Source organism: Oncorhynchus tshawytscha, linkage group LG04, assembly GCF_018296145.1.
Source record: "Oncorhynchus tshawytscha isolate Ot180627B linkage group LG04, Otsh_v2.0, whole genome shotgun sequence".
NCBI classification, from domain to species: Eukaryota; Metazoa; Chordata; class Actinopteri; order Salmoniformes; family Salmonidae; genus Oncorhynchus; species Oncorhynchus tshawytscha.
The window spans coordinates 62392105-62464193 of NC_056432.1; the positions used below are offsets into that span (position 1 = coordinate 62392105).

Below are 72089 nucleotides of genomic sequence, written 5' to 3' on the forward strand. Positions count from 1 at the left end.
ATAAAATCCTTGTCATACTGGTTTACAAATTAGTCTGAAAAAGTTTGAAGAAATTGTTAGAATCGTAGTGTTGTTTTTGTAAGTAAAATATCAAATATGTCTATTTGATTGTGGGGGGAAAGTCTGAGTTAGAATAGTCCTTAACAAGCCATCGCTGTAGAAGTGCATTATCTGCATATAATACCATACTTACATGCACGGTAATGTATTAAGATCCAGTTAGAATAGGAATGTTCTTTTGTTAACTTATGTTTCCTGAACTCAGGTGTTTTTTCCTTTTGGGTCCCTGGGCAAGAGAAAGGAATGACCCCTCAGAACTTTAACCTAACCAGGGACTAGATTTGTGACAGTCATGTAACTGAAACTGCAGGTCAGTCAACAGCACATGAAGCAAAGAAAGACTGTGGAAACATTACAGAATAAAACAGAGAGAGGTTGTCTAAGCTTACTAGATGTCAGGTAGTCTACATTAGATGTTTACAGTTATTAATTAATCAAGATTGCATTATGAAGTTATACAAGACATATATACTTACCCTAACCATGTTAGATATATTAAAAAAGGGTGAGAATACATACAAATAAAGCTTTACCTCCCAGTTGAGGAATATTCCTTTGAAAGCTGCAGAAAATGTTCATTCAAAAACATATAATAACCAGCTACATCTCATCACATAAGCTGGTAAAAAATGCACCCTAATTTTAGACAGCTCTATTGCTGCCGGTTTGCAGTGGGAAACCCACAAGATGCTGTTCAGTGAGTGTAGCCTTTGCCTGTTTTGATCATTCACTGCCACACATCAAAACCAGCTGACACCTCCACCCCCTCCCCTCAGCTCCACCGATTGCTGGCTCAAGCCAGCAAACAATAACACAGTTAATGGACTTTTTGAATTAACATTAGTCCGTTTAACATATCAAATTATTATAGATCATCTGCATAACATCTCCCGCATAAACCAATAGGAAATCACCAGTTTGTTTGTTCATACAGTAGCGATCAGAATCTTTTGGAGAGGGCAGGGTCAATGAAGACCTGAACTGGGCACAGGTCACAGAAACACATCACAGAGGATTATCACAATTATAACAGCTTTTATTATTGTCTTATTTTTCCCTCCCTTAAGCAATCATCAATCAAATATTTCTTTCCCTTTCTTGTCTTTTATTATTTGTAGATCAGTCAGTCATAATGTACCCATGATACATCACGGTTTTGATGCTCTCGAACACGACCACTATGGAGCTTGAATGGAAAGGCATACTGGCGCACTGCATAATGAACAAATTCAATTTCCCTACTTTGCGCTTGGTAAAATAGTGAACATAACACCATTTATTATTAACAAACATTTACAGATTTCTAAACAACTAGTATACCTACTACTTTTGAAAATACAACAAATACTACTGTGAAAATACAGAATGTTTCTCTTTCAGTCGAAAGAAGTTTAGGCTGCCAAGAAGATAGATAAAACATTTTCTACCGGTATTACACCAGTGGGTCATATTATTTCACCAGTCGCTCGCTGTACTACCCGAACATTGTTTTGTGAACACCTATGTATTTGTTCTAGAGCGGAAGTGGAGCCAGATCTTTGAGACCACGGGGACAGCTGAACACATTTTGGGAATATATTGGAGTAGGGACGTGGATTTCCATCAGCCAATATGTCTCGGGGTTCAATTGAAATCCCCTTACGGGACACCGACGAGGTAAGGACTAGCTACGCTGCTTTGTTTGACCGTGGATTGCCACAGCTAGCCTACAAATGTTAGCTATTAACGTAGTATTGCCCTGTGTTTGTTGACTAACGTCAGCCAGATCGCTAACAACTTCTGAGATTTTGTAAAAAAAAAAACGTTTTTTACTATCAGTCATGAAAATGATGGGTCATAACCCAGGTTAGACTTGTAAGTTGTCTATTGCTACAGTTGATATTGTCGTTCAGATCATTCAGTAAGCGAACTAGTTAGCTAGTTAATTAGCGTGAGATACAAGTCTCAGGAACCAATCAAATGCAGCCACTTCTTGTCCCCAGTCAAAACATTTAATAAAATAACTTGGCCTCTGATCAAGCTTTTTAGCCATAGGTAAAAGGTCATGTTGTATGTGTACAAACTGGTGTTCACGTAGACCTGTGTCTTGTTAGTGAATCAATGATTTGTCATGCAGGTTATTGAGCTTGATTTCGACCAGTTGCCAGAAGGAGATGAGGTCATCAGTATCCTGAAACAGGAGCATACACAGTTGCACATATGGATTGCTCTTGCTGTAAGTATGAATACACAGACTGGTATGAGAATTCATTTAAGCCTTAAAAAATGTAATGGTTGAATTGATATTTCAACCAGTACATTTTACTCTGTGTGAGTGTTGCATCAAATACAGTTAGATTGTAATTTGTACGGTTACCTGTAACTCCTCCCTGTAGCCCTACAGGCTTGCCGCCATTTACAGTTATTTTAACAGTAACATTCCATCTTATGGCATACCATTGGAGAGACGTGTGAGATATTTGCTGACCTTTGCCTGTTTGGAGACACTTTTCCCATGTTGGAGAGTATATCCGTGGACAGTTCTGTTAAGGAAATTGTCGTCTGCATCGCTGAAGGAAATAATTTAATCCATTTGTTAGAGGATACCATCCCCAAGTCAAAACCAAACATGGATGTCAATGTTTGCGCGAACACGCTCTGTTCTATTACCTGTCTGCAGCAGCATGCTGCCCAATTGTGAGGTTGATTAGCTAGACAAACAAGTGTGAAACACACAAGCGAGACACAACATGGAATGTTTTGATTTTGGGGGTAGCATCTAACAATTTAATAAAATCATTTCCTGGGCACAGTCCGGTGACGTAAACAACAATTTCCTTATCAGAACTGTCCACCAACCGCTGATATATTCTCAGACGTGGGAAAAGCGTTACCAAACAGGCACAGGTACGGGTCGGCAAATATCTCCCAAGGTGTCACACAGAACTCTGGTCCGGGAAATGGTGAGTTGTGTAGTTGCATTGCCACTGACTGAGGGTTTGTTCAGGGATTGTTTGTCACCAAAATAAACAAAAACATATTTTTCTTTTAGCTGGAGTATTACAAACAGACGAAGACGGAGGACTTTGTCAAGCTGCTGGAGGCGGCCCGTATCGATGGGAACCTGGACTACAGAGACCATGAGAAGGACCAGATGACCTGTCTGGACACCTTGGCAGCCTACTATGTTCAGCAGGCACGTAAAGAGAAGAACAAAGATGCCAAGAAGGAGCTCATCACTCAGGCCACCCTGCTCTACACTATGGCAGACAAGATCATCATGTACGACCAGGTAAGAAGATCTGCTTAACAATTATTGGATAATGTGAAAGTTAATTTCCCCATCATAAAAAATCATAAATGTAATCTATTTGTTTGTAACAGAACCACTTGTTGGGAAGAGCCTGTTTCTGTCTGCTGGAGGGAGACAAAATGGACCAGGCTGACGCTCAGTTCCACTTTGTCTTGAATCAGTCCACCAATAACATCCCTGCTCTACTTGGTAAGTAAATCACAAAGGGAAAGATATACCATTACAACCACAAAGGTTCACTTTGAAATAGGGCCTAACCATTATACATTTCTTTTCAACAGGTAAAGCTTGCATCTCCTTCAATAAGAAGGATTACAGGGGAGCACTGGCCTACTACAAGAAGGCTCTACGCACAAACCCTGGATGTCCTGGTAAGCATTTCACTTGCACCTGTCATATTATAAATAATATCCCTGGTGTCTCCTAATATACTGTCACTATTTATCTTTCCAGCCGAAGTGAGGCTGGGGATGGGCCACTGCTTTGTCAAGCTCAGTAAGCTGGAGAAGGCCCGTCTGGCCTTTGGCCGGGCCCTGGAGCTCAACTCCAAGTGTGTGGGAGCCCTTGTGGGCTTGGCTGTGCTGGAGCTCAACAGCAAGGAGCCCGACTCCATCAAGAATGGAGTGCAGCTCTTATCCAGAGCATACACCATCGACCCCAGCAACCCCATGGTGCTCAACCACCTGGCTAACCACTTCTTCTTCAAAAAGGTGAGAGGGTTGTCATCTTATTCCTGGTATATAGTAGCATGTCTTGACCTGAGCATCGTTTATCATTCACATTGATGTACTTATTTTCAGGACTACAGTAAAGTGCAGCACCTGGCTCTCCATGCCTTTCACAACACAGAGGTGGAAGCTATGCAGGCTGAGAGCTGCTACCAGTTGGCCCGCTCCTTTCATGTACAAGTAAGCGCTAAGGCCTCAGTTTATTTTTCTGGAAGACTTTTTCTTTTCTAATTGAATTGGCATTACATCTCTCCTTGCTTGTGTGTTTCAGGAGGACTATGACCAGGCCTTCCAGTACTATTACCAGGCCACCCAGTTTGCCTCGTCTACCTTTGTGCTGCCTTTCTTTGGCCTGGGGCAGATGTACGTGTACCGTAGAGACAAGGAGAATGCAGCCCAGTGCTTTGAGAAGGTCCTAAAGGCCTACCCCAACAACTATGAAACCATGAAGATCCTGGGCTCTCTTTATGCTACTTCAGATGATCAGGAAAAGAGAGACATTGCCAAAGTAAGTAAAACCGCTATGTGAAGGTGAACCTCACATGAAGTATGTGTTTGTCTGATCTTTGTGGCATTATCTCTTAACTTGTAACTCTGTAGATGTCAATCAGCACTATTGCAAAAATCAATAACATGTAATGTCTTTGTGTTCTGCAGGGTCATTTGAAGAAGGTGACCGAGCAGTACCCTGATGACGTGGAGGCTTGGATCGAGCTGGCCCAGATCCTGGAGCAGACCGACATCCAGGGCGCCCTCTCTGCCTACGGCACGGCCACCCGCATTCTGCAGGAGAAGGTCCAGGCTGACGTCCCCCCTGAGATCCTCAACAACCTGGGGGCTCTCCACTTCAGACTGGGGAACCTGGGAGAGGCCAAGGTACAGTTTAGGAGGATGGCAGAGATGCCTGACTAGAATTAGTCATTACATATTGTAGCAATGAGTTAATTAACTACTTGAATGGTTATTTGTAGTTTCGTAACTTGCCTTTGTGGTGATGGTAGGTAGACACTAGGGTTGGGTGATTTTCGATTGTGTCGTCTATCGACGATGTTTGACAGCCATTGTTGATAGTGACGACATCGTAATGTCACACGATAGTTTAGCGTATTTGAATTTGACTGCATCTCTGGAGTCTGGCAGCGAACAACAGTGCTGCACAGAGCACACAGCAGGGTAACATGCCAAATGGCCTATTCCCTATTTGCCATAGCCTAAATGTTCAATACATATGAGGTTGTTAGACTGTTAACATAATGCAAGAGAACAATGTAAACTCAGCAAAAAAAGAAACGTTCTCTCACTGTCAACTGTTTATTTTCAGCAAACTTAACATACAAATATTTGTATGAACATAACAAGATTCAACAACTGAAACATAAACTGAACAAGTTCCACAGACATGTGACTAACAGAAATTGAATGATGTGTCCCTGAACAAAGGGGGGGTCAAAAGTAACAGCCAGTATCTGGTGTGGCCACCAACTGCGTTAAGTACTGCAGTGCATCTCCTCCTCATGGACTGCACCAGATTTGCCAGATCTTGCTGTGAGATGTTACCACACTCTTCCACCAAGGCACCTGCAAGTTCCCGGACATTTCTGAGGGGAATGGCCCTGAACCTTTTAGGTCTATTTTTTAAATGTTTTATTTAAACCATGTCTTAGGCCTACCTAATGGTTTCTGGCAAGGAACAACAGCATGTTCAACTTTTCTGCCCCAGAGTAGCAAACTCAGCAGGATGATGGACTTGTAAATGTTGACGGAGGTTTGTAGTCTGTCGATCCTTTGCCCTGATTGTCTTTTTACACGTTCTGAAAGTGACTTAGGTCAGGTCTGCTGGCTCACCTTTATTCAGGTCTGCTGGCTCACCTTTATTCAGGTCTGCTGGCTCACCTTTATTCAGGTCTGCTGGCTCACCTTTATTCAGGTCTGCTGGCTCACCTTTATCATTCAGCCTGAAACCAAAGAGCCGCAAAACAGGCAAAGAAAAGCTTTTTTGTTTTTCTCTCCAAGGAGCCATAGTTTTTTTTCTGTTATGGCATAAGGCAGACAGTACTATAGTGAAATCCCATCACGCCTTTTTTACATTTTTGTCTGAAACTGTTGGAATGTAGCCTAATGAAATGACAGTAGACTACACTTGATACGTTTATAATATTAGTTTTTAACTGATATCGGAGCATTTTTTATAAACAAGAGAAACCGCTCTACCAATTTTGTATATCATTTTACAGCCTCAACTAGATAAATAACTAGGCTTTACACTGTTCAGGCCTAGAAATGTGTCCTTTATAGTGTGTTCTTCCCGCCAATCGACTGAGCAACGCGTACCCCCCCCCACAGATTTTTTTAAAAGATTTTTTTGTTTTACTATACAACCGCATATTAATGATGTTTGGACAGGATGATGTGTCATTCCAAGCATCGCCCGACCCTAGTAGACACAACAGAGCTATAAATAGTTTTCAGGGGTTTGTTCTGTCTGTCCATGTTTAGAAATACTTCCTGGCCTCTTTGGAGCGGGCCAAAGCTGAGGGAGAGCATGACGAGCATTACTACAACGCCATCTCTGTCACCACCTCTTACAACCTAGCCAGGCTCTACGAGGCCATGTGCGAATTCCACGAGGCGGAGAAACTCTACAAGAACATCCTGAGGGAACATCCCAACTACGTTGACTGTAAGCACTGAAGACACGCTGTATGTTTTGGTTAATGGCTGTCTCCTTAGGTTGTGTGCGTATCAATTGGTCCTTTGTTGTTGCTTGCAGGTTACCTGCGTCTTGGTGCAATGGCTCGTGACAAAGGAAACTTCTATGAAGCTTCCGACTGGTTCAAAGAGGCTCTGCAGATTAATCAGGATCACCCAGACGCCTGGTCCCTGATCGGGAATCTCCACTTGGCCAAGCAGGAGTGGGGTCCGGGTCAGAAGAAGTTTGAGCGTATCCTCAAGCAGCCGTCCACTCAGAACGACACCTACTCCATGCTGGCCCTGGGCAACGTGTGGCTCCAGACCCTGCACCAGCCCACTAGGGACCGGGAGAAGGTACGGCAGAATATCATTTGTTTTGATGTGGAGCCATAAATCATCACTGTCAGAAACATTGCCTTCATCATTTGTCTGTGTCTGTGGTTGTGTCCCTCCAGGAAAAGAGACATCAGGATCGAGCCCTGGCCATTTACAAACAGGTCCTACGAAACGACTCCAAGAATCTTTACGCTGCCAACGGCATAGGTTTGTTGGCCTTCACTCACTCATTGTATTAACATAAATGCTTAAGCACAGTCAAGTCTGAGTATTAACTATTAGCATGTAAATACCTCAGAGTTTGCCGTCTTTTCTGTCCAGGTGCCGTCCTGGCCCATAAGGGCTACTACCGAGAGGCCCGTGACGTGTTTGCCCAGGTGAGAGAAGCCACAGCTGATATCAGCGACGTCTGGCTCAACCTGGCCCACATCTACGTGGAGCAGAAACAGTACATCAGCGCTGTGCAGATGGTAAGGCTCTGTACTGGCTCATAGTACACACTGCAGGGTTTTTTATATTCCTTTTTACATTTTTAAAAAAACTTGAGTTCTATTAAAATATCTTATCCACTCATTGTGCCGTTTAGTACGAGAACTGTCTGAAGAAATTCTACAAGCATCAGAACACTGAGGTGCTGCTGTACCTGGCTCGGGCACTCTTCAAATGCGGGAAACTCCAGGAGTGCAAACAGACTCTGCTGAAGGTGAGATTTGTGTGAAACGAAGCGTCTCTCATTCCTTTTAGTAACCCTATGGCTGGGCTTCATTTGCCTGAGCTTGTTTATGTGAGAGCAGGGTGACCCTTGTGTGAGTGTTCTGTTACTAGGGTTGCAAAATTCTGAGAACTTTCTATAAATTCCAGGGTTTTCCTGAAATCCCGGTTGGAGGATTCCTCGGAATCAGATGGGAATAAACAGGAAATTCAATATCCTCCAACCAGGATTTCTGGGAAACCAGGATTTCTGGGAAACCAGGGAATTTATTGAAAGTTAATGGAATATTGCAACCCTGCCTGTTACTCACTGATGGCTCCCGAGTTGCGCAGCGGTCTAACGCACTGCATCTCAGTGCTAGAGGCATCACTACAGACCCTGGTTCGATTCCAAGCTGTATCACAACCGGCTGTGACTAGGAGTCTCATATGGCAGCGCACAATTGGCCCAGCATCGTTAGGGTTTGACCGGGGTAGGCCGTCATTGTAAATAAGAATTTCTTCTAAACTGACTTGCCTAGTTAAATAAAGGTTAAATGGAAGAAAACAAAAGTGGCTGGCTGTGTCCCCAGGCGCGTCACGTGGCCCCCAGTGACACGGTGCTGATGTTCAACGTGGCCCTGGTGCTGCAGAGGCTGGCCACTCTGGTGCTGAAGGACGAGAAGAGTAACCTAAAGGCTGTACTCAGTGCTGTCAAAGAGCTGGAGCTGGCCCACCGGTACACCCTAAACTCACTTTAACACCTCTCCTAAAATGATCCTTCACTTTTCTCAGCCTAATTCTGTCTTCTCTTTTTGTTTCAGGTATTTCAGCTACCTTGCCAAGGCTGGTGACAAGATGAGGTTTGACCTAGTGCTTGCTTCCACTGAGGCCAGGTCAGTTTGAACAAATATCTCCCCTCTCAAATCCAAATTCAGGCCAGTACTTACTTCATAGCCTTCAGTAAATCAATAAACCACTCTTAGCCAAAATTCAGATCATATCTCAGAGGAAATTAGAGGAATGACAGCTGAACCCAGCCATCAGATGTCGGGCTAAGCCTGGAATGTGAGCTGTGTTTGTGTGGGGGCCGTTGCAGGCAATGCTCTGACCTGCTGAGTCAGGCCCAGTACCACGTGGCTCGGGCCAGGAAGCAGGACGAGGAGGAGAAGGAGATCCGGGCCAAACAGGATCAGGAGAGGGACTTCCTGCGCCAACAGATGCATAAAGAACAGGTCTGTCTATGGAATGTCACATCTCCACAAGTCCCTCATCCCTTCTATGTTGTACTTGTAAACCATAATGGATAAGACATTTAAGTAAACAGACCTTACTTGAGCCTGTGATGTCTTGAGTAACACATTTCTTTGGTCCACTGTAAATGTATTCCTTCATAACAGTTTGACTAACCCACTGACCTTGTCTTCCTCCTGCCCCACCAGGAGGAGAAGAGAACCAAGCAGGAAGAGGATCAGAAGAAGCTGCTGGAGCAGAGAGCCATGTATGTGGAGAAGACCAAGGGTCTGCTCTCCTTCGCTGATGGAATGAAGGAGGAAAGGAAAGAGAAGAAGAAAGGTGGTGGCCGAGTGAGTGTAAATGTGTCGAACAGCTAGTGCAACGCAGAGGTTTGGGTTGATCAATGATTAGCTCATGGCACATCAGATTGATAGGAATCTCAAACAAAGGCTCTAGGGTGCAGTGTGACCATATTGTTGTTTGTTTTGTTCTCCCCAGCGCAAGAAAGGGGGTGACTTTGATGAGTTTGTCAACGATGGCTCTGATGAGGACCTGCCAGTGAGAAGGAGGAAGAAGAGGAAGGGTGGCAGCGGAAGTGAGGAGGAGGGCCGCAAGAAGAGGAGGAGGTGAGACTGCTGTGGAAAGTGTTTTATTTGTAGTGACCGGTAGGAAAATGGCCTGGTGTGAGTGGCACTGTGACTGTGTATTTCAGACCCAACAAAGGGGGTGACGATGGCAGCGATGACGAGGAAGGAGGCTCACGGCCCAAAAAGCAACGCAAACCCAGAGCGGGCGGCAAGAAGTTCCAAAGGGTCAGTTAAATCTAGTTTGTTACTGTCTTTATGTCTTTCTAATGGTATTTTTTTTCCCAAATGCCCGGCCTTAGGCCCAGAGTTGTAACAGTTCTGTTTTTGTCTAGGCCGAGCCTGTGCCACCGTCTCTCAAAGGCAAGATCAAGTCGAAAGCCATCATCTCATCCTCTGACTCTTCATCAGACGAGGATGGACTGAAAATTGCTGAAGACCGGTAAGGGCATAAACTCATTCGTACATAAAATGCCACATGAAAATACAACTCCGAAGAGTTTTGTGCCACTAATATGTCATATATCTTTTGACCACCTAGAAACCCCAGGGACAGTGGTTCAGGCTCTGATAATGAGGGCAGCCACAAGAAGCGCATCGCCTCCGACAGTGAGTCCGACGGGGGCCGGAACCGCTCTGGCAGTGACGCTGGAAGCCCCCAACGCTCCGAAAACTCTGGTAGCGACTCAGGCAGTGACCGTCCAGTGAAGAGGAAGAGTGTGCAGCAGTCTGACTCAGAGCAGTCTGATAACGAGAGCAAGAGGAGCCGCTCTGGGTCGGAGAACGAGTCCCGGCCAGGCTCACCGGCCGCAGCCTCTGGCTCTGAAGCGGGCTCTCCGGCGGGCTCCCCACGCCGCTCCGACAATGGATCAGAACCAGGGGGCTCTGCCAACGAGGCCTCCAACCACGGCTCTGGCTCTGACAGCGACTGAGGCTTCAAACTCAGAACTGACTTTTTTCCCCCAAAAAAAAGAAGTTATTTTGACATTGATTTTTGTAGAGGCTTTTTTGTTCCGTCTTGGTTTGTACCATGAAATTGAAATGAGCACATGCAGTGTAGCTTTGTGGCCCATAATGTGGGTTGTCATTAATCGTTTTTGTCACCAGACTGTTAAGACTTCTGCATTGATGCTGTACCTCGTGTCCTTTTGTTTTGTTGATGATTGATGGGAAATGTGACTTGTAAGTATTCTGACAGCTGTAACCCATATATTTTATATCTTAAAATGATTGGAAGAGGTGATGTCATGGAAAATTAGTAAATTGGCCCAGATTTGGGACAAATTCTATGTAGATAATAAACAAACACAAAATAAATAGTTTTTTTTCTATTTCTGATGATGAAGCTGCTTGTATGACATTGGAAAACAACTTGACACTTATCTTCTGATTATGGGGTAATGTGTCGTAATTGTTTTGGCTGCATTTGCCTTGTTTGTCTATCAACATGCCCTCTGCCATTCAGAAAAATATTGTTAGTCATGTTGAGGTGAATAAAATGCCAGATTACAAGTTCAGAATATATGTGCCATTTAAAAAAAAATAATTACGTCCTCTATATGGAGACAAAAAGTGCTAAGTAATCTGGCAGCAGACCTAGGTGATGCAGTTGTAAATGTAATTATAGAGTTGACACATCGAGACTCTGAATACATGGCCCCATTCCTGTCTGTGGCCAGCCTCTGTAACTGACAACACCAGATCAGGGTATGTCTGACGGGGCTGTCTGAAGAACATATGTTGTAGAGCATGTGTCATACTCGTTCCACGGAGGGCAGAGTATTTGCAGGTTTTCACTCTCTTGTACTTGATTAATAAGGAACTCCCCTCACCTGGTTGTCTAGGTCTTAATTGAAAGGAAAAAACATAAACTAGGCCATCCATGGAATGAGTTTGATGCCTATTTGTAGAAGTTTTCTCAGAGTTGTCACTGTGTTGGTAGCCTAAACATGGTTCTAAATATGGGTACCGGTGTAGTTCTGTTCGAAGTGCAGATGGGATGCTTAATCTAAGAATAAAGGCTCATAAGGAAATGGGACTATAGAAGTAAAGTGAACAACTAGGCCATGGCAATAGCCTAAAGTGCATTGCAAATGCTCAACACAATTCTGGTGAATACTCCCACCCCACTAAGTACACTGATCCATTGCCTTATTTAGCTGTGGACATGCTGTACAACTGCTACTAATGGGCCTCATCTTCCCCTTGCAACCGCTTACTGACGTGCAAAATTGCTACAGTACTATATTTAAGCAATAAGGGCCGAGTGGGTGTGGTATATAGCCAGTATACCACGGCTAAGCACTGATGCAACGCGGAGTGCCTGGATACAGCCCTTAGCTGTGGTATATTGACCATATACCATAAACTGGTTACCAATGTAATTAGAGCAGTAAAAATACATGTTTTGTCATACCCGTGGTATACGATCTGATAATCTGTCGGCCAATCAGCATTCAGGGCTCGAACCACCCACTTTATGCCGAGTCACATCTGACCTTTGCAACCTACTTCAATAAGAAAGTACGTTTCTAACCATAATTTCTTACAAAATGTATACCACGTGTGGGCACTGATGATCTTTGACATGTTCTCCAAAAGGATCAGTCCATTGCAATAAAACCTTTCATTATGTGAATGGACAAATAATGGTGTGACAATGTGCTATATTAAGGCAAGAATTCCTTAAAAATCTAAACAAAGTTAACTTCCATGGTAACAGGAATTTCTGTAATTGTTGGGCATTCCTCAGAGGCCTACTAAGAAACACAGGAAGTGTTTGAGAGCTTGCCTTGGTCACTGGGGAGTTATACATAGCAACCATGCACTAATACAGTAGTTGAAGGATGTTATAAACCATATTAAGTGGCCATGTTGCTGCTCTTGGGCTCACATTTACATGCCTGAAACTCAATAAATATTACCCAGGACAAGTCCAAGTGAACACAGTGTTTAACTTTATTTGAAAGTTAAGCAATAGTGGTACACAAGAACATTCTTAGCACTTACATAACATTACAGTAACACTTTTATAGAAAGTTGTACAGTACAGATGTATACCGCATAATTTCATCAGATCATAAGTTGAGATGATTATTTTTTTAATCATGATAAAAACGATCAATAAATATCTGGATCAGACATTATGGCAAACAGGCTTCAAATTTTCACACGGGGGGGGGGGCAGAAAGTGTAACAAAATCTAAATAATTTCTCATGTTAACATTATTCACCAATAAAACATGTTGCACTTCTGTGTAGTTTGAAAATTGTTGCATGAGAACAGACCGAGTTGGTTTTGCATGGCCAAATGCCCCGGATGGGTAACTTGCACATTTTAAGACCATTCCAGTGGGCACCGAGCCATGCAAAACCAACTCACCCATTGTTTGGTTGTTCCCTGAAAAGAAAATCAGAATTCAAGTATCACAATGTTTGACAGATACCGAAGGGGGGGGGGGACACACAGCAACGAGGGTTGATAAATTAACAAGGCCGCATAATTTCATCTCTCCCAGGTGATGTGCCATACATCCACAAAACCACTTTAAAAAAGGTCTGAATTTGAATTCTTACAATCAGGATATTATCGTGCAAGTAAAACCTTTTTTTATTACAGACTTGTGCATTAGTCCAGAAGTGTTTACATTTGAAATGGAGACATTATGTAATTCAAACCCAGCACATGAAGCCCATAAGGAGGAGGTAGAAACACAAGCAAATAAAACCATTAAATGGTATGATAACCAATGATTACAGTTGAGGATTCTTTGTAACAATCAACGGATGAGTGAATATTGCAACGACTCATGTATGACGTTGAGCAAAGTGCATCTCTACAGTGTTGTTAATTGGTTAACAAAAAAAAAAGCATAGAATTCAGCAGCAGGAACAAGGCCCTTGCAATTTTCTTGAAGAATAACAAAGGTCTATTCAAAGCAGCTAATACCACTGATCTTAAAAAGGGGCTCTTAAAAACAGATGGCAAAACATTACGCTTAAGCGCTAGAAAAGAGCCCCAAAAAAATAATTGCATTGGCTTAACACGGCCAAAAACTTGATAGCGGAATGAAGTGTTGCAGTGGTTAGGTATGCATATCATATTGGGACAGGGGAACAACAAAAAAAAAAACAGTATCAATAGCATTTTTTGCACCATAAGACTTTTGGCTGGATCTTCAGTCAGCTTCCTCCTCAGACTCCTCTTCCTCAGCAGTCTCCAGCCAGGTCAGCCACTGGTTCACCTTCACAGGAAACATACCATGAGCCCAAAACAGAGATACACCACAGACATGGGTAATACATTTCTGGTCTAAAAAAAAAAGCCAGTTTAGTATGCACCTGCAATGGTGTGAGTTGCAATACAAATTGTCTGGGAGTACAAATCTAATTACCTGGAATAATGCTTTTCCCTTTCCAGGAAACTCTTGAGTTATGTCTTCTTTCCATGCAAGGAAGGCTTCTTCTTCAATGATTTCCATATCGTAGAAGTGGACAAAATAGCGCAGTAACATGCCTAGAGAAGAAAAATCTGTATTTAAAAAAAACTTTAAACAAAAACCATGAGGCAAATGTGTTTGCATAGTAATATTTTGACCCCGTGACCTGTACGTACCTTTAGGGAAAGCTTTAGCGTTGCAGTGGACCTGCAGTGCGTAGAGGGCACTGACTTGCAGGTCCTGGTGATCATGCAGGAACTTCTGCATCACTGGCTTGAAGGCCAGCAGCAGCTGCTTCTCCTGGTCCAGCTGTTCTTTAGTGGGGGCTGATAACTGGTCTTCTTCTTCATTGGCATTTATCTCTTGGGCAATGTACTGCAAGAAACTGGGGTGGGGGAGAGCAGAATTCAGACAGTCTTTAACATAAGTAATTTCAAGATGCATAACCACAGAACTCTGCTATGTGGGCATTAGCCCTTTTCCCATACCTGGTCATGAGGATGTTAACGAAGCCCTTGTCAGTGTGGAGCTTAGGGGAGATGTTGTCCTTGATCCACTTGTAGATGGACTGGGGAGAGGGGTCTGTTTTGATCTGCATCAGCAGTTCCTTTTCCAGCTTCATGAGCGGGAATAAGAAGCTCAGGCCTTTGCCCTCCAAGATCTCTAGCATGCGATCTTTGTTTTGGTCGATTTCTGCAGATGTAAGTTTTGGCAAATGTCAAAATCACAACAATCATGTTCAAATGTGAAAACTTGAGAACTTTCTAGGATAAGGGTTTATGAGATGTTAACATACCAGGCAGCATCTTCTGCATGTTGACCTTGCTTTGCTGGAATAGATCAGTGAGCCACTCTCGATCCTTCAGCTTGGCAGTCTGTTGCAGACAAAGCAGGAAGAGGGGAAAGTGGGTGCCATTCTCCAGAGGGTGGGCCAGCTCATCCATGCTCACCAGGTCTGCGATGATGGCTCGAGCCGCAAACTGGGCCAGGTAGGACTTCACTAGAGGAACGTCCACTTCGATCTTGGGACACTGGTCCAGAACACTGAGGAAAGCCTGTAAAAAAAAAAAGTGCAGTCATGTGGTGAGTAAATTCACTGAACAGTAGAACCTTTGATATCTTACAACAAAAGCTCTTTGCCATGACTGGAAGACTGACCCGCATGAAGCTCTCCCCAGTAACAAGGCCCTCTGTGCGGAGTGTGTGGATCAAGGTGCTGGCATGCTCCTTGTCTTCATCTGGGCAGTCAAGAGAACAGATCACGATCTTGCTCAACATCTCAGGCAGGAAGTGTTTGGGAGCCTTCATCTCTCTTACACAGTTCACAGCTTCATCAATGTTTTTGCTGTTCAGGTAATTGGTCACTATGGTCTCCTGATAAGATATATGGAAGAATACTGTTAGCTTTCACTATTTTTTCTATGGGGCAAAAAGTACAACTTGAGCGAGTGCCTGAGATTGTTCCACTTTACTTACGGTCATCTTAAGCAACTCTTCCTTTGCAGGAGGCGGTTTCTTGGTGGTCTTTGGAGGTTTTTCCTGAATTGGAGGAGGGTTGGTTTTCAGACCAAGCAGAGGAGGCTGAGAAATGATAAGACCGTTTAGAGTGGGCACAGACTTTAGATAAGCATCATCTCCAGCTTAATGCTATAAAAAAAGCAGTATGCGTGTTTGTCTTTACCTGTCCCAGTGGTGGTGTTTGAGTGCGTGGAGGTTGAGCACTTGGCGAAATCATTGTTGGTATCTGTGGCTGCAACTTTGGGACTTGGTTTGTGTTGAGAAGGAATGACTGTGCCGGCCTTAGACTGATCTAAGAAGGGGAATATAGGGTATTATGCATTGTTCTCATCTCTTACACTAAAGTGTTTTCGCTTATTGCCTGTGCAAATGGTGGTTTAAAAGAGTGGGTATCTACCAGGTGTTGTACCTCATCAGCGTTGAGCGATCCTTTCTTGATGAAACGCGGTGCCATGTCCTTAGACTGAGCCTGCTGTTGCTGCGAGTGATTCTGGTTCTGGAAAATTTGATTCTGCCCCTTAGAAAATGTTTGAAATTACTTTGGATGCCATGTCAAATCCATCAAGATTTGAGCAGTTAAAAGAATACTAAAAAGCTGCTGCTTTTAGTAAAGGGTGCAACTTTCACCTGGTTAGATTTGATGAAGGGCTTGCCTCCCATCTCGAACTGAGACTGGGTAGCGGGGGCTGTGTGCCCACTGTGGCCATTGAAGAGTGGGTTGGTGCGGTGACGGCCCATGGTGGGTGAATACCGGTCCTGAATCACTCCAGGGCCTGTGCCGATCCCACTCCCTAGTAGCCAGGACACACGTTAAACAACAGGACTCGAGATGGACAGCAATAAACTCAAACTACTCAAGAGTCAGTCATGGATGTACCTGGCATCTGTCCAAACATATCCGCCAACCCTCCAAGAGTTTCCCTGTCAAGTTTCATCCTAGGCATGAAGGGCCCCTCCAAAAAGAAGTCAGTCCTCATTCCCTGGGCCATTGGTGGAATAAAAACACCCAAATCCTGCAAGACAAAGCATAGGTGTATTAAGATAAGCCGCGGCAATACGTTTTCATAAGATTTGGCTGCACTTAATAAAAAATGGTTAACTAACTTTTACTGCTTCCTGACGAATCTGGTTAATCGTCTTTGGTCCATTATCGATAAAAGCTTTGCGAGCCACCCAATTGTTCTCTCGCAACTCCACTGAATCCTGCACCAGGAAACGAATCCTTGCCGGCAAGTCCTTGTTGTTCATTAAGGATTTCATACGGCCAAAGTACTGATCCATTAAAGACTGCAAGAGAAACAAATTAGCCACGCCCAAATGGAAAATATTAAGACACTAAATAAAAATGACTCAAGTATATGCTTACCCTAGCCTTTTCATGATCGAGTCTAGGCCCCACTGTTCTCATTATCTGACAGAGGCACTCCAAATCTTCCCCCATATCCTTAAGTTGGACTCTCTTCTTCTTTTCCAAAAGCTGAAATAAAGACGAAAGATTAGTTAACATGCATTTCATATGGTTTAACAACGTAAAAACAGCTCTAATATATTCAACTTACTGTTTTGATGCACTTATGAAGGATAGATTCATGGATAAGATCAAGTTTGCCAAGTTCCCCGATGAATTTGATATTGCCCAGCATCTTAAACTTGGCAATGGCGTGCTGCTCCTCTTCCTCAGAGGTAAGAGGGTTGTCATGTTTGTCATAGACTGAGGGAATAGAAAAGAGCAAAGGTTAACACAATCAACCACACAGGGCACAGAAAATTGGCACATTTTTCAAACGTTCACTCACTTTCAACATTTTTGGCGCGGTTCTCAAATTCATCTTGAAGCTTAGAAATCAAAAGTCTCCTGAATGTCTGCAACACACAGTGTTGCCAAATGAAAAGATTAGAAGGGGAAAAAACGACAAAACGAGATTCATCACAATGTTGTTTAAACCCCCATGATACCATTGTCTATTATGGTAGTAATCAATCTGTGATGAGGATGACAATGCTTACGGTGCTTTGTTTTTGTGGCGTTTGGATCTCTGGCGATGGGCCGTCAAAGTTCGGTGCGTCCTCTGCCAAGCGCAGACATAGCTGAGCATAAAGCGAGCTATACTTGGGCTCTTCGAGGGCTTTGTCAACAATCTGTTTGAAATGGGGTGACCGCACACTTAATATAGCCGTTTTCCACTCGATCAATAAACATTAATGCACACAGAGCTAATAGATTTTAAATTACCAGCAAGATCACTCCTTTTAGGACGAGTTTTGAATCTACGCCCACATTCAGGAGCTCAAGGCATAGCTTGTCAAACTTCTCGGGGGTCAGTTTATTAAGTATGCTGAGGATAGAAAGAATAGGAAACATGAAAAATACTGCATTCTGAAGACAAGGCATTATCTGGTTTTAGAAACCAGAGCACCACTAACACACATTCACTGAAATCTGCTGACTTGCAAATGTGCCAGTCATTTCTGATGGATTTTTTTTTTAAAGCAATGGGAAGCAACCAGATTCAAGTTGTCAAACAGCCTACAAGATTAGCTTTTTATTTGAATCTAATTTGTGTAGCCACAATTTATTAGGAGATACATACCCTCTCACTTTCCTGAAGATTGCATCATGTCGTTCTTTTTCATTGGAGGCATTGGCATCTCGTCTAGTGCTTCGTGAAGGAACCCATCTCTGAACGCTAGATCCTGGGGCTTTCCCCAGGAACTCGCTGCAATTAACAGCATTAGTGGCATCTTAAGTAAGATTGTTTGGAGTAACATTTAGTTTTAGTAAAATGGCTTGAATAGTACCTGTTGCCGACAGTCTTGGGATGGTACTGAGAGGCACCCCTACCTCCTCCCCCACCCGAAGAAGCACTGTGGAACATATGATTTACTTGCAGAATAACGTGAACAAAAGAACATAGCTAGGACTATTAAAGCTATAATCTATTCTACACTATGAGGGATATCAGTAGGAAGTGAAACAACGACCTATGAGAACTAACTTGCATTTAGACTGAAACAAGTTACAATCTTACCTGAAACGAGAAGCACCCCCTTCTGCAATCACACTCTCCACTTTGGCGGCTTGACAACGATGAATTCCCGAAAATATTAATATTCAAAGGGTGGGGGTAGGCAAAAGCGACCTTTAGAAAGAAAAGCCTTTTTTAGAGTACAAAGTAAATGAATACATTTGACGCATGGCATACACTTCCTGCTAAATCACAGAGCTAGCTAACGTTAGCTAGTTTCACTCGCAGCTAACGTTACACATCCTTTGTTGTAAATGCCTAGTAGCTAACGTTAGGCTCCTACAGTAGTTAGATATGTTTGACCCATTTAACCAACTAAACAACATGGCAAGGACGTTGTAATGCTGAGATTCCGAATCCATGGCATGCGTAGCCATCCATGTCTGTTTTGATCAAAAGTGGTCTCAATTTACTAATGATAACGTTAGCTAACAAGCTAGATAATTCATGCTACCGGTAACTAGCTCATCATTTCCTCTCTGCCTGTTGGTTGAGGTGGACTAGTCAGCTACGTTAGCTGGCTAATTAGTTAGTAAGCAATCACTTTCAACATTTCAACATCATTATTGTCAGCGGTCTTGTGATACGATATCAATATTTACAAAGCTTATTAGTTAACCAGGTAGCTGTCATCATTAACAGTTAAATGAAAATAACAATATACCGGTTCTGTGTGGCAAGCGCTTAATATTAGTAGCATTTTACCAATGGCAAGACTCAATTTTCTGCTAATGTGTCGTGATAAATTGTAGTTCAACTGCTAGTTAGGTTATAGACTGCTATCCAGTTAGCACACGCAGGAAACGCCACATTGGAAAGCTAGCCAAGTAGCTAGCTAGGCTAACAATCGGAAGCCATTTTAGAACAGTTAAACGGCCAACTAGCCAAACCTAAAGTTAAATAGAGACTAGATGTAACGATCATACCTTCAACGAAGGAACGTCAGTTTTGTAGGTTGTGTGGTTCCAAATGTGAGAAATAAAAATAAAGAAGGAAGGACCCTGTTTGGTCGTGATTAATTAACTGGAAATACTGAAATAAAAAGCAGTGCGTTCCAGGACGAGACCGAGCACCGGTGAAAAGAACGCTGACTGTAATCTACGTCATGCGCTGATGAGACTGCCAGCCTTTGTATCACACATAAAACAGAATCAAATACCCCCCTCTCCAAGCGCCCCTACATATTTTTTTTAAAACCCCCCCCCAAAAAATGTAACGTCAGTTTATAGGGGGAAATAAACGCAAGATGTATTTACGTGTTGTATTCCTAGAGGGAAAGCATAAACTGCATTCTCTCTCAATTGTTATAAAGCCTTTTATCTAATTATTTTAATCCATTATATCAGAGGTTACTGTCTGTTTTTTCCATTCTATTTATTTGTGTCTGAGCTATTGTAAATGTGAGTTTGTGTTTTTATATCATTATTAGTTGCATATCTATATTTTAAAACAAAACATATGTGGTGTTCTCCCATGGTAAAACCCCTCTTCATTCAGTTTCTGTAAAGCCATGGGTAGTATGTGTCTCATTGGTGCAATTATCAGAGAGCCAAAGTGCACAGGATGTGGACTCAGACAATGTGGTCATTTGCCAGTGCAGTACATTGATTGACGGGGGTTCGGTGCCTCCAGGCAGTATGTTTAGGTATAGGAGGCTCACTGACACATCTCTGATATAAGTGAAAGAGAATATTGGTTTCATGTAGCCTATTGTTGTGAGTTCTTAGGGATTAAACTTGATTCAGTGGGCTATTTTACAATTGTCCTGACTTTCAGTATTCTCATTCAGGGATTTCAAAACATGAACACTATTTGATTTACAGTTAAGTGTAGTGTACAAAACGTTCTGCTCTGAGATTTCACATGGTCATGATGAACTGAGATGAGGGCCAGACTATGTTGCTGAAAGAAGTTCCTGGAACTTGCTTGTTGTGACACGATTGCTTGTTGACACTATTGATCAAAATGCTCATAAAGTCATGTGAAGTCAGATCCTCATGCCTCTGGTAAATGGCTACCAGTGCTCAGGTATCTTTTTCTACCACCCACACCATACATACAATACAGTTCCTGACTTATTCACTGGTTGTACCTCAAGGCCCTCCACCAGTGGCTGAAACTTTAATCAATCTTTCTCTTGTCTATGTGTCTATTGGTTTTATGTACTGTTTGTGTTTGTCAAGGTTCATTAGATTACATCATGGTCGGTTAGAATTTTAAGCACTATATGTAAGCACTGTTTTCTAAACAACTGGGCAGAGACGTCAATTCAACGGCCATTTCACCTTGGTTCCATGTAATTTCACTGAAATGACATTGAAACAATGTTGATTCAACCAGTGTGTGCCCAGTGAGATGGAGCATAGCCCTAAATAATGGTTGAATTATCAAGGAAGTGAACATTGTGTTTCTCCCAAGTATATTTCTGTTTGGAAGATGAGGTTCTTGAGGCCGGCATGGCTCAAGGCTAGACACATTCCATTCTGCCAGTCTGTACCTGTCTGTACCTGTCTGTCTCTCTTGTAGTGTGTCATCAGCCCAGCCCATTGTCTGCCACAGTAGACATTAGGAAATGCCAGGATGGAATACAAAGACAATGATAGATACATTTAAGTTTTCTTATGCTTACTGGCAACCATTAACATTGAACAGGAAGCTGTTTTTACTACATACAGTTGAAGTCGGAAGTTTACATACACTTTAGCCAAATACATTTAAACTCAGTTTTTCACAATTCCTGACATTTAATTCTCGTAAAAATTCCCTGTCTTAGGTCAGTTAGGATCACAACTTTATTTTAAGAATTAAATGTCAGAATAATAATAGAGAGAATGATTTATTTCAGATTTTATTTTTTTCATCACATTCCCAGTGGGTCAGAAGTTTACATGCACCCAAATTGTATTTGGTAGCATTGCCTTTAAATTGTTTAACTTGGGTCAAACGTTTCAGGTAGCTTTCCACAAGCTTCCCACAATAAATTGGGTAAATTTTGGCCCATTCCTCCTGACAGAGCTGGTGTAACTGAGTCAGGTTTGCAGGCATCATTGCTCGCACACACTTTTTCAGTTCTGTCAACAAATGTTCTATAGGATTGAGGTCAATGCGTTGTGATGGCCACTCTAATACCTTGACTTTGTTGTCCTTAAGCCATTTTCCCACAACTTTGGAAGTATGCTTGGGGTCATTATCCATTTGCGACCAAGCTTTAACTTCCTGACTGATGTCTTGAGATGCTGCTTCAATATATCCACATCATTTCCCTTCTCATGATGCCATCTATTTTGTGAAGTGCACCAGTCCCTCCTGCAGAAAAGCACCCCCATAACAGGCTGCTGCCACCCCCATGCTTCACGCTTGGGATGGTGTTCTTCGGCTTGCAAGTCTCCCCATTTTTCCTCCAAACATAATGTTGATCATTATGGCCAAACATTTCTGTTTTTGTTTCATCAGATCAGAGGACATTTCTCCAAAAAGTACAATCTTTGTCCCTATGTGCAGTTGCAAACCATAGTCTGGCTTTTTTATGGCGTGTTTGGAGCAGTGGCTTCTTCCATACTGAGCGGCCTTTCATGTTATGTTGATATAGGACTTGTTTAACTGTGGATATAGATACTTTGTACCTGTTTCCTCCAGCATGTTAACAAGGTCCTTTGGTGTTGATCTGGGATCGACTTGCACTTTTCGCACCAAAGTACCTTCCTCTCTAGGAGACAGAACGCGTCTCCTTCCTGAGCGGTGTGATGGCTGAGTGGTCCCATGGTGTTTATACTTGTGTACTATTGTTTGTACAGATGAATGTGGCACCTTCAGGCGTTTGGAAATTGCTCCCTAGGATGAACCAGACTCGTGGAGGACTACAATGTTTTTTCTGAGGTCTTGGTTGATTTCTTTTGGTTTTCCCATGATGTCAAGCAAAGAGGCACTGAGTTTGAAGGTAGGCCTTAAAATACATCCACAGGTACACCTCCAATTGATTCAAATTATGTCAATTAGCCTATCAGAAGCTTCTAAAGCCATGACAACATTTTATGGAATTTTTCAAGCTGTTTAAAGGCACAGTCAACTTAGTGTATATAAACTTCTGACCCACTGGAATTGTGATACAGTGAATTCTAAGTGAAATAATCTGTCTGTAAACAATTGTTGGAAAAATTACTTGTGTCATGCACAAAGTAAATGTCCTAACCGACTTGCCAAAGCTATAATTTGTTAACAAGAAATTTGTGGAGTGGTTGAAAAATGAGTTTTAATGACTCCAACCTAAGTATATGTAAACTTCCGACATCAATTGTATATTTTGCTAAATAAATTGCGCTCCTGTCAGTGGTGACGCTGCTTTCAAGCATGTCTATTGAAGTAATCACATCAAGTATTAAGTATGGGGCTGCAGGTAGCCGAGTGGGTAGAGCGTTGGGAAAGTAACCAAAAGGTTGCTGGATTGAATCTCTGAGCTGACAAGGTAAAAATCTGTTGTTCTGCCCTTGAACAAGGCAGTTAACCCACTGTTCATTGTAGGCTGTCATTGTAAATAAAAATTGGTTCTTAAATGACTTGCCTAGTTAAATAAAGGTACAATTAAAAAAACATCTGAAATGTATGGTGGACCAGAAGACCTTGACACAGTACCTGGAGGCTCTGGGGAAATGAAATCAGTTTAATCAGAGATTGTCTATGAATTATATCCACGCTGACAGACTTGCTTGACATCTGCCAAGTTTTTCTATTTCCCTCTCTGATGAAAAGCCCATTATCTCCAGTCTTGATGTATTCCTCAATGGAAGCACAATGGTGCCATCAGGGTTGGGTATGTTACTTTCTAAATGTAATATGTTATAGTTACTAGTTACCTGTCCAAAGTTGTAATTAATAAGGTAACTTTAGGATTACCTAAAATCAGCAATATAATATTTTGGATTACCTTCCCCTTAAGAGGCATTAGAAGAAGACAAAAAGGATCAGTCAAACACATTTGGTGTGTCAACATATTGGTCTCTGACTTGTGGTCAGACTTGCTCAGGTGGAACAACCAAACTTGCATCTGTTTTCAATGCTGAATTGAATTCCATTAAGAAAACAGAAAGGCATCATAATGTTTTTACTTTGTTGAAAACATCCTTTCTGAATTTAAAAGTAATCCAATAAGTAATCATTTAGTTTTTCAAAAGTATCTGTAATCTGATTACAATATTTTTGGTGGTAACGTAACTGATTACAGTTACAGTTTTTTGTAATCAGATTACATGAGAGCATTGTGAGCTAATGCTATTTTGAAGGAATTCTTGTACTTTATTTTTTTTAAATTCAAGACAATGACCAATGAACACCACATGAACACTTAGAGTACCTTACCAAATTCTATGGTCAATAGGCCCGAGATTCCTTTGTGGAAGCTGGCTGGTTCATGGTCAGTTCTTATTACACACTCAAATCCTTTTCTTTATCTCTCATTGTGGAGGTTCTATAGACTTTCCCTCACATTTCTACAGGCAGCTGTGTGACTGTAAGGCTTTCTTAAATCATTAAGAGAAATAGACCAGCTGTCTGGCTTTCAGCGCCCACTGCTGCTAATAAGGCCCAAAGTGATGCCATCAGAAGGCCATTTGTATGAGCTTGTTGTAAGCAAGTTTACAGTAGGCCCTATTTATGTAGTGTTTGTGTGCGCCTGTGCTAATGTGTGTGAGTAGCAGCAGGTTTTAGTTTGGGGTCTTCAATATACAGTAGCTATTTACAGTACGAGAACTGCCTTGCTGCCCTCTTTTATATGCATTTGTCATTTTAACAGTGCTTACGTATCATCAAATATATTACTATCTGTGACTATTCCTGGTGCGTTGTCATTTCAGTTTCATATGCAACCTCCCACATTATACGGACTTGCCTAGTGAAATAAAGGTTGAATAAAAAAGGGCTCAGCACTTAGTAGCTCTAATAATATCACTCACACATTGCTGCCTTGACGGTTTTGGATCCTAATGGGAGACTTATATGACACTACAGTGTATTTATGTTTTCACATTATAGACTATCATTGCAATACTCCCCATGCAGGAAGGCCAGGGCTCAGCACTTAGTAGCTCTAATAATATCACTCACACATTGCTGCCTTGACGGTTTTGGATCCTAATGGGAGACTTATATGACACTACAGTGTATTTATGTTTTCACATTATAGACTATCATTGCAATACTCCCCATGCAGGAAGGCCAGGGCTCAGCACTTAGTAGCTCTAATAATATCACTCACACATTGCTGCCTTGACGGTTTTGGATCCTAAAGGGAGATTTATATGGTCATACAGTGTATTTATGTTTTCACATTATAGACTATCATTGCAATACTCCCAATTTAAACAAGTTATTCATGATATTTAATTGAACCTTTATTTAACTAGGCAAGTCAGTTAAGAACAAATTGTTATTTACAAAACTGGATGACGCTGAGCCAATTACGCACCTCCTCATGGGACTCCCAATATGGGTGGTTGTGATACAACCTAGATTCGAACCAGGGTGTCTGTAGTGACACCTCAAGCACTGAGATGCAGTGCCTTCGACCTTCATAAATGAATCCTGACTAGCAATATGATAGGAATCTCACAAATGCAAATGTCCTAGCAACATTTACCAAATATAAATGGGATAGAGAAAAAAGAAAGACAAATGGAAGTCTTTTCAATGCATATCTTCAATGAAGAATACAACATAAGCATAGCAAAGGTGACTCTAGAAATGTAGAAATATTTATGAATCATAAATGATAGGTACCCGTAGTAATATTTATCTGAGCTTCTATGTCTGTTAGAATGTTAGGCAATCAGTACCCAATATTTCTGATAGGCTATCAGTACCCAATATTTCTGATTGGCTATCAGTACCCAGTATTTCTGATAGGCTATCAGTACTCAATATTTCTGTGAAGGACTCATATTATTTACTTGCTCTATTACAAATGACCAGTAGATGGTAGTGACGAACTCTTTATAATTTGGAGCCTCTGCTCGTTTCTCTTCTCTACCTCACATGCACACGGAGTGTTCATAACAAGCTGCATGATGTGCCAGGAATCCAGCCTAACTCTTTGAGTGACTAAGTAGATCACCTATTTATAGAATTGTCCTTTTTTTACTGGTTGTTTAGCCAAGTGACTAAACAAACGGTCTGATTAAATCCCTGTGTAAAGTGAACAAATGATACCCCAGTGTGGTTCATTGGGGATGGAGTGTTTGAGTGTTGCAGTGCGGGACCGCTTTTGAAGACTGAGGCACACTGGTTGATGACTGATAGGCAGGCTCTCTGACAAGCTGCACTCTGAGAGATGGAGGTCCAGCCTCGACAGTAATGGCCTGTCAACCACCTGAAAGAGTGACCCATCTTACACCAGTCTCACTACACTTACATCCCCCTAAAGTTATTCATCTGTGAAAAACTCACTTCTCCCAATATTTAGGTTCAATAGCCCTTGAGGTTGTCATCATATTTCAGAGGGAATCGCTGCAAATTCTGAAATGATCCATGATCTGTGAATAATAACTGTTTAAGTATAGTTGACTGAATCCGAGAATTAGAAACACTGTAAAGCCAGCTGATGTGAATTGTTAATTCCAAGCTGTGTTGGAATGAAAAACGGAGCTCCAAATATTGCATAATATTGATTAATTTCAATCAAATCATAATGAAAGTGCCCATGTAATCATTTCATGGGTAAAGCGCAAGGTACTGTTAGTTTAGCTGTAGTCCTGATACCCAGGAGTAGCAAGAAAGATACAGACAGGCAAAAACCTTGACCCTGCTCAAATGAGCCACTGTTATGTCACTGTATAATATTCCCAACCAAATCCCTCAGGCTTAGTGAGAAAAATGGCCGTCAGATTGGTGGTGCCAAATGACTTTGGCATGCAGAGAGGTGTCCTGTCAGGACTGAGCAATGTGGGTGCTCTATCTCCCACTCTGATACACACTACGAATTAAAGCCTGATTAAAGGACTGGCCTATCTAAACAGGCCAAGCCACCTGGGCCAGCTGGCCAAAGAAGAGAAAAGACACAGGGTAAGGAGTATTTCATTGTAAAACTTTTAAACATAGAATGTGATTGTAATACAGTAATGTGTTATAGGCTACATTGGTAGATTTACAGAACTGGTTTCTTGATTCCCTTTCAATGTTTAGATGGACTTCATTGTCTTTGGAACTTATAGAGATGCTGACATGAAGAGAAATGTGTCCACCATCTCTGTCCACCAGAACTCAATACTTGGCCATCAAGTGGTGTTTGATGGATATTAGCTGTGGACTGAATCTTATGACAGACCCTAAACTCTAGGTATTGATCGAGAGAGGGCTTGCAGCCATGTGTGGAATACTGAGACTGGAAGAAGTCTCACTCACTGACTGAACATACTGTACTGTACTTTATTTTGATTGTGTGTGATTTTTAGTCATATTCAGATTATTCATATTCAAATGAATACTGAAGTCATGCAGCAGTGATGTTCTCAGGGTTTTTACTGACCGTTTTTTTGTGTTTCGGAATAGAAAAGCATATGCTCTTCTTGTTGAGAGCAATACAGCTGTTCATAGTACACTATTTCAATAAATGCTTTCTCGCTACACTCACTGTCTTATATGGTTTTAACATGCGATGTGAAGACATTTACAAATGTTTGAGCACAGACCAAGTAAATATGTTTATCTGAATTTAAAATCCACAACGAAGTCTGAGACATCCTCACTGGAGAGAGTTATGCTGGGGTTTTCAATAGGTGGCCTTGGATGAAGATTTAAAGAGGACTGTCGAGGCTTGGTGAGGCATTGTCTGAGGCATGAAGAATGCAGGCACACACAGTAGAGAATTGAAATGAAATGCTTGTGTGTGATGGCACCCATTTTCAGTTCAAGTGAAGAACAGCTCAAAGATGATTCTGGGTGTCTCCATCATTTTGGAAAAGTCCGTAGAAAGTTACACTCAGTTCCCATGTTGCTCGTTATGAATGAAGTGTCAAGGCTGTCAGCTCAGAGATTTTCAACACCCAGCAAAGGCGGAATTTAATGTGGGCTTTTAGGAGATTTATCAAATACAGTGCATCCTTGATGTGATGAGTTCATGGTTGTTTGTGATTGGATTCCTCAGGGACAATATGTAAACATTTTAGCATTGCAAATATGATACATCTAAGTATTGACAGTCATATATCTTATATCCATTGATTTTTTTTTTACTAATCTTCATCCACTTTCCATATCAGCGGCCTTTTCCACGAGATCTCCATGAGTGAGGTATTTGTTCTGCTGTTAACGACACCTCCAGAACAGAGCATTTATCACATCCTCAAACACTCTCTCCAGAGTTGTTTTTACCAACAGTAAACAACTTCTGTGCCTCACACATATATGTGAGAATTGAGACAGGATGAGGCCTGGCAGTATCCTGAAAGTGTTCACACTGCGATGTGCCTAGATGTTCTGTTCATCTTGGTGCTGGCGTGTTATTTGCTGCCAAAGGTGCTCTTCATTACTCATACTGCATGTGTGTGAGTGTGTTTGCTTGCATGCCTGCAAGCATCCTCAGGTCCTTGGTTTCAGTATGTTGTTATGACGGACCTGCGCTGTATTCAGCAGTGGGGGAGGATCTATGCCAATATTCCAGGAAGGCAAGGCTGCAATCTGCATGTCTTTGATCATGTTTATATTTCAGAATACAGATTAGTTTAGCCAATACTGACCTCGTTTTGATGGGAGCAGGGTGCCTTGCCCTGCATCCTGAATTTCATATCCTGAAATATCTATGATCTGTGTGCCACAGAGCCAAAATCTCCATCTTCTGCATTTAATATTCCTTGATGAGGAGATGCGACCAGGCTTTATGGTTGCCTTGGTTTCTGTGAATCCCAAGTGTGGTCAAAGAGAGCATGGCTTTTTATTACACTGAACAAAAATATAAATGCAACATGTAAAGTGTTGATCCCATGTTTCATGAGGTGAAATAAAAGATCCCAGAAATGTTCCATACGCACAAAAACATTTTTTCTCTCAAATGTTGTGCACACATTTGGTTACATCCCTGTTAGTGAGCATTTATCCTTTGCCAAGCTAATCCATCAGTGACTGGTGTGTCATATCAAGAAGCTGATTAAACATCATGATCATTACACAGGTGCACCTTGTGCTGGGGACAATAAAAGGCCACTCTAAAATGTGCAGTTTTGTCACACAACACAATGCCACAGATATCCCATGTTTTGAGGGAGTGTGCAATTGGCATGCTGACTACAGGAATGTACATTTTTCTACTATAAGCTGTTTGTCGTTTTAGAGAATTTGGCAATACATCCAACAGGCCACATGACCACAGACCACGTGTATTGCGTTGTGTGGGAAAGCGGTTTGCTGATGTCAATGTTGTGAACAGAGTGCCCCATGGTGGCAGTGGGGTTATGGTATGGACAGCCATAATATATTTATTTTATTTAACCTTTATTTAACTAGGTAAGTCAGTTAAGAACAAATTCTTATTTACAATGATGGCCTACCAAAAGGCAAAAAGCCTCCTGCGGGGACAAGGGCTGGGATTAAAAAACAATAATATATATAAATATAGGACAAAACACACAACGCTACATAAAAATAGACCTAAGACAAAAACATAGCAAGGCAGCAACACATGACAACAAAGCATGGTAACAACACAACATGACAAAAACACATGGTAACAGCACAAAACATGACACAACTGTCATTAAGAGTGTCCACGATTGAGTCTTTGAATGCAGAGATTGAGATAAAACTATCCAGTTTGAGTATAGAGTGCAGTGATGTGTCCTATAGGGAGCATTTGTGGCAAATCTGATGGCCGAATGGTAAAGAACATCTAGCTGTTCGAGAGCACCCTTACCTGCCGATCTATAAATTATTTGTCTGTAATCTAGCATGGTGTCACGACTTCCGCCGAAGTCGGCTCCCCTCCTTGTTCAGGCGGCGTTCGGCGATCGACATCACCGGCTTTCTAGCCATCGCCGCTCCATTTTTCAGATATCCATTTGTCTTGTCTTGTTTTCATACACACCTGGTTTTCATTTCCCCAATCTATTTACTTGTATTTAACCCTCTGCTTCCCATCATGTTTTGTGTGTAATTGTTTTCATGTCAAGTGATGTTCGTTAAGCACTTTACTTTATTGTTCCGTTTTTTGAGCGAGTTTGTTGTGCTCCGTGTTTGGGACTATAATAAAGTGCACTTTATTTAATCATACTCTGCTGTCCTGCACCTGACTTCGACTTCATACACATCTTGACAGAATTACATACCGATTGAATAGAGTCAGCAGGATTAGGTACCCCGGTTAGAGGAGTGTTTGTGCCTGTTTGCTTCCCTGAGTTTCCCCCACATTCCCAGCATAAGGCGCTCGTCGATTCAGGCGCAGCTGGGAATTTTATCGACAGAGCCATTAGATTAGGGGTCCCCATTTTTCCTATAGTTAGACCCTTCCCGGTACACGCTCTAGATAGTCAATCATTAGGGTCCGGGCTAATCAGGGAGGCCACTATCTCCTTGGCCATGGTTATGCAGGGGAATCATGCGGAGAGAATCAGGCTCTTTCACATTGACTCATCTGCATTTCCTGTGGTACTGAGCCTTCCCTGGTTGTCTCTGCATAACCCCACTATTTCCTGGCAACAGAGGGCTCTCACGGTGTGGTCGCGAGAGTGCTCAGGGAGGTGTGTAGGGGTTTCCGTCCGTGGTGCTACTAGGGTGGAAAGTCCAGTTCAGGTCTCCACCGTGCAGCCCCCAGAATATGTTGATTTGACTCTATTACCACCTCATCAACGGGGGGATTGTGCGATAAATCTCCTGGCGGACGTTGCGCTTCCCAGGTTTCACGTGTATCCTCTGTCGCAAGCAGAGATGGTGGCTATGGATACATATGTCTCTGAATCCCTGCATCAGGGGTACATTCGGCCCTCTACTTCACCTGCCTCCTCGGGTTTCTTTTTTGTGAAGAAGAATGGTGGTTTACGCCAGTGCATTGACTATCGACTATCGAGGTCTCAAACAAATCACGGTGGGGTACAGTTACCCGCTACCTCTTATCGCTACGGCGATTGAGTCAATGCATGGGGCGCACGTATCCAGGAGGGAGACGATTGGAAGATAGGGTTCAGTACCACCACAGGGCATTATGAGTTCCTTGTCATGCCGTACTGGTTGAAGAATGCTCCATCAGTTTTTCAATCCTTTGTAGACGAGATTTTCAGGGACCTGCACTGGCAGGGTGTAGTGGTGTATATAGATTCTGATTCTGATTTACTCCGCTACACGCGCCGAGCATGTGTCCTTGGTGCGCAAGGTACTTGGACGACTGTTGGAGCATGACCTGTATGTCAAGGCATTTCAGCCTTGAGTAATTGGCCGACTCCCACCACGGTAAATGAGGTGCAGCCTACCAGAGATTTATCCAGCTGAGCGTAACTATGATGTGGGGGACCGGGAGCTGTTGGCTGTGGTTAAAGCATTGAAAGCGTGGAGACATTGGCTTGAGGGGGCTAAACACCCTTTCCTCATCTGGACTGACCACCGCAACCTGGAGTACATCTGGGCAGCGAGGAGACTGAATTCTCATCAGGCAAGGTGGGCCATGTTTTTTTTACTCATTTTGGATTTACCTTATCCTACAGACCAGGTTCCCAGGATAAGAAGGCAGATGTACTGTCCAGACTGTATGACACAGAGGAGCAGCCCATGGATCAGACTTCCATACACCCGGCCTCCTGCCTGGTAGCGCCAGTCGTGTGGGATCTGGATGCGGACATTAAGCAGGCGCTGCGTACGGAGCCCGCTCCCCTCCGTTGGCCGTAAGTATGTTCCGTCTGCTGCCCATGACCAGTTGATCTCTTGGGCCCACACGTCTCCCTCCTCTGGTCATCTGACTGGTCGTCTGACTGGGAAGTACTGGTGGCCCACTTTGGCAAAGGACATGAGGGTTTGTATCCTCCTGCTCGGTGTGTGCCCAGTGTAAGGCTCCGAGACACCTGCCCAGAGGTAAGTTACATCCCTTACCCATTCCATGACGACCTTGGTCACATCTGTTAGTGGATTTCTTAACAGATCTTACTCTCTAACAGGGAAATACCACAATCCTCGTCGTTGTGGATCGTTTTTCTAAGTCCTGTCGTCTCCTCCCTCTGCCTCGTCTCCCTACGGCCCTACAGACTGTGGAGGCCCTGTTTACACATGTCTTCCGGCATTACGGGGTGCCTGAGAATATAGTGTCGGATCAGGGTCCCCAGTTCACGTCGAGGGTCTGGAGGGCGTTCATGGAACATCTAGGGGTCTCGATCAGCCTTACCTCAGGTTTTCACCTCGAGAGTAACGGGCAGGTAGAGAGAGTCAACCAGGATGTGGGCAGGTTTCTGTGGTCCTATTGCCAGGACCGGCCGGGGGAGTGGGCAGCGTTCGTGCCCTGGGCCAAGATGGCACAGAACTCACTTCGCCACTCCTCCACTAACCTCTCCCCCTTTCAGTGTGTATTGGGTTACCAGCCGGTTCTGGTACCATGGCATCAGGGTCAGACTGATACTCCTGCGGTGGACGACTGGTTTAGGCGTGTGGAGGAGACATGGGAGACCGCTCGTGTCCATCTCCAGCGAGCCGCGGGTCGTCAGAAAACCAGCGGGACCGTCACCGTAGTGAGACCCCTGTGTTCTCACCGGGGGACTGGTTCTGGCTCTCAACCCGTAAACTGCCCCTCCGCATGCTCTGCCGGAAGCTGGGTCCACAGTTTGTGGGGCCATTTAAAGTTCTGAGGAGGGTGAACGAGGTATGTTACAGATTACAACTTCCCTCTTATTATCGTATTAACCCCTCGTTCCATGTGTCTCTCCTCAGGCCGGTGGTGGCTGGTCCGCTACAGGAATCTGAGGTGCGGGAGGTCCCTCCACCCCCTTTGGACATCGAGGGGTCCCCGGGGTACATCGTTCGTTCGTTCCTTCCATCCTGGATTCGAGGCGTCGGGTGGGGGGCCTTCAGTACCTCGTGGAGTGGGTCTTTCTCATGGCTACCCATGTATTTCCATGGAAATATAATGTTTATTTGGAAAGTAATAAATATATAGATATTTTTAAAAGCATTCATGATTTGCTGAAATGTAATATACTAACTATTAAAAATATGAAATGGGGACTTGGGACTTGACTTGGGACTTGAGTGCTAAGACATGAGACTTACTTGTGACTTGTAAAACAATGACTTGGTCCCACCTCTGGAAATATATAACAGCTTGGGGCTAGCCATTTTAAGTACAGAATCACTCGCCCCAACAGTGCCTGTGTGCTGGAGGCAAGCAAAAGCTTGGGGGGGTAGGGTGGGGTGGTAGGGGTACCTGTACCAGACTGGGGGAGACAACCAGAGCAGATGGTGAACAGATCGCCAGGTGGAATCAAAGCAGCAGTTCAGCAGGCAACGGGTGTCAAACCCTCTTGGGAGAAGCTTTTATTTCTGGAGACAGACTTCTTGTAGAAAATGCCAGTGGATGGACTGAACAGCAGGAGGGGGCTTCAAGGCCTCTGGATTTGAGTGAGGTAGCCTACCATTTGTTAGGCTCAAAGGCTTCGACTCCCCTCGCTTCACACGTCAGTGCTAATTGAAGTTGTATCTCTTTGTCCTAGCAAGCTTGGTAGCCTTAGCATTCAGTCCTTATGAAGTAAAATATGTCATTGTAATGTATTTTTCTTCTTGGCTTTTGAAAGTAAAAAAAATAGCTTCAGACTAAGCATTACTCACTCAGCTCCAGGTTGGATGGTGTTTTCGGGTCTCTGCTTGTTTGCCAGAGCATTTGCTGTATAGTTTAGGAATAATAATCCATGGGTGTAGAAGCATTCCAGGTAATTCTGACCGAAATCAGGTTGTAGGTGTGGAGTTTTGATTTGGAGTGAAGGTTATGTTGTTTAGGGTAGCATCCTGTATATATTTTGTTTGTCTAACTCTAAATCGATCAATTTTTTTTTAAACATGATGAAAAATGTGAGAGCTCATCTACTCATGACCTCACTCTCTCTCGACAAAGTACACAATAGCATTTTATACCATAACGACATCCTGAGGACCATTGTCGTGCCATTCATCCGCCTCCATCACCTCATGTTTCAGCATGATAATGCACAACCCCATGTCACAATCTGTACACAATTCCTGGAAGCTGAAAATGTCCCAGTTCGTCCATGGCCTACATACTCATCAGACCTGTCACCCATTAAGCCTGCTTCGGGTGCTCTGGATTGACGTGTATGACAGCATGTTCCAGTTCCCGACAATATCCAGCAGCTTCGCACAGCCATTGAAGAGGAGTGCGACAACACTCCACAGGCCTCAATCAACAGCCTAATCAACTCTATGTGAAGTAGATGTGTTGTTCTGCATAAGGCATGGTGGTCACACCAGATACTGACTGGCTTTCCGATCCAAACCCTTACCTTTTTTTAAAGGTACATTATCTGTGACCAACAGATGCATATCTGTATTCCCAGTCTTGAGAAATCCATAGATTAGGGCTTAATGAATATATTTCAATTTACTGATTTCCTTATATGAACTGTAACTCTGTAAAATCTTTGACATTGTTGCATGTTGCATTAATATTTTTGTTCAGTATACATAGAAATGTAATTTGGAGGTTGTCCTTTTATTATAAAGAGAAAAACATTTGTATACGTACAACCACCAATTACAGACTTCACTGTTTCGTCAATGTGTTAAAAATGTGTCTACCAGGATGAGCAATGGGCAAAATCAATAGAGGTCAGCATTGGAAACATACCGTAGAGATGAAGACCACAGTGAAATGGAGTAGGTATCACGTTTCAGGTAAGACCCAGATGCAGCCAACATCGAATTAACTTCTTGCGACTCCAAACCCGTATCCGGGAGCGTAATCATAGCCTCAAGCTCATTACCATAACGCAACGTTTCCTATTCATGAAAATCGCAAATGAAATGAAATAAATATATTGAAACACAAGCTTAGCCTTTTGATAACAACACTGTCATCTCAGATGTTCAAAATATGCTTTTCAACCAAAGCTACACAAGCATTTAAGAGTATTGATAGCCTAGCATAGCATTAAGCCTAGCATTCAGCAGGCAACATTTTCACAAAAACAAGAAAAGCATTCAAATAAAATCATTTACCTTTGAAGAACTTTGGATGTTTTCAATGACGAGACTCAGTTAGATAGCAAATGTTCATTTTTTCCAAAAATATTATTTGTGTAAGAGAAATTTTGTTTTGTTCATCATCATCATTTTTTTCCAAATTAGCTCCATAATATTGACAGAAACATGGCAAACGTTGTTTAGAATCAATCCTCAAGGTGTTTTTCACAATTCTATTAGATGAAAAATCATTCGTGGCAGTTGGTTTCTCATCAGAGGCAAATGGAAAAATACTGCAGCTGGAGATTACGCAATAATTGCGACGGAGGACACCAAGCGACCACCTGGTAGATGTAGTCTCTTATGGTCAATCTTCCAATGATATGCCTACAAATACGTCACAATGCTGCAGACACCTTGGGGAAAACGTGGAAAACATAAGCTGACTCCTAGCTCCTCCACAGCCATATAAGGAGTCATTGCCATGAGGCTGTTTAAAAAATTTGGTTTTTATCTGGGTTTTTTCTGTAACATCAGTTCTGTGGCACTCACAGACAATAGTTTTGGAAACGTCAGAGTGTTTTCTTTCCAAAGCTGTCAATTATTTGCATAGTTGAGCATCTTTTCGTGACACAATATATTGTTTAAAACGTTTTTCATCCAAAAATTAAAATAGCGCCCCCTAGTTATAAAAGGTTAACAACAGTTTATTAATCCAACAGGGGCAGGCAGAAGACAGGTCAAGGGCAAGCAGGTCACTCATCCAGATAGGTGGGGTAAAGGTACAGGACGGTATTTAGGCTCAGGGTCAGGGCAGGAAGAAAAGGTCAAAACCAGGAAGACAGGAACAATTGAGAGACAAGAACAGAGGAAAGCATGCTGATAGGCTTGACGAAACAAAACAAACAGGCAACAGACAAACAGAGAACACAGGTATAAATACACAGGGGACAATGGGGAAGATGGGTGACACCTGGAGGGGGGTGGAGACAATCAAATGGTGATAGGCCCATGGCAGAGCAGGGAAGGGTTTTGCGGTCATATTCCACACACACAAGCTGCTGGCTCCAGGTGGTGGAGTTGGCAGAGACCAGGCAGTGCAGAGTAGTCTCGGGGTCCTGGTTGGCTCACTCCAACTGGCCATTGGACTGGGGGTGGAACCCAGAGGACAGGCTGGCCAGTGACCCAATGAAGGTGCAGAACGCCTTACAGAACCGGGACAAGAACTGAGGACCCCGGTCGGAGACCATGTCCACGGGCAGTCCATAGATCCTGAAGACATGCTACACCACTAGCTGGGCCGTTTCCTTGGCCGAGGGTAGTTTGGGGAGAGGAATGAAGTGGGCGGTTTTGGAAAACCGGTCGAAAACTGTCAGGATGGCAGTGTTGCCCTCAGACGAGGGGAGACCCGAAACCAGGGATATGTGGGACCAGGGATGGTGAAGGACAGGCAGTGGTTGCAGAAGACCAGCCAGAGCTTGCCGAGGAGTCTTGATCTGAGCACAGACCAGCAGGCTGCCACAAACGCGGTGACATCCGGAACCATAACAGGCCACCAAAAGCATTGTCGCACGAAGGCCAGAGTCTGCCGGGAGCTCGGGTGACAGGCAAGCTGCAGGCAAGCCACTCCAAGACCGCAGAGCGGATAGCGTCAGGCACAAACATCCGGTTACCTAGACCCTCCAGGGTTCGGCTGGGACCACTGCGCTTCCTGGACCTGTTTCCCTATACCCCAGCTGAGTGCCGTCACCAGGCATGATGTGGGAAGGATGGTCTTGGGCTCTGGCATGGTAACCATGGGGCAATAGCGGTGAGATAGGGCATCCGGCTTGACGTTCTTGGACCCCGGCCGGTAAGAGAGGGAAAAGTTGAACCGGGTAAACAGCAGGGCCCATCTCGCTTGCCTGGAGTTGCGATGCTTGGCGGTGCGGAGATACTCCAGGTTTATGTGGTCGGTCCACACAATGCACAAATGTTCCGCCCCTTCCAGCCAGTGCCTCCATTCCTCCAACGCCATCTTCACCATGAGAAGCTCTCAATTTCCCACATCCTAATTCCTCTCCATGGCGTTGAGGCAGTGGGAGAAGAAGGCGCAGGGATGCAGCTTAAGGTCCAGGGTAGAAAGTTGGACAGGATAGCCCCCACTCAGACATCCAAGGCATCGGTCTCCACGACGAACTGACGGCAAGGGTCAGGATGAACCAAGATAGGAGAAATGGTGAAGCGGTGTTTGAGGTACCGGAATGCCTGATCAGTGGCAGAGGACCATGTGAACGGAACCATGGTAGAGGTGAGTGCAGACAGGGGGGAGGCCAGGGAGCTGTAACCCCGGATAAAGCAGTGATAAAAGTTGGAAAACCCAGGAAATGTTGCAGCTGCACCCTGGAACACCCTGGACGTAGGCTGAGGCCAATCCACCACTGCTCTCACTTTCCTGGGATCCATCTGGACACTCCCAGCAGAGATGATGCAACCTAGAAATGGGATAGTGGAGCGATGGAACTCTCACTTCTCCGCCTTCGCAAACAGCTGATTCTCCAGAAGGCGTTGAAGAACCTGCCGGACATGGAGCACGTGTTCTTGGGGGGAACGGGAGAAGACAAGGATGTCATCAATGTAGACGAAGATGAACCGGTTCAACATGTCATGGAGAACATCATTTACCAGAGCCTGGAAGACAGTAGGGGCGTTGGTGAGGCCAAAAGACATGACCAGATACTCGTAGTGGCCACTGGCCATGTTGAAGGCAGTCTTCCACACGTCCCCCTCTCGTATCCGCACCAGGTGGTAGGTGTTCCGTAGATCCAGCTTGGAAAATGCAATGGCCCCCTGGAGCGACTTGAAGGAAGAGGAAATGAGTGGTAGCAGGTAACGGTTCTTAACAGGAATGTCATTGAGTCCCCGGTAGGCAATGCACGGGCACAGGGTCTTGTCCTTTTTCTCCCCGAAGAAGAACCCTGTGCCGGTGGGAGAGGAAGAGGGACAGATAAATCCTGCAGCTAGGGAGTCCCCAATGTAGGTCTCCATAGCCTTGGTGTCCGGTCCTGACAGAGAGTACAGATGTCCCCGGGGTGGTGTGGTGTTAGGGAGAAGGTCAATCCCGCAGTCATAGGGTTGGTGCGGCGGAAGCGACATGGCCTGGGACTTGCTGAACACCTCTCAGAGGTCCTGGTACTCTGCGGGGATGGCGAAGAGATCCGGGGCACCTTCCGAGCACCCAGGAAGACGTCCCGGGGCAGGTTGCGCTGACTTCAGACAATGGCGTTGCAGAACGGACTCCAGCCCATGATGGCACCCGTAGACCAGTTGATGAAGGGATTGTGTTCGCTGGAGCGTGGAGAATCCCAAAACCATGGGAATCTGAGGAGACTTGATGAGCAGAAATTGAATAGTCTCACTGTGATTCCCTGGCAGCTGTAGGTTGATGGGAGTGGTATTATGAGTGACCCAGTCTATAGAGAGCGCATCCAGCACTCTAATGGAGAGGTGCTGAGTGGGGATGTTCAGCTCGGAAGCCAGGGTAGCGTCCAAAAAGCTCTCATCGGCCCCAGAGTCAATGAGGACCTGGAGAGATTTAGACTGGCATGAAAAGGGGTGCGAGAAAGGGAAACAGAAAAGTTCTCCATATGGCCCACCAGAGTACTCGCTCCTACTGGTGAGCCTGGTCTTTTTAAAGGACAAGAGGAAACAAAATGACCAAGAGTCCCGCAACACAGACAACTCTTCGTGTTGATTCTGTATTGCCGTTCCGCTGGTGACAGCCCAGTTCTGCCTAGTTTCATAGGCTCGGGAACCGGTGACTCGGCAGTCTTCGGTGACTCTCGGGAAGGTCAGGAATCCTCGGGTTCTCTCTGCAACGGGACCATCGGGGAGTTCTGGGATAACTTGGAGGCAAGGTGGAATCTCTGGACATGCGAGCAAAATCAAATTTCCTCTCCCTCCATTGTTCCTGTAATTTCCCATCGATACGGATGGTCAATGCGATGAGGGAATTGAGATAGGTAGGTAACTCCCGAGCAGCAAGCTCGTCTTTGACCTCCTCCGAGACGCCGTGCAGGAACATATCAAACAGCGCTTCCTGGATTAGCTTCCTGACAGCTACTCTCCCAGAGAACAGGGCATCAAAAACCTTCTTCACCTCTCCCACGAACCCCTCCAGACTAACACATATGGTCGGCTGTTGTTCCCATACAACAGTAGCCCAGGTGAGAGCCCTCCCGGACATCAGCGTGGTGAGGTAGGCTATCTTGGAGCGATCCGAGGGGAAGGAGGAGGGCTGAAGCTCGAAGAAGAGGGCACACTGAGCGTGCCTACCGATGGTGGCTCCTTGAGAGGAGATGGCATTGCACAGCTGGCCTGGGTCTGCTGTGTAAGTAGATACCAGTTCGTACTATCATGTTTCAGGTAAGACCCAGATGCAGACAACGTCGAATTAACAACAGTTTATTAATCCAACAGGTTCAGGCAAAAGACAGGTCAAGGGCAGGCAGGGGTCAGTAATCCAGATAGGTGGGGTTAAGGTACAAGATGGCAGGCAGGCTCAGGGTCAGGGTACGCAGAGGTCAGTAATCCAGATATGTGGGGCAAAGGTACAGGACGGCAGGCAAGCTCAGGGTCAGGGCAGGCAGAAAAGATCCGAACCGGGAAAACTAGAAAACAGGAACAATCAAGAGACAGGAACAGAGGGAAAACCGCTGGTAGGCATGGTAGGCTGGTAGGCTCTGTCTGCTAAATTACTTAAAATTAAATGGGAACTGTGTCTCAAAGTGGGGCAAATCAAGGCAAAACAGAGCTCTTGAATGATATTGTATTGTGCAGCTGCCCTGTGTCAATGCAGACTGGATATGTACAGAATGTGAGCAATGGAACTCAGTAGCATTGAATTCAATTGATGAAAAAATACTTGCTGTTAATTATTTTCTCTGTTGAAAACCCACCCCCTCATTTAACTTCTTCAGTGTATAACCAAATGTCTTGAAAACAATTCTCATCGTTCAATCCCAACCGTTTGAAAAGCCTGCATATGTGTAATTTAGAGGAACTACATTTTTCAAAATGTCATTAATAATCATAATAATGGATTACATTTTCTATTACGCTTTCACTCGTCTCAAAATGTTTAACATTGTATGGGTAGCACCCACCTGGGTAATACATGTCAGCCTCACATCAGCTTCCAAATGCAAAGAAGCAAGTGGGGTTTTTACATCCCTGCCATTGTCCTTGGGCATTGGCTTGGCCTCCACCACTTGGATGATCTCTCATTAAGGTACCCACCAGGCCTAACCCAGCTTAATTTAACATAAAGTCAACAGAGGAATGGTATGACAGCTGACTGCCACACAAACACACATTTCTCTTCAAGCCACAGGTGTTATTTACTCTTTCATATGCAATTCCACACTTGGTCCAAGGGAGGAAAGCTGTCATTCTCTTGATGGCATTTTTATGTGCCAGTCACTTTTATAGTGGTTCTCCAGAGAGACATTTTAGCGAGTGGTGAGTATTCAGTGTGCTAAAGCTCATGCTGGTGTTTTTCATTTCAAGGACACATAAATCATTACCTGCCTTTCACTGAAATCCCCTTTCCATCCTTTGAGCCCACCAAAGCACTCCAGTGATGATTGGCAGGAGGTATTGCATACATAGAGCTCAGAGTTATGAAATGAACACATGACCACCGGTTGCACTTCTCACCATCCAGGCAACTCCTTAAATGCCAACACTGGTGACTCATACAAAAGAGGGGTATCATTTGAGGGAAGAGGTGTCGGAGTGGTTCATGTTTTATAATTAGACTGAATCTATTAGAGAACAAGTACAGACAGAAAACTTTTAAGTGCAATTATTTTAAGTCACTCTGGACAAGAGCGCTTGCTGCTAAATTACTAAAATATAGTGTAAATGTCAAATATATTTTTGTTATTCTTCCTAGATTTGAAACTAATACGGAACAAAAATATAAATGCAACATGTAAAGTGTTGGTCCCATGTTTCATGAGCTGAAATAAAAGATCCCAGAAATGTTCCACACTCAAAGCTTATTTCTGTCACGACTTCCGCCAAAGTCGGTCCCTCTCCTTGTTCGGGCGGCATTCGGCGGTCGACGTCACCGGCCTTCTAGCCATCACCGATCCACTTTTCATTTTCCATTTGTTTTGTCTTTGTTTTCTACACACCTGGTTTCAATTCCCCCCATTACATGTTCATTATTTAACCCTCTGGTTTCCCCCATGTTTGTGAGCGTGTTTTTTTTATTGTTAGGCTGTATCTGATGGCTGGTATTATTTTTGTCGGGTTTTGTTGTTATGCCCGTTTATTCATGGTACCGGTATTTTCCCTGCACCATAGTATTGTGTTTGTACTGGTGTTTTCTTGAATTAAATACCTTGTCCACGCATCTCAGCTCTCCTGCGCCTGACTCCTTTCACCAGTTACCCACAGCCTTGACAATTTCTGTCAAATTTTGTGCACACATTTGTTTACATCCCTGTTAGTGAGCATTTCTCCTTTGCCATGATAAGATAATCCATCCATCTGGCAGGTGTGGTATATCAAGAAGCTGATTAAACAGCATGATCTTTACACAGGTGCAACTTGTGCTAGGGACAATAAAAGACCACTGTAAAATTAGCAGTTTTGTCACACAACACAAGGCCACAGATGTCTCACGTTTTGGCATGCTGACTGCAGGAATTTCCAACACAGCTGTTGCCAGAGAATTGAATGTTAATTTCTCTACCATAAGCCACCTCCAAAGTAATTTTTGAGAATTTGGCAGTTTGTCCAACTGGCCTCACAACCGCAGACCACATGTGACCACGCCAGCCCAGGACCTCCACATCCGGCTTATTCACCTGCGGGATCGTCTGAGACCAGCCACCTGGACAGCTGATGAAACTGTGGGTTTGCACCACCAAAGAATTTCTGCACAAACTTTCAGAAACCGTCTCAGGGAAGCTCATGTGACTGCTCGTTGTCCTCACCAGGGTCCTGACCTGACTGCAGTTCAACGTCGTAACTGACTTCAGTAGGTAAATGCTCACTTTTGATGCCCACTGGCATGCTGGAGAAGTGTGCTTTTCACAAATGAATCCTGGTTTCAACTGGACTGGGCAGAGGGCAGACAGTGTGCATGGTGTCGTGTGGGCAAGTGTTTTGCTAATGTCAACGTTGTGAACAGAGTGCCCAATGGTGGTGGTGGTGGTGGGGTTATGGTATGGGCAGGCATAAGCTAAAGACAATGAACACAGTTGCAGTTTATCAATGGCAATTTGAATACACAGAGATACAGTGACGAGATCCTCAGGCCCATTGTCGTGCCATTCAACCGCCGCCATCACCTCATGTTTCAGCATGATAATGCACAGTCCCATGTTGCAAGGATCTGTACACAATTCCAGGAAGCTGAAAATGTCCCAGTTCTTCCATGGCCTGCATGCTCAAAAGTCATGTCACCCACTGAGCATGTTTGGGATGCTCTGAATTTACATGTCTAAAAGCGTGTTCCAGTTCCCACCAATATCTAGCAACTTCGCACATCCAATGAAGAAGAGCGGGATAACTTTCCACAAGCTACAATCAACAGCCTGATTAAATCTATGGGAAGGTGACACTGACTGGTTTTCTGATCCACGCCCCTACCTTTTTTAAGGTATCTGTGACCAACAGATGCATATCTGTATTCCCAGTCATGTGAAATCCATAGATTAGGACCTAATGAGTTAATTTCAATTGACTGATTTCCTTATATGAAATGTAACTCAGTAAAATCTTTGAAAATGTTGCATGTTGCGTTAATATTTTTGTTCAATGTAGGTCCAGGTGTATGAGGTACATCTGTAAAGTTGTCAAAGGCCAGCTGTGAGTATGATTATGAATGTATAATTGTCAAAGGCCAGCTGTGAGTATGATTATGAATGTATAATTGTCAAAGGCCAGCTGTGAGTATGATTATGAATGTATAATTGTCAAAGGCCAGCTGTCAGTATGATTATGAATGTATAATTGTCAAAGGCCAGCTGTCAGTATGATTATGAATGTATAATTGTCAAAGGCCAGCTGTCAGTATGATTATGAATGTATAATTGTCAAAGGCCAGCTGTCAGTATGATTATGAATGTATAATTGTCAAAGGCCAGCTGTCAGTATGAATGTATTGTCAAAGGCCAGCTGTCAAAGGCCAGCTGTCATTATGGTTATGAATGTAGAATTGTCAAAGGCCAGCTGTCAGTATGGAATTATGAATGTATGAATTGTCAAAGGCCAGCTGTCAGTATGGTTATGAATGTATAATTGTCAAAGGCCAGCTGTCAGTATGGTTATGAATGTATAATTGTCAAAGGCCAGCTGTCAGTATGGTTATGAATGTATAATTGTCAAAGGCCAGCTGTCAGTATGATTATGAATGTATAATTGTCAAAGGCCAGCTGTCAGTATGGTTATGAATGTATAATTGTCAAAGGCCAGCTGTCAGTATGGTTATGAATGTATAATTGTCAAAGGCCAGCTGTCAGTATGGTTATGAATGTATAATTGTCAAAGGTCAGCTGTCATTATGGTTATGAATGTAGAATTGTCAAAGGCCAGCTGTCAGTATGGTTATGAATGTATAATTGTCAAAGGCCAGCTGTCAGTATGGTTATGAATGTATAATTGTCAAAGGTCAGCTGTCATATGGTTATGAATGTATAATTGTCAAAGGCCAGCTGTCAGTATGATTATGAATGTATAATTGTCAAAGGCCAGCTGTCAGTATGATTATGAATGTATAATTGTCAAAGTATGGTTATGAATGTATAATTGTCAAAGGCCAGCTGTCAGTATGGTTATGAATGTATAATTGTCAAAGGCCAGCTGTCAGTATGATTATGAATGTATAATTGTCAAAGGCCAGCTGTCATTATGGTTATGAATGTATAATTGTCAAAGGCCAGCTGTCATTATGGTTATGAATGTATAATTGTCAAAGGCCAGCTGTCATTATGGTTATGAATGCATAATTGGTCATTCAGTTGTGTTTGCTAGAAATAAACAATCATTGTGCATGATGATATGGAATAAAATGCTTTACAGCTGCCTTGAGAGCTATTTTCTGCCAAAATGCCATATTAGTTTTAGAATACACATCCCGCAAATCGTTTAAACCTACATCACATGATCATTTCTTCCTCGTTCACCCACATTGAAATTATTAATGAAATCAATAACTTGCTAATATCAGATAACATTCACATATTAGCCATTTCTGAGACTCACTTAGATCATTCATTTGATGATACATCAGTAGGAATACAAGGATATAACATTCATAGAAGAGACAGTAATGCTTATGGGGGACAGTGTTGCTGTATATATTCAGAGCCATATCCCTGTAATGCTGAGAGAAGATCTTATGTCAAGTGTTATTGAAGTGTTGTGGTTGCAGGTTCACCTGGCACATCTAAAGCCTTTTCTTTTGGGGTGTTGCTATAGGCCACCAAGTGCTAACAGTCTGTATCTAAATAATATGTGTGAAATGCTTGATAGTGTATGTGATGTTAACAGAGAGGTCTACTTTCTTGGGGACCTGAGTATTGACTGGTTTTCATCAAGCTGTCCGCTCAACAGGATGTTTCTTACTGTAATCAGTGCCTGTAATCTGGTTCAAGTTATTAATCAACCTACCAGGCTGTTTACAAACACTACAGGAACAAGATCATCCACATGTATTGATCACATTTTTACTAATGCTGTAGAACTTTGTTCTAAAGCTGTATCCGTACCCATTGGATGCAGTGATCACAATATTGTGGCTATATCCAGGAAAGCCAAAGTTCCAACAGCTAGGCCTAAAATACTGTATAAGAGATCATACAAAATATTTTCCTGTGACTCTTATGTGGATATGAGTCACAGGAAATGTGATTAATGAGGAACATCCAGATGCTGCACTTGATGAATTTATGAAATTGCGCCTTCCAATTATTGATAAACATGCACCTGTTAAGAAACTGACTGTTAGAACTGTTAAGGCTCCATGGATTGATGAGGAATTGAAAAACTGTATGGTTGAAAGAGATGGAGAAAAATTAGTGGCTAATAAGTCTGGCTGGCTTACTTACTGCAAATTGAGAAATTATGTGACTAAACTCAACAAAAATACATTTTATTATGAAGCCAAGATCAATGACATAAAGAATGATGGAAAAAAACTTTGGAGTACTTTAAATGAAATTATGGGCAGAAAGACAAACTCAACTCATCTCTCATCGAATCAGATGGCTTACTCATCACAAAACCATTTGATGTTGCCAATTATTTCAATAATTATTTCAGTGGCAAAGTGGGCAAACTTAAGCAGGAAATGCCCACAATGAACAGTGAGCAATTGTATTCATGCATTAAAAAAAACAAATAATGAAAGTAAAGCAGTGTAAGTTAGCAATTTGTAAAGTTAGTGTGGGAGAGGTGGAAAAATTATTGTTATCGATCAATAATGACAAACCTCCTGGCATTGACAACTTAGATGGAAAGCTACTGAGGATGGTAGCTGACTCTATAGCCACTCCTATCTGTCATATTTTTAATCTGAGCCTAGAGGAAAGTCTTTGTCTTCAGGCCTGGAGGGAAGCCAAAGTAATTCCGCTACCCAAGAGTGGTAAAGCGGCCTTTACTGGTTCTAAACAGCAGACCTATCAGCTTGCTGCCAGCTCTTAGCAGACTGTTCAAAAAAATGGTGTTTGTACAAATACAACGCCATTTCTCTGTAAACAACTTAACAATCCACTTTCATCATGCTTATAGAGAAGGGCATTCAACATGTACTGCAATGACACAAATGACTGATGATTGGTTGAAAGAAATTGATAATATTAAGATTGTGGGAGCTGTACTGTTAGATTTCAGTGCAGTCTTTGATATTATTGACCATAACCTATTGTTGAAAAAATGTAGGTGCTATGGCTTTTCAACCTCTGCCATATCGTGGATTCTGAGCTATCTATCTAATAGAACTCAGAGGGTTTTCTTTAATGGAAGCTTCTCTAATTGTTAAACATGTAAAGTGTGGTATACCGCAGGTCAGCATGTGTCCATGTATGCTGATGATTCAACCATATACGCATCAGCAACCACAGCGCATGAAGTCACTGAACCCCTTAACAAAGAGTTGCAGTCTGTTTTGGAATGGGTGTCCAGTAATAAACTGGTCCTGAACATCTCTAAAACTAAGAGCATTGTATTTGGTAAAAATCATTCCTTGAGTTCTAGACATCAGCGGAATCTGGTAATGAATGGTGTGGCTGTTGAACAAGTTGAGGAGACTAAATTACTTGGCATTACCTTAGATTGTAAACTGTCATGGTCAAAACATATAGATTCAATGGTTGCAAAGATGGGGAGAGGTCTAGCCATAATAAAGAGATGTTCTGCTTTTTTGTCACCACACTCCAAAAAGCAAGTTCTGCAGGCTCTAGTTTTGTCTAATCTTGATTATTCTCCAGGTGTGTGGTCCACTGCTGCAAGGAAAGACCTAGTTCAGCTGCAGCTGGCCTAGAACAGAGTGTCACGTTTTGCTCTTAATTGTAATCAGAGGGCTGATAAAAAATACTATGCATGCCAGTCTCTCTTGGCTAAGAGTTGATGAGAGACTGACTGCATGACTGCTTCTTTTTATAAGAAACATTAATGTGATGAAAATCCCAAATTGTTTGCATAGTCAACTTACACACAGCTCTGACACACACACTTATCCCACCAGACATGCCACCAGGGGTCTTTTCACAGTCCCCAAATCCAGAACAAATTCAAGAAAGCATACAGTATTATATAGAGAACTTATTGCATGGAACTTCCTTCCATCTCATATTGCTCAAATAAACAGTAAACCTGGTTTCAAAAAACAGATAAAGCAACACCTCGCGGCACAATGCCTCTCCCCTATTTGAGCTAGACAGTTTTTGTGTATGCATGTTGGCTACGTGTACCTTTACATTTTTTTATGTAGTTCTGTCCTTGAGCTGTTCTTGTCTATTGATGTTCTGTATTATGTCATTCTGTATTATGTTTCATGTTTTGTGTGGACCCCAGGAAGAGTAGCTGCTGCTTTTGCAACAGCTAACGGGGATCCTAATAAAATACCAAATTCTGTTCAAGTCAAATCATGGTTAACATCTGATAGTCATTTAATTCTCATTCTAATTAAAAAATAAATTGAACTATGGGTAATCACTGCCTGCTATAGATGATGCATATTTACATAGCAACTATCACAGTGTACCCCTGCCTCTTCTGTGAACCTTTCATTATGACGTTTATCACACGTCAGAACCCTTCATCTCACCTCACGTCTCATAGATTGGCAAGTTGATTCAAAGGTATCTGGAATCAGATTCTCAGGATTAATGAGGCTGAGGCCTCCCCCTTAGGGTTTCACCTTGCCCAATGTCCCTGTGTTAACACACAAGACTAATTAATCATGCACTCTAGCAGTGGTGGTGTACTAAATCACGACCAACAAGCAGATCTCCACACACTGGGGAGCCCTGCCTGCACTGAGGGTGATCGTTTGGAAGTTCCAGTGGGACTTCACAGACTAACTTGGGGGTAATGAACTCAATCACTCCTACCAAGATCATAAATGGTCATAAATAACATATTCCATGTAGTGTAAAACTTTGTTTCCAGGACTCAGATTAAGCCTAGTCCAATGGAGAATTTTTATTGAAAGCGCTTTTTAGTAATCTGTCTCCCGAAAACCAGCCATTTTACAATCCCACGGGGTGTCACTTTACAGAAAGTGTCCCTAATACCAACGTGGTCTCAAGGCAATTCGTACTATATTGTATGTAACTCTGTGACACTCCATTTAGTATATGTTATGTTACGCTAGGCTACATTATGAATGGAAAAGTGGTCGGTCAATATCTTACAATTTAGAGGACGTATAGTATCAGATGTCTTAACCCTGTGGGAAATAGCATAAAAATGAGATTACATCATTTATCATAGTTCTTGGAGGACGTATAGTATTGCACATCTTTATCTGAGACCAGATTGCTTGCTGCACCATTAAAACAAAGGAGAATAACGGGGAGAATTTACGTTGGCGGTTAGGGGAACTAGCAACGAAAGTTAGGAGAAATAAAATGACAAAGCTTTGAATTTACAGGTTAGGTGAATTGGATTAAGCTTACACTCTTAGAAGAAAGGGTTCCAAAAGTTTTTGTGGCTGTCCCCATAGGGCAACCCTTTTTGGTTCCAGCTAGAACCCTTTTTGGTTCCATATAGAACTCTCTGTGGAAAGGATTTTACATGGAACCAAAAACTATCCTTCAAAGGGTTATCCCTAGACCCTTTTTTAAAAGTGTAGAATAAGGGTTAGGGTAAGGGTTATCTAAAATGCTTCAGTTGTCCCCGACGCTAATCGAACATGCAACGTTTAGATTGCTAGACTGTTTGACTGTCATGGATTAAGTCTACCCATACCCCCCGCCCACCTCCCTACTTTCATTTCTGTCTAAAGTAACTAGACCATTAGTAAGTATCATACCTCTTGGAAGTGCTCAGAAATACGTAAAGTATATTTTGTATGTCTCTGAGGCCAGGCTGCTAATACCCATGAGTTTACATGGTAATTACAGGTAGGCAGGCGCTATGATTACATGATCCATGTTGAAGTACTACTGTGTTCTGTCCTTGGTAGCCTATAGAATCAAAATTGTTGTTTTCGACTCGAGCCAATAATAGGAATTTTAGTCTCAGTCCATCATTCTCTATTCCCTTGGAGCCTGTGAGACTGCAACAAGTTGGTTCAGAGGTTGCGCGGCTATACCCGACACCTCTGTCCCCTGGGCCATTACTAACAAAGGCCCCCATCCACTGGACTGCTAGGTGCCTCCCAAGCCTCTGCATTAATTCAGTAGGCCTCCTTCAAATCTCCTTCCTGCAATTCAAAATGCAATTTAAGTTGTTAATCTTACAGTCCATTATAACACTCTCTCTTTTGTTACTCTTAATACACTCCAGCAATTTAAAAGGCAGATAAGGACTTGTTGTCTGCTTGGTAAGGTATTGTTTGGAAGAAATTCCTTGACATTTTAAGTTCCTACTGTGACTGGTGTGCCTGCCAGGGTTTTGCGTTGTGTATTGATTTTCCGTCTAAATGATTTACCATGATTGGCACAATGGTCAGACCCAAATGAAATTCATGGGAAGTGGGTAGCTCTAGGCTATAATTAATTTTGATCAGTGTATTTGCCTTTGGGAAACAATTGACTGTGTCATTGATTTGTGTTCTCTCATGCGCTGTACCTTTCCCAATGTTATTTAATCCATCAAAATGATATCTGTGATGACTAGCCCTAGGGATGAGCCACACCAAACACAACGTAGCCCCTGAGACCCTGTTTATATACTCCTGCTATGCCTACAACTGAATAGAAAGATTTGGATAACACAACGCTTCAGCAGAAACTGAATGGGAAACAGCAGATGAGGACAACAACAGGCTGTAATAGTGTAGGTGGGACTCCTCTCATAATGTGACTCAGACTCACAGGACATAGGGAGAGAGATATTTGAACCGGCCACATTTACCACCGTTAAAATTCTGCAAAATTTGATGTTATGTACAGTATTGTCATCTCTATTATATATCACGTACATGTAGTGATTAACTATATGATTAACTATGTTGATTTAATGGTCTATGAAGTCCCACCTATTCACACTACAGACATGTCTCAGAAAAAAAGTGTCACATTAATCTCTAGTAGGGGGTGGAGGAAACTCTGAGCTGTTATTGGGTCTATGAATATTTAATGGAGAAGGCCCTTTAATAAAGGTCTGTGAGTAGACCAGTCAAAGAGACGCTGGACCAAAGAAAGCCTTCTGGGAGAAGCTGCCGTCTTTCTAGCAGAACAAAAAAAAATCAGCTACTGAATGATAAAAGGGGACAATAAACCAAGCAGAGAGAGAGAATAGAGAGAGAGGCAGGAGAGACAGAGGTACAGTCTCTAGCTTCCTCAATGAGAGACAGTGCTTTAAATGCCTGACACAATGGCACAGTTAAAGTGTTGTAAGAGGCATTCAATTTCTGTATAATTGGTCTTGACAGCCATTTTCCAGAAATGCTTGAGTTTAAATGTGTCAAAGAAGCCATGTGTGGACCGATTCTAGAATGTGTTCAAGCAAATAGTCCAGATTATTCCTTTTTAAAATGGTCTTTAGAGGATGGGTATGTACCTAAATATATGATTGCGCACAAGGCTAGGTCATCCAACATACTATACTGCACTCCCACAGCATAAAGAATGAGTTAGAACCAGTCATTTCCTGGATAGTGGAGGTGCGGCCCAGGAAATGAGCCTTATCAGGGCTCCCTCTGCCTCTCTGTGATGATCCAGCAGTCTGGCAAATACAGAAAGCCGTAATATTCAGCCTCATTGCTTTATCTGCAGCAAACAAACGGACACTGACTGTTTCAATAACCTGCTGTATCAATCTACTGACAGCCAGCTCATCTGACATCACTTTAGGCCTGTCTCCTTGAGGAGTGTTGCAATTTAATGGTTTGAGATGTAATTTAGTATTCAAATAAAACACTTTAATGGAATAACAGATTGAGTGCCCTTGGTGCAAGGCCTTTTGATGCAAGGCAAATTTATATCTCCAAGAATGAGTTTTATCAACCTCTTTGTGAGCCTCTAGGTGACTGCCTGGGGATGGTGCCGAACTTCAATAGGCTGCTAATTATTGTAAGAGTCATTTTGCCAGTTGGTGTGTTGTTGGTTGTCACTTGTCACCACCAGGGGCACTCTAGTCTAGTTACTGGTCAGGTGGTGGGTTTTGTTTTTGTTTTGGTCATATGAAGGCGGAGATTGTGTTGCATTTTGTTGATGGAGCCTATTGGGCACGTTCAAGGTGGCGCGTTGCTGATGATGTGTTTTGGCACTCAAACCTGAGTGAATTAAGAGAGTGATGCAAGCGTAACTGTGCTATGTTGGTCCTCAAAGAAGCAGTACTTGAAACTGTGTTAGGAAAAGGCTTCCCTAGAAGTATAGTCAGTTGCGTTCTGGACAGGTTTTGGTGATGACTCCAATGCCATTCCAATTGAAACAAATTCTAGCAAAGAAGAAAATGCATTCAATTTGAGTACAAAGCCTTGGTAAAGGTGATCGAAGTCATGCAGGAATGCAGAAAAGCACATGATGAAAATGATGGATGAACGTATGCAAAATTAAAATATGTCTGGTGTTAATATTCGTTTGAAAATGTTCATCAAGCTGTGTAATTCTACTCATACCATACACAATTAACTCTTAGAATGGATGTCTGATGATGAAACCAAAAGGCAAAAGGCTTGGTTCACACAAATCAAATCAAATTGTATTTGTCACAGGCTTTGTAAAACAACAGTCACATACTTCGTAAAAATAATAACACAGGGAATAAATACACAGCGACGATAAATACAATGCCTTCAAAAAATATTCAGATCCTTTGACTTTTGCAAAATTTTGTTACGTTACAGTCAACTTCTAAAATTGATTAAATAAAAAAATAAATACCTTATTTACATACAGTGGGGAGAACAAGTATTTGATACACTGCCGATTTTGCAGGTTTTCCTACTTACAAAGTATGTAGAGGTCTGTAATTTTTATCATGGGTACACTTCAACTGTGAGAGACTGAATCTAAAACAATAATCGAGAAAATCACATTGTATGATTTTTAAGTAATTAATTTGCATTTTATTGCATGACATAAGTATTTGATTACCTACCAACCAGTAATAATTCCGGCTCTCACAGACCTGTTTGTTTTTCTTTAAGAAGCCCTCCTGTTCTCCACTCATTACCTGTATTAACTGCACCTGTCCACACACTCAATCAAACAGACTCCAACCTCTCCACAATGGCCAAGACCAGAGAGCTGTGTAAGGACATCAGGGATAAAATTGTAGACCTGCACAAGGCTGCAATGGGCTACAGGACAATAGGCAAGCAGCTTGGTAAGAAGGCAACAACTGTTGGCGCAATTATTAGAAACGGAAGTTCAAGATGATGGTCAATCACCCTCGGTCTGGGGCTCCATGCAAGATCTCACCTCGTGGGGCATCAATGATCATGAGGCAGGTGAGGGATCAGCCCAGAACTACACGGCAGGACCTGGTCAATGACCCGAAGAGAGCTGGGACCACAGTCTCAAAGAAAACCATTAGTAACACACTACGCCGTTATGGATTAAAATCCTGCAGCGCACGCAATGTCCCTCTGCTCAAGCCAGCACATGTCCAGGCCCGTCTGAAATTTGCCAATGACCATCTGGATGATCTAGAGGAGGAATGGGAGAAGGTCATGTGGTCTGATGAGACAAAAATTGAGCTTTTTGGTCTAAACTCCACTCGCCATGTTTGGAGGAAGAAGAAGGATGAGTACAACCCCAAGAACCCCATCCCAACTGTGAAGCATGGAGGTGGAAATATCATTCTTTGGGGATGCTTTTCTGCAAAGGGGACAGGACGACTGCACCGTATTGAGGGGAGGATGGATGGGGCCTTGTATCGCGAGATCTTGGCCAACAACCTCCTTCCCTCAGTAAGAGCATTGAAGATGGGTCGTGGCTGGGTCTTCCAGCATGACAACGACCCGAAACACACAGCCAGGGCAACTAAGGAGTGGCTCCGTAAGAAGCATCTCAAGGTCCTGGAGTGGCCTAGCCAGTCTCCAGACCTGAACCCAATAGAACATCTTTGGAGGGAGCTGAAAGTCCGTATTGCCCAGCGACAGCCCCGAAACCTGAAGGATCTGGAGAAGGTCTGTATGGAGGAGTGGGCCAAAATCCCTGCTGCAGTGTGTGCAAACCTGGTCAAGAACTACAGGAAACGTATGATCTCTGTAATTGCAAACAAAGGTTTCTGTACCAAATATTAAGTTCTGCTTTTCTGATGTATCAAATACTTATGTCATGCAATAAAATGCAAATGAATTACTTAAAAATCATACAATGTGATTTTCTGGATTTTTGTTTTAGATTCCGTCTCTCACAGTTTAAGTGTACCTATGAAAAAAATGATAGATCTCTACATGCTTTGTAAGTAGGAAAACCTGCAAAATCGGCAGTGTATCAAATACTTGTTCTCCCCACTGTAAGTATTCAGACCCTTATATGAGATATGAGACTCGGAATTGAGCTCAGGTGCATCCTGTTTCCATTGATCATCATTGAGATGTTTCTACAACTTCACTAGACTCCACCTGTGGTAAATTCAATTGATTGGACATGATTTGGAAAGGCATATACCTGTCTATATAAGGTTCCACAGTTTCAGAGCAAAAACTAAGCTATGAGGTCAAAGGAATTGTCTGTAGAGATCCGAAATAGGATTGTGTCGAGGCACAGATCTGGGGAAGGGTACCAAAAAAGCATTGAAGATCCCCAAGATCCCCAAAATAATCAAAACTCTTCCTAGAGCTGGCCGCCAAGCCAAACTGAGCAATTGCTATGATGAAGCATGTTGGTAGCAGCATCATGCTGTGGGGATGTTTTTCAGCGGCAGGGACTGGGAGACTAGTCAGGATCGAGGCAAAGATGATCAGAACAAAGTACAGAGAGATTCTTGATGAAAACCTGCTCCAGAGCGCTCAGGACCTGAGACAGGGGCGAAGGTTCACCTTCCAACAGGACAACGACTCTAAGCACACAGCAAAAACATTGCAGGAGTGGCTTCTGGACAAGTCTCTGAATGTCCTTAAGTGGCCCAACCAGAGCTCGGACTTGAACCCAATCGAACATCTCTGGAGAGACCTGAAAATAACTGTGCAGCAACGCTCCCCATCCAACCTGACAGAGCTTGAGAGGATCTGTAGAGAAGAATGGGAGAAACTACCCAAATACAGGTGTGCTAAACTCGTAGCATCATACCCAAGAAGACTCGATACTGTAACTGCTGCCAAATGTGCTTAAACAAAGGACTGAATAAAGGGTCTGAATACTTATGTAAATGTTATATTTCAGTTTTTATTTTTAATCAATTTGCAAAAATGTCTAAAAATCTGTTTTTGCTCTGTCATTATGGGGTGTAGATTGATGAAGATTATTATTTTAAAATCAATTTTAGAATAAGGCTGTAATGTAACAAAATGTGGAAAAAGTCAAGGGATCTGAATACTTTCCGAAGGCACTGTACACAGGGTACGAGGTAGTTGAGGTTGATATGTACATATAGATAAGGTGGCCAGACGATGAGGGAGATGCTCAGTTATACAGGAGAATTTGAGGAAAAAGTTGCAAACTGTTGAATGAGCTTCATGCAACCACATCCATCAGTCCCGAAAATCCAATTAACGTGACTTTTAAATCTAAGAGAGCACTTTTCCGTCAATTTCCCTAATTAAATCTGAACCTGGAACAGACACACAATCATTCATTTTGTTACATGTTTAATTTAAGACCAGAAAAGTAGTCCCAATTTGTGTTAGTAGGAGGAATGCAGTGGACACCTGCTTCAGACTCAACAGGAACAGAGAGAGAGCTGAGTGTCAATACTTCAATCACCTTCAGCATTGCATGCTGTAGTGGTGAAGCTCTGTTTCACCTTCACACACTTTTCTCTCTTTCTCACTCTCTCTCTGTCAGTTGCGCACACACACACACATGCAAGCACACCCACACACACACACACACACACACACACACACACACACACACCTTTTATAATCCTAGAATAGAACTTTCTGCATTTAGATTTATTATCTGACTCCCTGGTCTTGGATCAGTTGTGCCATGAGAGGGTGTCTAGCTACATAAAGCATATACCTGGTTTTATTGCTGTCTTGAGCCCATTATACTTCAGGATGCTTTTATGGCGAGGCAGCCCTGTCTCTGTCCATATGTTTAATTAGCCATCAGGATATGATTCAATAGAAGAGAGACGAAGAGGGATTATTTTATGAAAGGACACATATTCCCTCAGCAGACCAAGGAAATAGCATATGGGCTTATTTTTTGTGCTTGGCACAGACTCAGTGATCACAGAATTGCACACTGTGCATGTTACTTGGTTCTTGTTCCATGAATGTTTTATCACACTGATGCTGTGATGCTGCCACGGCTGTCATTGAGACACTGCATAATATTCTATTTGATGGCTAGTACATTTAATAATAAGGTTCAGTGGGATTTTGATGTCCCTCTGATCAAGTGTCTCCTGATGTGTGGTGAAGCTAATGATGGTTACTGGTCCTGGAACACCCCCCCCCTCCTCTTTTTTTAAGGGTTCAATAATCAGGGGAAACCCCTCTATACATGCCAGAGGGCAGTGCTGCTGGGTGAAACTGCACTGAGATAAAAGTGATTGCGATGTGTTTCAGTGAGACTGTCTGAATGGAAGATTGTTTATCAACCTAACTGATGTGATGTAACGCATAGGTACATCCCTGGCTCAGTCCATAGACTCTAATTTTACTTGATAGGATGAATCATTCTGTGCTTTGTATCGTCCCGAAAACCTAGGAATTAAAATACTAGTAAATACAGTATCAGTACATATTTGCTGTGGTATTCTTTGATGCAGAAGACGAGTGTGGCGCAAAGCTGCCCAATAATGAATGATACCTTTAGATATGATCTTCCCTCGGGATAAATGTTTATAAATGATGAATGCTCAATACAAATGAGCTGGCAAATTATTTCTGAGCACTGCAGTTTAACTTAATGGGAGAACTAACAGGAGGATTACTCTCAACCCTCCTGACTGTGGTAACAAAGAAACATTTAGAAAGAAATGTATTTAGTTTAGTTTCGCATTGTGACTAATGTGCATGTTAATATTGTAATGTGCAATTGTGTTATCTGGAGAAATAACAGTGTTTGTTATGTGTGAGGGGAGAATATGACTCGTGCTGGATCTCTCTACACATTCATGGTTACAGACACAGAGAGCATCAATTCCTTATCTCCTAAAGTTAAATGGAAAGAAGAATACATTTTCTTGCTGAGGAGTAGTTTCTTTCCCCCAGCTCATTCTGAAAAGTTCATCAACAGATAAAGAGGATCACAGGTCCAGTGCAGTCGCCTCACACAGACATTCACTTTTTGTTTTTACAAACCATCTTTCATAATCTGAACAGACAATAATGAACAAAACATCCCGGCAGCATGTCCTCATCATTTCACCCTTTCAGACATTTTATTTCCACATGTGTATTCACTACAATAAAATCATCCCATTTCAAGAGCTTGTTTGACACAACAAAGAACATTTCCCTTAGCAGAGCAGCAGAATTTGTAAATTAACAACCTGCCCCAAAACCACCTCATAATGCAATCTCCCTATTGACGCATCCTTGCCATAATGCATTATGTCAGCGACTTAGTGCTAATATCACCCAGGAGTATATTTCATTTTCATTATCAAGTCAATTTATCTCTCTTTGTATGCTGTGAAGCTGACTGAGCTCTACGTGGGGCTAGGAGCTGGAGAGGAAGTGCTGAGCTAACAAAGCTGTCTCAGAGCCCTGCTAATGGAGGGGAGTACGGAGGCCCACAGGTTAATTGCCAAACGAGCTCCGGATGCTCTGTACCCCTCTACATAGATTAACAGTTGACGTGTATTCCTGCAGGAGGTCGGCAAGGTACCAGCAGTACAGTATATTCCACTCAATTCAGTCAGATAAACCATTTCACCGTCTCAGTCCAAATTCACACTGAAATATCAAAATCAATATATCACGGATAGGCCTATATCATTTATGCTACATGAAGCATAATATGGATCCCTAAAGTTAGGAATCAATTAAAGAAAGAATGCTGAAAATGTATGGTTTAGTAATCCATTCTGAGCGTGTGACCTTCTCAGTTGAATATTCCGTTGAAGTTTTCTTGTATTTTTCTTGTAAAATAAATAGAGACAATGTAGCCACATCGCTTTTGAAACATTTGTTAGAAATTGAATGTCAAATTCGGAATTTTCTGAAAAGCGTTTGAGCTTGTTATTGCCTTCCATCAAAGCACAATGGTAGCAGAGCAGTGATAGCTGCCCTATATACATAGACATGGAATCACTGGCCACTTTAATAATGGAACACTAGTCACTTGAATAATGTTTATATACTGTATTCTATTCTACTATATGTTAGTCAATGCCACTGCAACATTGCTCGTCCTAATATTTATATATTTCTTTATTCAATTATTTGACTTTTAGATTAGTGTATTGTTTTCATTTGTTAGAGGAACAAAACCATTTCACTACACCCGCAATAACATCTGCTAAATATATGTATGTGACCAATAACATCTGCTAAATATATGTCTGTGACCAATAACATCTGCTAAATATATGTCTGTGACCAATAACATCTGCTAAATATATGTCTGTGACCAATAACATCTGCTAAATATATGTCTGTGACCAATAACATCTGCTAAATATATGTCTGTGACCAATAACATCTGCTAAATATATGTATGTGACCAATAACATCTGCTAAATATATGTATGTGACCAATAACATATGCTAAATATATGTCTGTGACCAATAACATCTGCTAAATATATGTCTGTGACCAATAACATCTGCTAAATATATGTATGTGACCAATAACATCAGCTAAATATATGTATGTGACCAATAACATATGCTAAATATATGTCTGTGACCAATAACATCTGCTAAATATATGTCTGTGACCAATAACATCTGCTAAATATATGTCTGTGACCAATAACATCTGCTAAATATATGTCTGTGACCAATAACCTCTGCTAAATACATGTATGTGACCAATAACATTTGATTTGATTTGTAGATGATGATGATCTATGGATTTGTGTTCAGACAGTCACTGAGCAGAGTCAATCTGGGTACAATCACACCTTTTTCTCATTCTTCTGTCATGAGAATGCACAAGCAGTGGTCAATACGTGTGTCAAGGCAATCCTTATTTAGGTTGTGATATTGTGCTATTTCTTTGCTTTCTACTGCATTCTTTTGACTGGTGGTGTTTTCAGATTCATCAAATCAATGGAGCTGTGATTTTTGTCCCATTATGGCACGCTGCTTGCATATTGTCAACAAAATACAAATAGATGAACCTGTCTCCATATGCGCTGTAATATGAGTCTTCATTTCTCTCATAATGCTATGAGTGGTCCAATATGTCAGTTTATATTAGAGGTAAAGACTATTCAGGGCAATAGACAGGGAGTTGGAGGCAGGAAGTCTAAAATCTTCATGAGAACTTGCTCTCTGCCTCTTCCAGAATAGAGATGAGCTTTATTTATCCAACTGTGTGAGAATGCTTCTAAATAAAGAACACAGTGCACCGATACTGAATCACATCACAATACATTGTCTCACCCCAATAAACCAATAGGTTTACACCATGTGATTCCTGTTGAGAATTCTTGATATATTGAAAAGAGCAACAATTTGGGAAAATAACAATACTGTTTCCTAGATCTGAAGTGCACTGCTGTCCAGAGCGGACTAAAGGGATTTGTTAAAGTGCTTACATTAACATGAAGTGAATGAGGCGGCAAAGTGCCAAGAGTGCCCCATTGCACAACCCAGCCATAGCAAATCAGACATACCAAAGACTATGAAATACATCCATGGACTCATCCCTGATCTTAAAATACATAAGGCATGTGTTCGAATTGAGCAGAGGTGATATCATCTGTTGGGTGATTTAAGTGGCATAGACTCTATTGACTTACATGTGTGAAGTTTGCAGAAGCATCGAGTTGAAGTTTACTTTGATTCATTGGCCCTTCCTTCAAGGACAACTTTATTTGCGATCAGCAAACATAGTCACACACACACTGCCTTTTGCAATCATTATTTTGCAATAACTTCTCTCCTCTTGGCTCCTTCAGCTCCTTGTATACTGTGAACTGTTTTTTTAATGCAGCAGGAGTTGTGTTTGTCATAGAATCTGTTTGGAGGACCACAATTGACACGGATATGATAAGAAAACGTAGTAAATTTCATTTTGTAAGTCAAATACAAGTAAGACTATGGGGTATTTGAGCTGAAGGTGAAATGACACAAGATACCTAAGCTCCCATCAGCAGACAGCAACCGGTAGAAAGTAAAAACCTCAAGGACGACCCAAAGGGTCCAGGAAATGCCAACGCCTTATTTCAAGATACTGCATGTGTACACTGAGTGTATAAAACATTAAGAACACCTGCTCTTTCCATGACATAGACTGACCAGGTGAATAAAGGTGAAAGCTATGAGCCCTTATTGATGTCACTGGTTAAATCCACTTCAATCAGTGTAGATGAAGGGGAGGAGATAGATTAAAGATGGACTTTTAAGCCTTGAGACATTTGAGACATGGAATGTGTATGTGTGACATTCAGAGGGTCAATGGGCAAGACAAAATATTTCAGTGCCTTTGAACGGGGTATGGTAGTAGGTGCCAGGCACCCGGGTTTGTGTCAAGAACTGCAACGCTGCTGGGTTTTTCATGCTTCACAGTTTCCTGTGTATATCAAGAATGGTCTACCACCCAAAGGAGATCCAGCCAACTTGACACAACTATAGGACGCATTGGAGTCAATATGGGCCAACATCCCTGTGGAACGTTTTCGACACCTTGTAGAGTCCATAACCCAACGAATTGAGGCTGTCCTGAGGGCAAAAGGGGGTGATGCAACTCAACATTAGGAAGGTGTTCCTAATGTTTGTGCACTCTGTGTATATTTATACTAGGGTGGAAATAACTGTGCCACAAAGGCTGTACACATTCAACAAATGTTTGACAGTGTTTACAAAGCATAAATCTTCTAGGATTGAGACACTAGAAATAGAACTGTTTGGATTAAACTTGAATAGCAAATATAAATATGGACAGTGTGGTCCCTTACCCAGTATGCAAATTCAAAACATTGCTGAGAATCCCATATAGCCACAGAGGCAGCTCTGTGAGAGGATGTGACACAAAGCAAGCACTTCTCACCAGCCTCACCACTGCACAACAATATATGTCCATACACAATTGACGTCTCATCACTGAACATGTGCACACACAATGGAAGTCCCACAAGCAAGAGACTTTACACTATACTGTGTACTATATGTGCATACACACAATGGACTGTTCCTTCCCCAGTCTCCTGGGGAATGTGATTAAAAGCTTTAGCACTTGGGCAGGTTTTGTGTAGTCACTGGCAGTGCTTCACTCCGGAGTTCCTGCACTAGTCTATTTGTGTCTTTTCCACATCATCCTCAGGCTTTAGCCTGCCAACCCTGGGAGTGCACACAGAGACTGGGGCTAAGGTAGATGGGAGCACATTTGCAGAGCCACGCTGCCACAGAAATGTGTGTTTATGCAGAATCACGGTGTTTCCCCTGCCAACTTCAGCTAAGCAAATCTTGACACAGAAGATTATAGTGATACAGTTTGATTACAGTATATTGTAGGCGATTTTCAAGACTGAACGGACTGTACCTATTATAATTTTTTTGGCTGGTACAGAACTGACAGAACCATTGTAGCAGCCTATATGTGCACCTGCCTGCGGGCATTCTCAGGTCCTTGGTGTCATGTTGTTATGAAGGAGTGGTGTGATCTGATCTTTCTAATGAGTAAAGGATTGCAAGGCCACAGTAGAACCCAAGAGGCCATTTATCAGTGTGTGCATGACTTGTTGAAATGAGTTCTGACCAGCAGAGTCTGTAGTAAGAGTAATATCTGGTCCTCCATGTTCTCTGGCAGCTCCTTCATCTTGTGGAATTTCCTAAGGACACCAGGAAATGCCTTCAAAACTGGCCACTAGAGGCAACAGTGAGTGCTATAACCATCAAGTAGGCTTGGGTTTTGCTAGGGAGATTGATCTCAGTGGTGGACACTCGTTTTTTGTCTTCTGTTTTAACCATATCCAAACATTAACCCTTACCTTAAGCACCTTAACCCTAACCTTTTAAATGAGATGTTTGGAGCAACTTCAAAATTTGATGTTTGGAGAAACGGAATGATAATGAGCAGGAGGAGTCAACCCAGGTTGTCAAAAACACTTAGAACTTTGATGTTTGGAGCAAGTAAATTCTGAAGTGAAACTGTGAGAGCTTGTTTGACATTTAAGGTGGTCTTTTCAAACAGCTCTTACACTAAAAGGGCATTATCATAATTTTCACAATTTCACAGTATTATTCCAACCTCATAGTGAGGAAATATATATAAAACACAGAAAAATCATGCGTTCGACTGCACTGGGCCTTTAAAAAAGTATAACAGATGTGAGATATATTCAAGTAATGTTTGTTTCAGAGTGAAAATGTTTGTTCCAAACCAGTGCTGTTTGTCACACTTCCAATGTAGTCTCCAAAACTGAGATATTCATTCCATTGCTGCTGACATAGACGATTGGACAGAAAAAGGAGTAAAGTTATCCCTTTATCCTTTCATGCCAGTTTACCCCCTCCTCTCTTATCTGTCCATCCAGAGCTTTCAGTGCCAGTCTTAGAAGGCCCTGCCACTAAGAACAGATAGGAATGTCCCTTCAGTATTTTTGTTTTCGTCGAACCCAATTTACTGATGCATTCCACTGAGCCAGTGTTCTGTGTGCGGTCTCACATCATAGTTCTGTTTGTTTTGCTCTTTTCTCCACTGCCATCTAATCAACTGTGTCAACGTGTTTGTTTTCACAAAGCAAATCTCAAAGAAAACAAAACCTATGAAGTTGTCACGAATATATACAGTACCAGTCAAAATTTTGGACATACCTACTCATTCAAGGGCTTTTCTTTATTTTGACTATTTTCTACATTGTAGAGTAATAGTGAAGCTATGAAAGAACACATGGAATCATGTAGTAACCAAAAAAGTATTAAACAAATCGAAAGTCGAATATATTTTAGATTTTAGATTCTTCAAAGTAGTCAAACTTTGCATTGAGGTCAGCTTTGCAGACACTTGGCATTCTCTCAACCAGCTTCACCTGGAATGCTTTTCCGACAGTCTTGAAGGAGTTCCCACATATGCTGAGCACCTTTTGGCTGCTTTTCCTTCGCTCTATGGTCCAACTCATCCCAAACCATCTCAATTGAGTTGAGGTCGGGTAATTGTGGAGGTCAGGTCATCTGATGCAGCACTCCATCACTCTCCTTCTTGGTCAAGTAGCCCTTACACAGCCTGGAGGTGTGTTGCGTCATTGTCCTGTTGAAAAACAAATGATAGTCCAACTAAGCGCAAACCAGATGGGGTTGTGTATCGCTGCAGAATGCTGTGGTAGGCATTCTGGTTAAGTGTGCCTTGAATTCTAAATACATCACTAACAGTGTCACCAGCAAAGCACCCCCACACCATCCCACCTCTTCCTGTATGTTTCAAGGTGGGAACCACACATGCAGAGATTATTCGTTCACCTACTCGGTGTCACCCAAAGACACGGAGGTTGGAACAAAAATCTCAAACTTGGACTCATCAGACCAAAGGACAGATTTCCACCAGTCTAATGTCCATTGCTCATGTTTCTTGGCCCAAGCAAGTCTCTTCTTCTTATTGGTCCTTTAGTAGTGGTTTCTTTGCAGCAATTCGACCATGAAGGCCTGATTCAAGCAGTCTCCTCTGAACAGTTGATATTGAGATGTGTCTGTTACTTGAACTCTTTGAAGCATTTATTTGGGGTGCGTTAACTCTAATAAACTTAGCATCAGAGGTAACTCTGGGTTTTCCTTTCCTGTGGCAGTCCTAATGAGAGCCAATTTCATCATAGAGCTTGGTGGTTTTTGCGGCTGCACTTGAAGAAACTTTCAAAGTACTTGACATTTTCTGTTTTGACTGACCTTCATGTCTTAAAGTAATGATGGACTGTCATTTCTATTTGCTTATTTGAGCTGTTCTTGCCATAATATGGACTTGGTCTTTTACCAAATAGGGCTATCTTCTGTATACCACCCAGCACAACTGATTTGCTCAATTGCATTAACAAAACTTTGAAAATATCTTAAAGTTACATGGGTTTTTGGTAATAGAATTTCCATGCTTCTTTAACTTACAGAAGGCAAATAGTTGGCAGGGGTCTTCACTTCAAAATGTTTGTGTTTTAAAAACCTTAGCATGAGTTTGTAAGTAACAAGAACATTTCCCAGGACATAGACATATCTGATATTCGCAGAAAGCTTACATTCTTGTTAATCTAACTGCACTGTCCAATTTACAGTAGCTATTACAGTGAAATAATATCATGCTATTGTTTGAGGAGAGTGCACAGTTATGAACTTGAAAAGATATTAATAAACCAATTAAGCACATTTGGGCAGTCTTGATACAAAATGTTGAACAGAAATACAATGGTTCATTGGATCAGTCTAAAACTTTGCACATACACTGCTGCCATCTAGAGGCCAAAATCAAAATTTTGCCTCAGCTCCTGAGCTAAAGGCATTTAGATTTGGGTATTTTAGATTTGCCTCATTTTAGGCGAAAATTGAAAAAACGGGGCGGATCCTTTTAATTTATTCCCAATACCTTTTAACGTTTAACAAGACACACCTGTTAATTTAAAATAATTACAGGTGATTACCTCATGAAGCTGGTTGAGAAAATGCCAAGAGTGTGCAAAGCTGTCATCAAGGCAAAGGGTGGCTACTTTGAAGAATCTAAATATATTTTAATTTGTTTAACACTTTTTTGGTTACTACATGATTCCATATGTGTTATTTCATAGTTTTGATGTCTTCACTATTATTTTACAATGTAGAAAATAGGTCAAATAAAAAAATAAAAAACTTTTGACTGGTACTGCATATTATCTTCATGGCCCAGTGCATAAAAACAACAACCTTGGTGGTCATACAGCCCAAAGCTTTTGATCAATTCCACGATAATAGGCAATTCCACAGTAAGTTTAACAAACCATACAACTCTATGTACAAGGACTAATTGCAACAATTTACAGTGACAATTTTACAAACACACATTTACTGGAAGAACTGAGCAGATGCAAAGTTTGGTGACAGAATTTTGGTTAATTCTCCCTCAGATTTATATGTGAGCATGTTTTCCAAAACCTGTTAAATATCTGCAGAAAGAATAGGATGTCAGCTATCACAAGACACCGTGACTTTGGAAAAATATCTTCTGGTTGTTGAACTATAGTAAGTGAAGTGGAACGGAATTTTATCATGGGTCCCTAATCTGTACAACACAGAAATGCATAATTATGTATAAACACAACATGAAACGTGTTGGTTCCGTGTTTCATGAGCTGTAATAAAAGATCCCAGAAATGTTCCATATGCACAAATAGCTTATTTCTCTCAAAATGTGTGCACAAATTTGTTTACATCCCTGTTAATGAGCATTTTGCCTTTGCTGTCACGTTCTGACCATCGTTCGTATGTGTTTTCCTTGTTTTAGTGTTGGTCAGGACGTGAGCTGGGTGGGCATTCTATGTTGTGTGTCTGGTTTGTCTATTTCTATGTTTGGCCTGATATGGTTCTCAATCAGAGGCAGGTGTTAGTCATTGTCTCTGATTGGGAACCATATTTAGGTAGCCTGTTTTGTGTTGGGTTTTGTGGGTGATTGTTCCTGTCTCTGTGTTTGCACCAGATAGGACTGTTTAGGTTTTCACTTTTCTTGTTTTGTTTAGTCTGTTCATGTATAGTCGTCTTTCTAAATTAAACATGAATAACCACCACGCTGCATTTTGTTCCGCCTCTCTTTCACCACAGGAAAACCCTTACAGAATCACCCACCACAACAGGACCAAGCGGCGTGGTGACGGGCAACAGCAAAAGCAGCAGCAGGAGAGGCAACAGAGGCAGCAGCAGCAGGAGCAGCAGCAGTGGGAGAGGCTGCACTACTTGGAGAAATGGACTTGGGAGGAGATTCTAGACGGGAAAGGACCCTGGACAGAGCCAGGGGAATATTGTCGCCCCAAAGCCGAGCTGGAGGCAGCAAAAGCAGAGAGGCGGCATTATGAGGAGCTAGCACGGCAGAGAGGATGGAAGCCCGAGAGTCAGCCCCAAAAATTTCTTGGGGGGGGGGCACAGGGAGAGTGTGGCAGAGTCAGGAGTCAGACCTGAGCCAACTCCCCCTGTTTATCGTAAGGAGCCAAGGAGGAAACCAGAACCAGAACCGGTGTTAGGTGAGCGAAGCAGAGTCGGTGAAGGAGTTAATGGGGAGATTGGAGGAGAGAGATATGAGGGAGTTGCTGTGTTGGTGCATGAGACACGGAATTCGCCCGACGGAGCGTGTCGAGGATTTGATGACACCTGGGTCAGCTCTCCATACTCGTCCTGAGGTGCGTGCTAGTCGGCTGGTGAAGATGGTGCCAGCCTCACGCCCCAGGCCTCCTGTGCACCACCCTAGCCTTGCACGTCCTGTGCCAGCTCAGCGCTACAGTGCGCCTAGCAGTGCTAACCGTGGCGGGCGTGGTACTGGTCAGGAACCGTGCTATGCGGTGGAACGCACGGTGTCCCCAGTACGCGTGCTTAGCCCGGTACGCTACATCTGAGCTCCTCACATCTGCCGGGCTAGACTGAAGATCCAGCCAGGGCGGTTGGTGCCAGCCCTGCTCTCAAGATCTCCAGTACGCCTTCACGGTCCGGTCCATCCTGTGCCACCTCCACACACCAGCCCTCCGGTGGCAGCTTCCCGCACCAGGCTTCCTGTGTGTGTCCTCGGCCCAGTACCACCAATGCCAGCACCACGCATCAGGTCTACAGTGCGCCTCGCCTCTCCAGCGCTGGCGGAGCCTTTCTCCTCTCCTGCGCTGTTGGAGTCTCCCGCCTGTTCAGCGCTGCCAGAGCCTTCTTCCTCTACAGCGCTGTTGGAGTCTCCCGCCTGTTCAGCGCAGCCAGAGCTGCCAGCCTGCATGGAGCAGCCAGAGCTGCCAGCCTACATGGAGCAGCCAGAGCTGCCAGCCTACATGGAGCAGCCAGAGCTGCCAGCCTACATGGAGCAGCCAGAGCTGTCAGCCTACATGGAGCAGCCAGAGCTGTCAGCCTACATGGAGCAGCCGGAGCTGTCAGTCTGCATGGAGCAGCCAGAGCTGGAGCAGCCAGAGCTGTCAGTCTGCATGGAGCAGCCAGAGCTGCCAGCCTGCATGGAGCAGCCAGAGCTGCTGCATGGAGCAGCCAGAGCTGCCAGTCTGCAAGGAGCTGCCAGTCTGCAAGGAGCTGCCAGCCTGCACGGAGCCGCCAGAGCTGCCAGTCTGTAAGAAGCCGCCAGAGCTGTCAGCCTACATGGAGCAGCCAGAGCCGCCAGTCAGCGTGGAGCAGCCAGAGCCGCCAGTCAGCATGGAGCAGCCAGATCCGTCAGTCTGACAGGATCCGCCAGACTCTTCCAGATCCGCCAGACTCTTCCAGATCCGCCGGTCAACCGGACTCTTCCAGATCCGCCGGTCAACCGGACTCTTCCAGATCCGCCGGTCAGCCGGACTCTTCCAGATCCGCCGGTCAACCGGACTCTTCCAGATCCGCCGGTCAGCCGGACTCTTCCAGATCCGCCGGTCAGCCGGACTCTTCCAGATCCGCCGGTCAGCCGGACTCTTCCAGATCCGCCGGTCAGCCGGACTCTTCCAGTGCCGCCGGTCAGCCGGACTCTTCCAGTGCCGCCAGTCTGCCCAGCGCCGCCAGTCTGCCCAGCGCCGTCAGTGCCGCCAGTCTGCCCAGCGCCGTCAGTGCCGCCAGTCTGCCCAGCGCAGTCAGTGCCGCCAGTCTGCCCAGTGCCGCCAGTCTGCCCAGTGCCGCCAGTCTTCCCAGTGCCGCCAGTCTGCCCAGCGCCTCCAGTGCTGCCAGTCTGTCCAGCGCCGCAAGTGCCGCCAGTCTGCCAGGATCAGTTAGATCCGCCAGTCAGCCAGGATCCGCCATTCAGCCAGGGTCTGCCAGAGCCGTCAGTCTGCCAGGATCCGCCAGTCTGCCAGGATTCGCCATTCAGCCAGGATCTGCCAGTCAGCCAGGATCTGCCGGAACCACCAGCCAGCCAGGATCTGCTAGATCCATCAACCTGCCGGAGCTTCCTCTCAGTCCGGAGCTTCCTCTCAGTCCGGAGCTTCCTCTCAGTCCGGAGCTTCCTCTCAGTCCTGAGCTTCCTCTCAGTCCTGAGCTTCCTCTCAGTCCTGAGCTTCCTCTCAGTCCTGAGCTTCCTCTTGAGCTACCCCTCAGTCCTGAGCTACCCCTCAGTCCCGAGCTACCCCTCAGTCCCGAGCTACCTCAGTCCGGAGCTGCCCCTCAGTCCAGTGGGGCCCGTTGTTAGGTTTCCTAGGCCAAGGTTAGCGGCGAGGGTCGCCACTCAAGGGACGCTAAGGAGGTGGACTAAGACAATTATGGAGTGGGATCCAGCGCCAGAGCCGCCACCGCGGACAGATGCCCACCCAGACCCTCCCCTATAGGTTTAGGTTGTGCGTTCGGAGTCCGCACCTTGGGGGGGGGTACTGTCACGTTCTGACCATCGTTTGTATGTGTTTTCCTTGTTTTAGTGTTGGTCAGGACGTGAGCTGGGTGGGCATTCTATGTTGTGTGTCTGGTTTGTCTATTTCTATGTTTGGCCTGATGTGGTTCTCAATCAGAGGCAGGTGTTAGTCATTGTCTCTGATTGGGAACCATATTTAGGTAGCCTGTTTTGTGTTGGGTTTTGTGGGTGATTGTTCCTGTCTCTGTGTTTGCACCAGATAGGACTGTTTAGGTTTTCACTTTTCTCGTTTTGTTTAGTCTGTTCATGTATAGTCTTTCTAAATTAAACTTGAATAACCACCACGCTGCATTTTGGTCTGCCTCTCTTTCACCACAGGAAAACCCTTACATTTGCCAAGAAAATCCATCCAACATACAGGTGTGGCATATCAAGAAGCTGATTAAACAGCATATTCATTACACAGGTGCACCTTGTTCTGGGGACAATAAAAGTCCAATAAAATAATAAAATGAGGTGGTGCTGAGGAGTATTTCTGTCTGTAATTAAGCACTTTTGTGAGGAAAAAGTCATTTTGATTGGCTGGACCTGGCTCCCAAGTGGGTAGGCCTATGCCCTCCCAGGCCCACCCATGGCTGCGCCCCTGCCCAGTCATGTGAATCCATAGATTAGGGCAAATTAATTTCCTTCTATGAACTGTAACTCAGTAAAATCTTTTAAATTATTGCATGTTCTGTTTATTTGTGTTCAGTATATATGAATGTCATTCTCTGCATGCTGATGTATCCTAAATATGTACACAATGGTAGAAATATGGAATATCATCCTTTCCATATTCATGTATTATTCTACACACTGGTTATTATTTTAATGTGCTCTGCCTCCAAACAAGACCAAATTTGGATGGTCGTTTTATTTTATTTCCAGACCAGACCAAATCTGAACCAATCATAGACGTTTATGTTTCACAAGTTCGGACATCAAAGAACAGCACAGTAGAGCTCAGTAGAGTACAATCCTGTACTGTACAGTATAATAGAGTAGAGTATGGTAGAGTTCAGTACAGTACATGGTAGGGCACACTAGAGTTGTGTACACTATAATGTACTGTACTCTGAGCCCTACTGTACTTTGATGTCCAAACTTGTGAAACATAAACGTCTATGATTGGTTCAGATTTGGTCTGGTCTGGAAATAAAATAAAACGAATATTCAAAACTCCTTGCACACAGGACTGTACTGTACTGAACTATATTCTACTCAACTTTATTTTTGCTTTCCTGTACTGTACTGTACATATAATATAACTAATGGGTGCTTATATTTATCCTATTTCAAATACAAGTGTGTATTATACACAAGATTATGTTGAACATGTTTTTTTTTTGCATATCCCGACTCCCTCTGAGGCAGCCTCGGATACTGGATAGTGGATAGGTGTGTCACGGACAGGTTTTGCGATTATCAATCCTGCACTTTACCGTACTCTACTGTGCGCTGTACTGTGCTGCACTGTACTGTACACTCTACTCAACTCTTTACTTTACTTTACTGTACTCTACTGTACTATACTGTACTTGTACTGTCCTCACCAAACCTGTGAAACATATATGTCTATGACCGGTTCATATTTAGTCCATTCCTGGACAGGACCAAATCTGAACCAATCATGGACATCTAGGTTTGGGCCAAATCAAGGCCGGTCCAAAAATCAACATATATGGATTTTGACATTTAAGCCGGTCCAGAACGTATCATTAAACAACATCTGTGGACGTTGAAATCAAGGCCAGGGTGGAATGACGCCTTTTCAACGCCCATAGTGTCGGTAAGGATGCTGGTGAGTAAGGATGCTGGTGAGTAAGGATGCTGGTGAGTAAGGATGCTGGATACAGTAAATAGAAAGAGAGGGGGGTCATGCCTAGGTGTCAGTAAGAGCTGGGAGAGGTGACATTAACCTAAATCAGGATCACACAGAGTGTTTCTTGGTAGTCCTAAAGTCTACTTTGAAACAAAAGTACAGTATACACCTCACACACATAAAATATAACCAAACCGTTTGACATACACTATATATACAAAAGTATGTGGACACGCCTTGATATTAGTGGATTTGGGTATTTCAGCCACACCCATTGCTGACAGGTGTATAAAATCGAGCACACAGTCATGCAATCTCCATAGACAAACATTGGCAGTCGAATGGCCTTACTGAATAGCTCATTGACTTTCAAAGTGGTGCCGTCATAGGATGCCAGCTTTCCAACAAGTCAGTTAAAATTTCTTCCCTGCGAAAGTTGCCCTGGTCAGCTGTAAGTGCTGTTATTTTGAAGTGGAAACGTCTCAGAGCAACAACGGCTCAGCCGCGAAGTGATAGGCCACACAAGCTCACAGAAAGAGACTGCTGAGTGCTGAAGCTCGTCGTGTGTAAAAATTGTCTGTCCTCGGTTACAACACTCACTACAGAGTTCCGAACTGCCTTCCGGGAGCTGCAGCCGCACACAAGATTAAGGTCACCATGCGCAAAACCAACCATTGGCTGGAGTGGTGTAAACGTGTTCTCTGGAGTGATAAATCACGCTTCACCATCTGGCAGTCTGATGGACAAATCTGGATTTGGCATAGTGCCAACTGAAACATTTGGTGGAGGAGGAATAATGGTCTGGTGCTGTTTTCATTGTTCGGGCTAGGCCCTTGGTTCCAGTGAGGGGAAATCTTAACGGTACAGCGTAGAATGACATTCTAGACAATTCTGTGCTTCCAACTTTGTGGCAACAGTTTGGGGAAGGACCTTTTCCATTTCAGCATGAAAAGTCAGCATGAAGTGCCTTTGAACGGGGTATGGTAGTAGGTGCCAGGCACCCGGGTTTGTGTCAAGAACTGCAACACTGCTGGGTTTTTCATGCTCAACAGTTTCCTGTGTATATGACCCCATGCACAAAGCGAAGTCCATACAGAAATGGCTTGTCGAAATCAGTGTGGAAGAACTTGACAGGCATGCACAGAGCCCTGACCTCAACTCCATCGAACACCTTTGGGATTCATTGGAACGCCGACTGCGAGCCAGGCCTAATCGCCCAACATCAGTGCCGACCTCACTAATGCTCTTGTGGCTGAATGAAAGCAAGTCCCCATCACAATGTTTCAACATCTTGTGGAAATCCTTCCCAGAAGAGTGTTATAGCAGCAAAAAGGGGACCAACTACATATTAATGCCCATGATTTTGGAATGAGATGTTTGATGAGCAGGTGTCTACATACTCTTGGTCATGTAGAAACACCTGATTTTTGGCATGAAAAAATAAGAATGTTTATTAATTAGGAAATTATGAAAAAGATGAATAACATTAATAGATGATATAGATTAAAGATGAAAGAAGGACTTTTAAGCCTTGAGACATTTGAGACATGGAATGTGTATGTGTGCCATTCAGAGGGTCAATGGGCAAGACAAAATATTTAAGTGCCTTTGAACGGGGTATGGTAGTAGGTGCCAGGCACCCGGGTTTGTGTCAAGAACTGCAACACTGCTGGGTTTTTCATGCTCAACAGTTTCCTGTGTATATCAAAAATGGTCTACCACCCAAAGGAGATCCAGCCAACTTGACACAACTATGGGAAGCATTGGAGTCAATATGGGCCAGCATCCCTGTGGAATGCTTTCGACACCTTGTAGAGTCCATGCCCCTGACAAGCACATCTTGACACAGTAGATTATAGTGATATAGTTTGATTACAGAATATTGTAGGGGATTTTCAAGACTGAACTGAACTCACCTATTATAATTTTTCGGCTGGTACAGAACTGACAGAACCATTGTAGCAGCCTATATGTGCACCTGCTTGCGGGCATTCTCAGGTCCTTGGTGTCATGTTGTTATGAAGGAGTGGTGTGATCTGATCTTTCTAATGAGTAAAGGATTGCAAGGCCACAGTAGAACCCAAGAGGCCATTTATCAGTGTGTGCATGACTTGTTGAAATGAGATCTGACCAGCAGAGTCTGTAGTAAGAGTAATATCTGGTCCTCCATGTTCTCTGGCAGCTCCTTCATCTTGTGAAGATCCCAGTTGCTGTCAGGTCCAGCAGCCTATGAGCAGCAGCAACACAGATAACAAATGTGCTGCATTGTGAAATAGTTGCCTTGCTTGCAGGGATGCCAACAGACCTTACATGTCCGCCTCTCCGTTCCGCTGCAGGTGCAATTGTATTTTCACTTAGAAATGGTAGAAGGGAGTCATTTTGACCTTTATTGTACCTTTCAGATGTAGTGTACTCTGTGATTTACTGTTGTGGAATAAATGTCTCCCCTTGATCCCTAATTGAACACATCAGTTCCTCTGTGCATCTGTGCTCCACCTGCGTTCAAATTTTTTGCTCCACCCCTGAAGTGCCTATAGCCTGCAGTCAGGAGCCTCTCCTGTCCCGTCCTGTCCTGTCCTCTTCTTCCATACCACTAACTGTCTTTCAACGGGATGACATCTGTCCAGCCTGCCTCCTGTCCCATCTGTGCCAGAACCCCAACTTTCATTTCAGAACATTAAAGTATGTTCCAGAATGCAACCATTCCGTTATGTTTCAAAATGATCCCAAAGTTTGATAAAGGTCCAATGCAACCATTTCTTTTTTTTTTTATTCCCCCCCCCCCACTTTTCTCCCCAATTTCGTGGTATCCAATTGTTGTTAATAATTACTATCTTGTCTCATCGCTACAACTGCCGTACGGGCTCGGGAGAAACTAATGTTGAAAGCCATGCGTCCTCCAAAACACAACCCAACCAAGCCGCACTGCTCCTTAACACAGCACGCCTCCAACCCGGAAGCCAGCTGCACCAATGTGTCAGAGGAAACACTGTGCACCTGGCTACGGACGACGCTAGGCCAATTGTGCATCGCCCCACGGACCTCCCGGTCACAGCCGGCTGCGAGAGAGCCTGGGCGCGAACCCAGAGTCTCTGGTGGCACAGCTAGCATTGCGGTGCAGTGCCCTA

At 43.2% G+C, this 72089-nt stretch overlaps 2 protein-coding genes across 2 annotated transcripts; one reads left to right on the top strand and one right to left on the bottom strand.

Moving 5' to 3' along the window:
• The first annotated feature begins 1559 nt into the window (after positions 1 to 1559).
• On the top strand, positions 1560 to 10948 carry LOC112249567 (RNA polymerase-associated protein CTR9 homolog). The gene is made up of 22 exons (XM_042321017.1): positions 1560 to 1716; positions 2177 to 2275; positions 3092 to 3331; positions 3424 to 3541; positions 3634 to 3723; positions 3806 to 4062; positions 4153 to 4260; positions 4352 to 4588; positions 4738 to 4956; positions 6577 to 6760; positions 6851 to 7125; positions 7227 to 7314; positions 7429 to 7577; positions 7694 to 7810; positions 8391 to 8536; positions 8622 to 8693; positions 8897 to 9032; positions 9240 to 9383; positions 9532 to 9659; positions 9746 to 9845; positions 9953 to 10059; positions 10159 to 10948. The coding sequence occupies exons 1-22, from the start codon at positions 1672 to 1674 to the stop codon at positions 10547 to 10549; spliced, it is 3450 nt and encodes a 1149-aa protein (XP_042176951.1). The 5' UTR covers positions 1560 to 1671; the 3' UTR covers positions 10550 to 10948.
• Positions 10949 to 12557: 1609 nt separating this feature from the next.
• LOC112249568 (eukaryotic translation initiation factor 4 gamma 2) lies at positions 12558 to 35993 on the bottom strand. The gene is made up of 23 exons (XM_042320185.1): positions 35875 to 35993; positions 32304 to 32395; positions 32103 to 32188; positions 18604 to 18656; positions 18374 to 18439; positions 18166 to 18291; positions 17808 to 17910; positions 17582 to 17713; positions 17371 to 17437; positions 17134 to 17285; positions 16941 to 17051; positions 16679 to 16861; positions 16452 to 16587; positions 16202 to 16365; positions 15984 to 16070; positions 15738 to 15866; positions 15533 to 15637; positions 15215 to 15430; positions 14853 to 15111; positions 14545 to 14749; positions 14233 to 14441; positions 14012 to 14133; positions 12558 to 13861 (listed from the first exon to the last, which is right to left on the bottom strand). Exons 1-23 carry the CDS (start codon positions 35991 to 35993, stop codon positions 13796 to 13798), a joined length of 2988 nt encoding a protein of 995 aa, XP_042176119.1. The 3' UTR covers positions 12558 to 13795.
• Between the last annotated feature and the right edge of the window lie 36096 nt (positions 35994 to 72089).

Excerpts from the sequence above, each read along its gene's own strand:
- LOC112249567 (XM_042321017.1), top strand. The coding sequence starts at position 1,672 with ATGTCTCGGGGTTCAATTGAAATCCCCTTACGGGACACCGACGAG. Across the intron at positions 3,332-3,423 it reads AGATCATCATGTACGACCAG|AACCACTTGTTGGGAAGAGC; the intron begins GTAAGAAGATCT and ends TGTTTGTAACAG. Across the intron at positions 4,957-6,576 it reads GGAACCTGGGAGAGGCCAAG|AAATACTTCCTGGCCTCTTT; the intron begins GTACAGTTTAGG and ends GTCCATGTTTAG.
- LOC112249568 (XM_042320185.1), bottom strand. The coding sequence starts at position 35,993 with ATGGTCTCCGACCGGGGTCCTCAGTTCTTGTCCCGGTTCTGTAAGGCG. Across the intron at positions 32,189-32,303 it reads GAGCCAGAACCAGTCCCCCG|TCGTCCACCGCAGGAGTATC; the intron begins GTGAGAACACAG and ends CGCCTAAACCAG. Across the intron at positions 14,442-14,544 it reads GTTAACATCCTCATGACCAG|TTTCTTGCAGTACATTGCCC; the intron begins GTATGGGAAAAG and ends CCCCCACCCCAG.